This window comes from Lactuca virosa, chromosome 3 (assembly GCF_052849685.1).
Source record: "Lactuca virosa cultivar CGN04683 chromosome 3, Lactuca_virosa_CGN04683_v6, whole genome shotgun sequence".
In the NCBI taxonomy this organism is placed as follows: domain Eukaryota; kingdom Viridiplantae; phylum Streptophyta; class Magnoliopsida; order Asterales; family Asteraceae; genus Lactuca; species Lactuca virosa.
This window is the reverse complement of record NC_136428.1, coordinates 302360026-302432114: the sequence shown is the minus strand read 5'-3', so window position 1 is coordinate 302432114 and position 72089 is coordinate 302360026. Positions and strand designations below refer to the sequence as shown.

The 72089-nt window shown below is 38.6% G+C and overlaps 1 long non-coding RNA gene across 1 annotated transcript; it reads right to left on the bottom strand.

Moving 5' to 3' along the window:
- Window positions 1-36124: 36124 nt before the first annotated feature.
- Window positions 36125-37790, bottom strand: LOC145163019 (uncharacterized). The gene is made up of 3 exons (XR_013739509.1): window positions 37668-37790; window positions 36835-36897; window positions 36125-36275 (listed from the first exon to the last, which is right to left on the bottom strand). It is a non-coding gene; the product is annotated as an uncharacterized LOC145163019 (long non-coding RNA).
- Window positions 37791-72089: the final 34299 nt, after the last annotated feature.

Below are 72089 nucleotides of genomic sequence, written 5' to 3'. Positions count from 1 at the left end.
CAAAGCTTCTGATACCATTACTTTCCATCCGGTGAATGACAAAAAGGTCAGATTATCAAAGAAACTCTTTTGCCAAATTTTTGAAATTCCGAATTCACCTCCGTATGTTGCTTTCACATTCCCTCAAATCGTTCATATGTTTAATGGGATGGGATATCAGCCTCAACTATCCAAATCAGTGATTTTAAGAAATCTGGTCTTCCAAGTATCTGGAATTTCTTATTTGGTATTTTTCTGAGATGTTTAACTGGGAGAACAGTTGGTCTTGATAAAGGAAGAATGGAGGTATATGCCATGGTTGTTGGGCTATATTATGATCTTCAAGTGGATTATTCTACACAATTGTGAAAGGAATTCCAAAAGAGTGTAGAACACACGAATGCTCTTCATGGTATTTCGTGTGCACGATACTGGAGCTAGATTTTGCAATATTTTTACAACAAGGAAGGGATTTTGGTACCCAATGATGAGGAAAAAAGCAGTTTTTCAATCGTACCACTATCCGAAGGATCTCACAGATAATGCTGAGGATTTTCCATCTGTTGCTCGTATTCCTGATGCAATGCTCAAAAGAGTTGATCCTTCGAATTCTGTCTTAGTGGCATATTTGAAAACTATTGATTCTACTGTCGAAACTGGGATACTATTGGAAAGGGAAGACAAGAAATCCAAGCGGTCAAAGAAGAATGAAACTACTTCTTTTGAAAACAAAATCACAGAGTTGAAATCTTCGAAATCTCCAAAGAAGAAGCTTCTTATAGTTGAAGTGTCTGTTGCTGAGACACAATTAATTGAGCCTGTTGTTGAAGATACTCAAGAGCAAGTGATCATTCCTTCGAAGACCGGTATGTTTCGAAGAATCAAAATGAGGTCAACACATAAAAGCAAGTCTCCAACACATAAAGTGGTCAGAAAACCTCATGTCACTCATCAAGGTGTTTTAATTCGAGAAGTTCCAGCACCTGTTTCTCCATTGTCCAAGAAACGAAGGGCTGAGGATATGGCCAAACATCTGTCAAAGAAGAAGAAGAAGAAGAAGACACGAAAGATTATGCTTTCTACCGAGTCTACAGAAGATGACGATGAAAGAATTCCTGAAACACCAGAAGTAACTCTTCACGCATAAAGTTCAACTCCTGAGCAGACAATAGTCATACCACCCGAAGATTCGGTTGCCAAATCAGTTTCTGAGGAGGTACGAACTTCAGGCATCCCTGCAAACGTATCTGATACGGATGCAAATGTCAATATGGGTGAAGAAGATTCGAAGAAAGAAGATCAAGGTCATCCAACTTCTATAGCCTTCGAACATATTGTTTCTTTACCTCCACCAATTATTCCAATTACTTCAACCACTGATTCCCCTACATTCGAAAGCATTATCAATCAACCCTTTACTTCTATTTTTTCTTCTCAATCCACTGATACACCCAAACCTAATTCAACCGTTCAAGAAACTGTTTTTATGGAGACAGAAACTGATAATGAGGGTTTTGGAGGTACGTTTGAGGAATTAGTGTTTCGTGAAGAAGAAGAGGATTTTCCAGATCATATGCTGATGACAATGAAGCAATTTTAAATTTTGAATCAGAAGTTGAATTCTATAATTCAATCTCAAGCTGATCTGGGGGGTGGTTCGTCTGTTTCAAGTTTAGAAGTTGATACTTTGTTGAAAATGTTCGAAGCCAGAATCGTAAGTAAAGTATCTGTGATGATTACAGACTCCGAATCACGAATTTTGGAGAAGGTTGATCATAGTGATCAAAACAATGAACTACGAATCAATTCTCAAACTTCGAAGTTTGCCGGAGATATGAAAGAATTAAAAAATGTAACAAAGGAAAGTCATGTTCTCTTTGTTCAAGACGTAAAGAAAGTCATGGAGGATATCAATTTGCAAATTCGTGAACTTCGCGAAGATATGCAAAAAGAGATTGCAAATGTTCAAAAAGACTATGCATCTCTGAATCAGAAGATTAATATTATTTGTGACGCTGTCACAAAATTTGTCAAATTGTATGAACGTTTGAGTCCTCAACTTACTCAACTTTCAACAATAGAACGTACCAACTTTTTGGAAGTGATTACTTTGCTAAAGGAATTAAAAGAACTATCTGTCCAGCCGGTTTCTTCTTCCCTGATTACTCCTGAATTTTTATCTCAAAAGTTCCTACAATTCGAAGCAATTCTCAAAAAGCAACTTGCTCCTCTCTCTCGCATATCAAGCCTTCTTCCAACAACAAATGCCCCACCTGTTTTCACATGGGTGCAAGGGGGAGAAAGAAAAACTGGTGATTCGAAGGCTAGTGGTGATGATGCGAAGGTTGTAGGAAAGTTGTTTTCTTCAAAGATCACAACAACAAAGCCAGTTATAGCATCTGCTGGGCCGGTTACTTCAACTGTTGTAACAAATATGCCAATTACAAGACCAATTTCGAAAGGAATTGTGATTGGTAAATCTACTGATACTGGTGGGAGTGGTTCAAAAACAAAGGAGGTGAAAGATGATTTAGTCTTGAAAGATAAAGGGAAAACAATAGTGGTGGAAAAATCAAAAGAAGAAAGGAAAGCCGAAGCAGAAGCTGAAATTGAAAAGCTAAGGTTGATTCAAAGCATAATGACTCAGTGTGCAAGTGATCCGAAGGGTATGGACAAAGGTGATCCGGCCAAACACTACAATTATGAAACAATTGAGGCCAATGTAGCTTTTAATCATATGTATTCGTTTGAGAAGAAACCAAAACAAAGTTATATGGTTACGAATACTTATTCAAATCAGCTGGACTTTCCAATAAATGAAATGATGTTCATCATGCCTTAATTTAAAGCAGAAGGAAATTTCAAAGAAAAGGATGATGGTACACACATGAAAATAAGATTTCATGTTGTTCTTGCAAAAGCCCCTGAGGAAGTTTGGTCTTTGATAAAGATCAAGAAAGTAATCAGTATAAAAAAGGATGTGGTGTTCGAAAACACAGTCCAAAATATCAAGTATGTGGTTGCAGGGCAAATGGAAATATTTGCGAATTTACAATTGCAGATTTTCCATTAATGAACTTGTATGATCTTATACAAGTTGCATTGATTCTAAAAGACAAATCGTTTTCTTATCTTCAAAACACTGAACCTGATGAATTTAAGCTTGGGGTTGCTCACATCAAGATTTTCATCGAAAATTATTATGAGTGCTTGGCTCTAACAGATGTGGAGTTAGCTACAGCTAAAGGTATGGAAATAAAAGCTCCAATGGCTCCTACGAAGACTCAAGCAGAATTAAAAAAGTATGCTGATGGTGAAATCTGCTTGAAGCCTTTTGGGATGGTCTTCGCAGGAAAAGACAAGGCTAGAAAAGCAAAACGTTTCTTATTCCAGGCATGCAAAGTGGAAAGATATTCAACGTCTCAATATACGAACTTAATTGTTCGTATGAATCATTGTAAGAAGAACAATGAAGGAGATAAGAAAGAGCTAAAGAAGATTATTTCCTGGTACACGGAAATTCGAAGAGTGATGTTGTATTCTATCCAGCTTCTTACAAATTAAGAAGTTCGACTATGATTCCAAAGGAGGAGATTGTAAGGGTCAAAATGTTGTAATTAGTCGAAATGTATTTTGCACTCTTCGAATGTTTTGTAATCTATTTTACTAAGGCGTTTTTATTCGAAGCTTAAGTGTCTATGCCTTAGTATATTTTTTGTACGCTTTATATTCCCTATAAATAGGGATATTTACTAGAGTTAGATAAGAGTTTTTACAGACCTGTCTTTGTACTCTGCAAACATTCGAAAGCGTAATAGAGTTGAAACAAGATCATATTTACATCTGGTGTTCAATCTTGCATTCTTACTTGATTTTATACTCTGATTCATTTTACACTCGATTCTTTGATTCATCATTTTCATTTCCTCCATCTACTCAATTCTCTACGAGTCTTCACCATAATGTTTTGTACACCCAAACAAACGTTCGGTGTACCGGGCGAGAATTTAAGATAGGAAAGCTTTATTTACGATAGACGTATAAATCTCCTTATTTTTTTCTAAACGTTTACATGTTAGTTCTAATCTCGTAATCATACGCTTAGAATCCTACACACATAAGGTTTCCAGATCCGGTCGGCAACAGACCATAGATCCGAACAAATAATAGCATCATTATAGCTATAACACAAAACATTTAGCACATAAAAGCATTTTAGGCATCCTTCCTAAAATAAACTAGTGCTCGTGTCAATTTAGGTGTACTACCTAAAATATAATAGACACACTCAACTCACAATCATCGCTTAGCATTCTAAGTTTAAGTCTAGAAATCCTACAAATTTCTTAGTTCGCTTAAACTAATGCTCTGATACCAACTGTGACATCCCCAATTTCACGGTCAGAAAAGACCAATTTCGTTTATGCTTTCTAAAATAAAATCAGAGTAAACCCTTTTAAAAGATGTTGCGGAATTTGTTCCCAAAACAAAACATTATAAAAGTTTATCAAAACCTTTCTTTAAGAAATATATAATTTCCTTTTATATCAAAACCTCGGGATGTCATGTTCCGATACAGATCAAAAGCATAAACAAGACATTATAAGCCTTACAACAATTATTTACAACTACTGACCTATAATCCATAAATCACTCATCATCATCCGACTATGCTCGGGGTCCACTACCTGTAATATAAAAAGCTGAGTGTGTCAGGCTTGGAAGCCTGGTGAGCATATAGGGTTTTCAACCCACAATAAATAATAAACTTATTAAGTTCTCAATCAACAATAAATTTATTAATTTCATCAACCAAAAATAACCCTAATTACCCATTCCCATTATCCTCACTTTACGTCCCTAAAACAACTATCACAAGGGACCTAGCCTAAGGATTTTTCTTAGGGGTGACAACATTGTTTTCCTCAACAATTTATGTCAAACAAGACAACCAATAAGCTGACAACATTGATTTCCTCAGCAATTTATGTCCAACAAGACAAACATCAAGGTGACAACATTGCTTTCCTTCAGCAATTTATGTCAAACAAAACAACCTAACATAAAACAACAAATAAGGTGACAACATTGCTTTCCTTTAGCAATTTATGTCAAATAAGACAACCAATGTGGTGACAACATTGCTTTCCTCAGCAATTTATGTCAAACAGACATCGGGGTGACAACATTGCTTTTCTCTCAGCAATTTATGTCAAAAGGGTGACAACATTGCTTTTCCCTCAGCAATTTATGTCAAAAGGGTGACAATATTACTTTTCCCTCAGCAATTTATGTCAAATAGGCACGAAGTGACATCGTCGCCAAGGTTTATACAACAGGCACTACGTCTCATAGTAGCCAGGGTTTATACAATAGGCACTACGTCTCATAGTCGCCAGGGTTTATACAATAAGCACTACGTCTCATAGTCGCCAGGGTTTATACAATAAGCACTAAGTCTCATAGTCGTCAGGGTTTATACAATAGGCACTACGTCACATAGTCGCCAACGTACTAAATCCATAGCTACCAACGTACATCTATACTGTACTAAATTCATAGCTACTAACGTACATCTATACTGTACTATTATCCCTCATCCTTTATCTACCCATGTTTTACCCAACATATTTGAAGATAAAATATATATACATTTTAAATTATTTTAAACAAGTATAAAACATCCATTCAACATCCATTCAACATCCATTTCAAATAAATAAACAACATATATACACATAGCACGTATTTGATATAAAATACTTCATATCTATGTGTAAGATGAAAGTGACTATACACTCACCTGATTTAATGAAAATCGGGCAGCAATTCGTTTCCTAAAACGTTAGTTTTTAATAAAACCGGGAGTTTTATTCAGAAACCGGGCTTTGCGAGGGTCGGGCTTCGAAACCGAAAAGTTAAAAAATTTTGGGCTTCTCGGGCACTCCGGGACGTGTTCCGGGCGTTGGAAATTATCTCGGGGCTTCGGGGGAAGTCAAAATAATAAAAAAGATGAAAAATGGGTGAAAAGTGACAAATTTCGGAATTCTACCCGGGAGATCTCGCAGCCACCACTATATATAGCAGCGAGGGTTGGATCCGAAGCAAGGAGGGAGAGGCAGGTGTCTGCGAGGCTCGGACCAGCTGGCTGCTTCGGCGAGGCTCGGATGCGAGGAGGCTACGTGCCGGCTTCGGATTGGGCAAGCACCTCGGACACGGGGCTACAGCAGCGATGCGCGTCGGAAGTTCATTGGACCGCACCCTTGGTCGAATCAGCATGCGACACGCGAGTTGGGCACGAGGCAAGCATGCGAGGATCACGTGACCAGCACCATTCCTTGCGAATTTTCTCGAAAATTGTGCCCATTCTTGTAAAATCCAAAACTTTCTCATACGGGCTCCGTTTTTGACGTTCTTTATATGCACGCGTAGGAAAAATTATGCTCTACAACTTTCGTTTAGATCACTAAGGCTCAAAAGTAGTTTATCAAAAACTCACTTTTTACGACATTCGGCACCGTGTCGGTTTGTCGCGAAACTTCGACAGGTCATAACTTCTTCGTTATAACTCGGATTTCGGCATTCTTTATATATCCATAATCCTTGTCACTACCACTACAACTTTCTTAATAAATATCGGCTTTATCTAATATTTATTTTTGACGCTCATTTTTTAGTCTTAATTAATTAAATCCTAATAATTAAGCACAAAACACATAATTCACATAATTCCTCTTCATTTCTTCAAAATGAGTTGCAAAGATTAACCTAGACTATCACATCAATATTAATGTCTAGCCTAGAAACACGGGCATTACAATTCTCTCCCCCTTAGGATGATTCCGTCCCCGGAATCACACCTCAACAAACAACTGCGGGTAGCGACTCATCATGTCACTCTCCGTTTCCCAGGTGAGATTTGGCGCATTCGTATGTTTCCAATGCACAAGCACTAAATCGACCATCTTGCGTTGCAACTTCTTAGTCTTACGGTGCCTCAGGTTCTTCCATTAATCTCTTGTTTTCATCCAACCTTAATTCAGGGATTGGAATTACGTCGGGCACATCTCCCGTGAACTTGCTCAAATAACACACATGAAAGGTGTTATGAATACCCTCTAGTTCTTCCGGTAATTCTAGCTTGTAAGCTTGATTCCCGATCCTCTAAAGAACTTTAAATGGTTGGACTCAACTTTCCCGAACCACGTAACATACCTATCTTAGTCGGACTCAATTTGATATGACCTCTAGGGTCGGAATAACAATCATCTTGTTAGTCATTACCGAAACGAAGGTAATGAAATACTCGAACAAAAACGGAATCAATTACTAGCTCCTTGGTGACCTTGTGACTTTCCTTGATCTAAGTGTGAGTCATGTGCTTCCAGTAGTATAGATCTCTACTACTATTCACACCTACTCATACTCGTCCCAAGTACTGTCTCGCAGTCCCCAAGTCCTAAAATCACAAAACAATTTAACACATACGAATGTGTCCAATTAATCATAAAATTTTCCTAGACTCTACTAGGACTTCTTCCATGCGTATCTTCAATCGTCAATTCTACTTCAACTTGGTTGGTGATGGAAATTCCAGACGATGGGACAACTTCAAGAATTACACCAATCATTCCATCATCCTGCCAATCAAAGGTGTACTTCAGACGTACCGTACCCCTCTAAACGTTCCATTATTTTATTAGACATATTCTAAAGGCAAGATACCACTCTTACGATATCTTCTAATAGGTATCATCCACTATCATAAGCTTTTCATTTCCTCCATCTACTCAATTATCTACGAGTCTTCACCATAATGTTTTGTACACCCAAACAAACGTTCGGTGTATCGGGCGAGAATTTAAGATAGGAAAGCTTTATTTACGATAGACGTATAAATCTCCTTATCACTTCGAAACGTTTACATGTTAGTTCTAATCTCGTAATCATACGCTTAGAATCCTACACACATAAGGTTTCCAGATCCGGTCGACAACAGACCATAGATCCGAACAAATAATAGCATCGTTATAGCTATAACACAAAACATTTAGCACATAAAAGCATTTTAGGCATCCTTCCTAAAATAAACTAGTGCTCGTGTCAATTTAGGTGTACTACCTAAAATATAATAGACACACTCAACTCACAATCATCGCTTAGCATTCTAAGTTTAAGTCTAGAAATCCTATAAATTTCTTAGTTCGCTTAAACTAATGCTCTGATACCAACTGTGACATCCACAATTTCACGGCCAGAAAAGACCAATTTCGTTTATGCTTTTTAAAATAAAATCAGAGTAAACCCTTTTAAAAGATGTTGCGGAATTTGTTCCCAAAACAAAACATTATAAAAGTTTATCAAAACCTTTCTTTAAGAAATATATAATTTCCTTTTATATCAAAACCTCGGGATTTCATGTTCCGATACAGATCAAAAGCATAAATAAGACATTATAAGCCTTACAACAGTTATTTACAACTACTGGCCTATAATCCATAAATCACTCATCATCATTCGACTATGCTCGGGGTCCACTACCTGTAATATAAAAAGCTGATTGGGTAAAGCTTGGAAGCCTGGTAAGCATATAGGGTTTTCAACCCACAATAAATAATAAACTTATTAAGTTCTCAATCAACAATAAATTTATTAATTTCATCAACCAAAAATAACCCTAATTACCCATTCCCATTATCCTCACTTTACGTCCCTAAAACAACTATCACAAGGGACCTAGCCTAAGGATTTTTATTAGGGGTGACAACATTGTTTTCCTCAACAATTTATGTCAAACAAGACAACCAATAAGGTGACAACATTGCTTTCCTCAGCAATTTATGTCCAACAAGACAAACATCAGGGTGACAACATTGCTTTCCTTCAGCAATTTATGTCAAGCAAAACAACCTAACATAAAACAACCAATAAGGTGACAACATTGCTTTCCTTCAGCAATTTATGTCAAATAAGACAACCAATGTGGTGACAACATTGCTTTCATCAGCAATTTATGTCAAACAAACATCGGGGTGACAACATTGCTTTTCTCTCAGCAATTTATGTCAAAAGGGTGACAACATTGCTTTTCCCTCAGCAATTTATGTCAAAAGGGTGACAAAATTGCTTTTCCCTCAGCAATTTATGTCAAATAGGCATGAAGTCACATCGTCGCCAAGGTTTATACAACAGGCACTACGTCTCATAGTCGCCAGGGTTTATACAATAGGCACTACGTCTCATAGTCGCCAAGGTTTATATAATAGGCACTACGTCTCATAGTCGTCAGGGTTTATACAATAGGCACTACGTCTCATAGTCGCCAGGGTTTATACAATAGGCACTAAGTCTCATAGTCGCCAGGGTTTATACAATAGGCATTACGTCACATAGTCGCCAACGTACTAAATCCATAGCTACCAACGTACATCTATACTGTACTAAATTCATAGCTACTAACGTACATCTATACTGTACTATTATCCCTCATCCTTTATCTACCCATGTTTTACCCAACATATTTGAAGATAAAATATATATACATTTTAAATTATTTTAAACAAGTATAAAACATCCATTCAACATCCATTTCAAATAAATAAACAACATATATACACATAGCACGTATTTGATATAAAATACTTCATATCTATGTGTAAGATGAAAGTGACTATACACTCACCTGATTTAATGAAAATCGGGCAGCAATTCGTTTCCTAAAACGTTCGTTTCTAATAAAACCGGGAGTTTTATTCAGAAACCGGGCTTTGCGAGGGTCGGGCTTCGAAACCGAAAAGATAAAAATTTTTGGGCTTCTCGGGCACTCCGGGACGTGTTCCGGGCGTTGGAAATTATCTCGGGGCTTCGGGGGAAGTCAAAATAATAAAAAAGATGAAAAATGGGTGAAAAGTGACAAATTTCGGAATTCTACCCAGGAGATCTCGCAGCCACCACTATATATAGCAGCGAGGGTTGGATCCGAAGCAAGGAGGGAGAGGCAGGTGTCTGCGAGGCTCGGACCAGCTGGCTGCTTCGGCGAGGCTCGAATGCGAGGAGGCTACGTGCCGGCTTCGGATTGGGCAAGCACCTCGGACACGGGGCTACAGCAGCGATGCGCGTCGGAAGTTCATTGGACCGCACCCTCGGTCGAATCAGCATGCGACACGCGAGTTGGGCACGAGGCAAGCATGCGAGGATCACGTGACCAGCACCATTCCTTGCGAATTTTCTCGAAAATTGTGCCCATTCTTGTAAAATCCATAACTTTCTCATACGTGCTCCGTTTTTGACGTTCTTTATATGCACGCGTAGGGAAAATTATGCTCTACAACTTTCGTTTAGATCACTAAGGGTAAAAAGTAGTTTATCAAAAACTCACTTTTTACGATATTCGGCACCGTGCCGGTTTGTTGCGAAACTTCGACAGGTCATAACTTCTTCGTTATAACTCGGATTTCGGCATTCTTTATATATCTGTAATCATTGTCACGACCACTACAACTTTCTTAATAAATGTCGGCTTTATCTAATATTTATTTTCGACGCTCATTTTTTAGTCTTAATTAATTAAATCCTAATAATTAAGCACAAAACACATAATTCACATAATTCCTCTTCATTTCTTCAAAATGAGTTGCAAAGGTTAAACTAGACTATCACATCAATATTAATGCCTAGCCTAGAAACACGGGCATTACAAAAGCATTTAGACATAGCAAACGTTTGCTACAAAGTTCATGAGTGCTCCTGAAATAAGATTTGAGTATTGGATTAAACCCACGCTCACATGAATCACTTCATGGAATTTATCACGGGTGATTGTGAGACGATAATATCGTATAGTTTTCAAACCAAGATATATGAGTTGTTGATTACGGGTTGGTTGTGCATTGATAGTATGAAAACGCATCAGTAACTTTATGTTATAAAACGTGCTGTTGTGTATAATTTAACAAGTAATTAGTACAAGCATATGCCGAAGTTTATCTGTTCCTTTTATCCTAAGAGGATTAAAAGCGATATCTTGGGCCCCTCGATGATTTTGTTTTGACTTATGTGTCGTGCCCGGTCAAGACTCAATTGATGTGTTCAATTAAGTTCTATGTCAAACAAATCAGAAATCGGGAAACAAACTGTTGGACAATAAGTATGACTATGTTCCATGTATTTGTCCACACGATATCTTCAAGAACAGAGGATTACATGATCCCTTATCTAAAGGACGCGTTATTGATCAGAGTTGACAACGGCTTTTGAGAGCTACGATTGCTAGTCGGTTTTTGAAGTCGTACTGTGACAACCCGAAAAAAATTTTGATTTTAAAAGCCCAGTCAATCAATTCAAATGAGTGTCAAACTCATTAGTACTGAGTTCTAGCCCGGTTAAAGGTCATTCTAAGGAGTTTTGAGTCTAATACACTTAAGGATTAAGTGTCAGAAAGTACCTGCTAGAACCACAGTGTAGCAAAGCAAACCTAAACCTCATCTAAATGAGTTCACGGCCACAAGACCATGAGTTTACGGCTGTAAACTCATGTGGCCGTAAACTCAAGGGTATATAGGTGAGACTTGGCCATTTTTCCCATTCTTTCCTTTCCTTGGCCGATTTTCCTTCAAATCCTCTCAAGTATCATCAAGTTTTCCTTCTAAGATCTTCACATAAGTAAGTATTCTTCCTAGGTTTGTTGATACATCACTTAATCTAGTATCCTTCCATGATTTCATCCATAGAAATCACTCTTTTCTTAGATCTTCAAGTTTCACCAAGAACACCAAGAACACACACTAGTGTTCTTGGCCAATATCAACCATTTCAAGCTTTTAGATCGTAAGTACACTTCCCTATACTTCATATCTAGTTAGTATCCATGCTTAGAGACTTGGAAACATCAAGAACACAAGATCAAAGGGAGTTTACGGCAGTAAACTCCCAAGACCGTAAACCCCTTTTTGGTAGCCATTAGGGCCATAAACCCTATAGGATGCAAGGCAAATGACCCAGAACCCTTCCTTGATGTTTGAAGGACCTTAAACTTCACTCAAGTTCACAATGACCATGAGTTTACGGCCGTAAACCCCTTTGGGCCGTAAACTCATCAAAAGCCTCATTTGAGGTGGTCTTCCTCATACAAGTATAGAGCAAAAGTCCTTAAAGCATCCCTAGCTTTCACACCAACACTTAGCCATGTTTGACCATGAGTTTACGGCCGTAAACTCATGAGGAATGGTCCATGGGCCGTAAACTCTAAAAAGTGGTGCAATGGTGCCACAATTACTTCCTAAGGCTTAGACTTGATCATAATATGCTTAACCTTGACTTGTTAGACCTTAAAACACCAAATGGTAGAAGTTACCATGGGTTTACGGCCGTAAACCCATTAGGACCGTAAACCCAAAACCGTAAACTCATGTTAAAACCATTTCACTTTCCTTTGTTGAATCACATGTGATTCCAACACATGATCAAGGTGTTTCCTAGTCCCGGAAGGTGTTTCCTTTCATATAGTTGTTTATAAACACTATATTCATGTCAATATGTGTCCTTATATATCATTTAGGACTTATTGTGTCTCGGGACTTCATTCGTGGAACTTCTCATCCTTACACTCATACCAGTTTGAATCACCCACATCAGGTGAGTTCATACCTCGTAATGAATCTTTTAACTGTTTTAACTAATTTAAGGGGGGAATACAAGTTGAACATAATGATAATTGTGTAAATGTTTGTTATAAACATCTTTCAAAATGTTACTTATGTCATTTATAAGTTGTCAAAACATTTCAAAAACTCTTTTAAAGTTATGTTACTTTTGTTGGGTTTTAGTATACTACAACATCCTATGGTGCACATACAACCCTAAATACCTTGGATCTATGTTTTCTCTATTATACATGCAAATGGTTTCCAAGGCATTAAACCTATAACTAGCATGCATTTGACATAAACCATATAATATACTAGTTAGGGAAACATACCTTTTATGTGGCTTGAAGTCTTGATGAATTTGGCCTTAAGAGCTTAGCACCAATAGTATGAAATGCCTCAAATGGAATCACAACACACCTAGGACAAAGGTGGCTCTTGAGAGAGAAATCCATGCACCAAAACACCTCCATATTTCTCTAAGAAAAGAAGTGGTGATTTTGGCTATGGAGTAACCTATTTATATGTAGGATTCCAAGGGTCATGGGTATAACCCATAATCCATACCCATGGGTTTTATGATCCATTGTTCATGTGGCCCAACTCTTTATGTATCCATACATAAACTTGGTCCAACATGGATCATAAGCCCAACACATATAAATATAACTAATTATCATAATTAGTCCCCATAGATTTAATTAGTCTCTTTTGATCACTAAATTAATTCCAAATTAATTCTTGATCGATACTAATTAAAACATATGATTTCATATTAATATATTATAACTTATAATATATTAATAAACCATAAATAACCTTCTCTCAAAAGTCCATCCTAACAAATTGTCCTGATGATATGCAACCCAAATGGACCATGCTACTCTCGGGTCAAGTACATACCAATAATAGTTATGGGCTTAGACATCTAATTCAACAGTCTCCCACTTGGATAAGTCTAAAACTATTATTGCAAGTACGACTTCATAACCCGACTAGCAATCGTAGCTCTTAAAGCCGCTGTCGAACTCTGAACAAATCAATGACGCGTCCATTAGATAAGGGATCATATATTCCTCCATTCTAGATATCATATGGACTGAGACATGGATTATAATCATTCTCTCTGTCCATTTGTTGTTTCCCGATTTCCGATTCATGATGACTGACTGATTGAACAAATCAAATCAGTCCTGGCTTGGCCAAGCACTCACATGTGTCATCGCTAAATCATCGAGGGGCCCACAGATATCGCTTTTATCACGAAGGTAAAAGGAATGGATAAACTTCGAATCATATGGCTTGTTCTACTACTTGTTGAATCATACACAAAGGCACGTTTTATAACATCGAGTTACCAAATGCGTTTTCGTGCAATCAATGTATAACCAACTCATAGTAACAACTCATATCTCTAGGTTTGAAGAATATAAGATATTATCGTCTCATGATCACTCGTGATAAAATCCATGAAGTGATTCAAATGAGCGCGGGTTGAATCCAATACTCAGAACTTATGAGCACTCATGAGTGTTGTAACACCACTTTGTCCACCAACTTGGACCTCTACAAACCAACCCATGACAGTCTTGATTCATATCTACTTCCAACATATGACCGACTGTGGATGGTTTGAATAACTTAATCATTCAGGAAGAGCGACTTAGTTATTCTGGAAGTCAAAACATGCAAAGTTAAACACAAGAATAAATGAATCAAATATGGTATCAAACCCTATGAATATAAATAAACACTTTTATTTATCACCATACTGATTACTCATTATTCATTGTTTCGGTTTTATCAACTTTATACTTGAATTAAAAACACTAGTTGTCCCATGCTCCAAGCATGTACACTATGTTTTTCTTAAACAATAGCTTTGCCATACACCAAGTATGCATTACTTTGTGAAATAAACCAATTGAACATAATTTCAATGATTCTAATTTCACACTCCCAAATCCTTATCGAAAAATGTGAGAATTTCAAATTCCTATCATTTATCGAAATCTGTTTAGATTTTAAACTTATATGAACTGACCCTCCTGTAATGAATATGTACAAAGTCACAAAGACTTGTCAACAGTTATTATAAGGTATTCCAATGGAGATCAACTCCATGGAAACTAAGTCTCATATTCAAAGTACATTGCTTTGGACATGCTTCTTGTATTAAGTTTTCTAATCTTACACAGATAACTTCCACCTATGGAGACAACTCCATATTCTCGTTTTGACTATCACTTCTGAATAAGAGATGCCTCTTTTCAGAATATGTCAATATGGTCCTTCCAAAATTAGCACTATACTTCCAACTGTCCCTGAGCAACCAATCTTTGGTAAACCTCAGATTGTCCTCGACAATTGCTTAATCATTTTAGTTATATCCAATTCTAGACCTTTTCCCTTCTTAATGCCTCTGGGCATTTGGAAAAATTTAGAAATGACAAATATTATAGCACATGCAATCTATCCTGTACCCAAAGCAAATGGTACACGATTCATGATGTCTCACATAAAGACATGATTCTAGACCAGTTTTTTGCTACAATATTTTTATTTGTCATGTTTTCAAAATTTGACTATGAAGAGGGATGCCGTAATCATAATCGAATTTTGAGAACGCAATATATAGAATTTCCTTAAGTTGAACCAATCCAACATGAAATTCATATATATATTCTTGACTAAAGATGATTAAGGTCTCAATCTAAGCCTTTAGAACTGAAATGAAGTATATCCTCTCCCTTAATTATAGCAAAACAACTTTTTCAATCCCTGCAGCCTCACGAATTGAAACTTTTGTTTTCTATAATTAACATTGCTAACTTGCAGCACTAACAATAATTATCATGCTCCCACTAACATGATGATTATTAGCATAACACTTATGCTCCCACTAGCTTTGACATGTACTCAGAAATCAGCTGGACTTCTAGAAATCAATACTTTATTGACTTTCTTACCAAAGTTCTGATTTCTAATACGAGATGCTTTGATAAAACTTTATCAAAATCATACACCTTTCCTTAGATAGCATGCATGTGTGTCTAAACAATTTCAGAACTATGAAAAGGGATGTCGTAATCATAGTCTCAATTGTTTAGACCTTTTTCCATCTGCTTCAAATCTACTTGGTGGAAGTGTTTCCTCACCATCATTTTCATGAATCGGAGAGAAACCTTATGACCCTTAGATTTTATGGTGTATGTGTTCTTATCCATGTGAATCGTCAAAACCATAGTCACAAGACAAGGATAATGACAAATCCAAACTCATATGGACTGAACTTATGCAATCTTAACTTCTTGCCACCTGGCAGTACAGGGCCTGCATTGCTTCCAAGTTGTTATGCAACCAATTGAGAACTTTCAGAACTCCTATGCAAAGCCAACTTTAACTGGAATGGGCACAGAATATGTCAACACGATAGGTTATAAACCTCAAGTCGTGTGCTAGTGAAGAACCTTAGGTTTTATTCTTGATTAGTTCTTGAAATTCTTTTTAGGATCTTTAAGACTCCCACTATCCTCTTGACATATAAGACTATCTTGCCAAATATTCAAGAGATAGTGCAGATTCTTTATCAAGACAAACACTTCACACAATTGGCCTTAGTTGGTCTTTGTTTTATCCAAAACATCACAACTTACCATTTTCAAATGTACAAGAGGACACTTTTACTCTTACATTTGACAAGTGTTTTAAACCTTTCTTTAAGATATGTCACTCAAGTTACAATCTTGGAGTATGACTCTAAAAGTTGTTTTGGAACGAAGTATGACTCATCTTCCTGATCTAACCATTTCAACAATTCATGACTCGTCTTAACGAGCTTTGTGGTGGACATGACCAGTGCACAAGAATGTGTACTCGATCCCTTTAGTCCTTCACTTGACTCACACATCCATGTGAACAAGTAATTAGTCTTGATTTTCCAATGCTTGAAAGTTCTCATTCATCATACTATTCAACTTGCATGATTCCAAGTTTCGGTCCAATTGAAACTTGGGTGATGAGGAACTTTCCTGATTTGGTAAATTTAGACACTACCACAAATGAAAGAATCAAATCCATTTTCCAATATTGCTGTCAGTGGAATCATATAAGCAACAATTTTCCACAAATGCCATTGTAAGGATACTTCAAATAAATAAAATTAAACAATTTTCTTTTATTTTAAAACTTTGCGGAAAAACTTATCCTTACAATCCACATGGAAAATTGTTGTTATCTATTCCTTAGCAATATATCATAACTTCTTAAGCAACTGCTCAAAATTCTGATGCGATCGAAATCCACCTTCGCGATCAGAATCAACATATACTTCCTTTAAGATTTCTCTCTATTCTTTGATTCTTAAAACATCAACATGTGACCCAGTCACATCATGTAATGAGGATCTCAGAATAGAACTTAACAGAGTTAGATAATGGGCTCTACCTGATGTAGAGTCAAACTTATTGACTTTAACATCCTTAGGTAAATTTGGCAGCTTTGCAATCAACGCCCCTTCCTTTGGCAAAATAAACATATGGACCCTTTGGTAATGGGACTATCTCAGACTTAGCCTTTCTCTTTACCATTTGGTCAACCGGGTTGACTATGGCCAATCCCTTTCCATTGGGAAGAGAATTCTTTTTCTGGATTTCCAGTGTCACCATTGTCACTGTCCATAAATTTTTTTGGAAATTGATCTTCTAATCAAATTTGCTTTATTATCGTTCCAAATCATTGCTGATTCAGCAGCACCAAGCAAATAGATATGATCATTAAGGTTCATGTCATAGTCTGTTTCATAGTAGTCCCAAAGGAACTCACTATGTGACTTAGAAAGTGATTGAACATCCAACTTTCTCAAGACTTTGACACCCAACTCTCCCGGCTTGTCAATATGTGACTTCATCTCTAAGATGTGATCACACATAGACCTTGCTTGCCATTAGGGCTTGAGTGACCTTGAACTTGTGGGTTAGGGAGAATAATTGGAGGAGGTGGAGGAAGAGAAGTATGACTTCCATGAGCCAAACTCGGGAAGTCATATTCATTAGGAAAGCTTGGTTTGGGAAGATCATTGTTGTCTAAACCAGACATCAACAATGGGAGAAATTCACGTAAAGTTGATTTAAGTCCTTAATATAACACCCAATATGATATATTAAGGCTAGGACCCAACAAACTATTTTATAACTTGGAAGAGGGATGCCGTAACCCAAGCTATAAAATATTTGAAGGTAGGTGAATGACGATTCACCAATTTCCACCAAGATAAACGAAATGTATTATTAGGTTTTAATTGGTTTTGAAACTCCTAGATTCTTTTGAGATTCATTGAACTTTTCAATGGCATGTTTCAATCTCGAGTGTGCCCTTCAGGTTTTGTGACTGGGATGCCGAGGATCACAAAACAAGGTGTGAACTAACCATGCAAATATACTTGGTACCTGATGCGTGTATGGGCTTGATTTAGTGAGTGGGCTAGTGTTTAGGTAAATTAGGCTAGAATAACAACCACAAATATATGGAATGAAAAGGATAGATTTGATAAACAAACTAGACCTATAGCTTGTAAATCTGAAGACAAACTAAGACCTATTATATTGAATTCGATCAACTCAAGGATCACGTCCAAAAGATGATAATTTGTGAACTATGACAATAATTCAAAGTGAAAATAAGGGTTCTTTGATTAAAATTCGTGTCTTATCTTTCCCATGCATAAACTTGGCTTTATATGAAGCCTTTATTACAAACTTGGTGGTTACAAGCCAACCAACCAATTATTCATTAAAACTAGTAAATGAAATTTAAGGAAACTCTTGAAATAACAGAAAAAAAACGTCCAAGACACTTGAGAATGAAAAAAAAACGTCTATGCTTCATTAAGGAGCCATATGAAGCATTAAGGAGCCATAAGAAGCATTAAAGTGCAACCATAATCCACCAAAGAGTGATAAAAACGGCTAGGAGGCTATATGAAGCAAAAAGTAACGTTTTTAGCACTTATGAATCCTTAAAAATGTTGCCCTAGCCTTCATGCAACCCTAATTCAATTTGTGGGTTACTATGCATAACCCAACCATTGAGCCCAAGCCACCTTCTAGCCCACTAGTAATCACTAATCCATCACCTTTTGGGCTTTCATAATCCATGCATGGATCATCCCCTCCCCCTTTGAAAGGAATTGACCTCAATTCATCAAGTCCATCATCATCAAGATAAGGTGAAAGATCTCCCACATTAAAGGTAGCATGCACTCCATGGTCTCCTCCTAAATCTACCTTAAAAGCATTATCATTGACACGTGACACCACTTTATAAGGACCTTCGGCTCTTGGCATTAACTTGTTTTTCCTTTTGTTAGGAAAACGTTCTTTCCTCATATGGACCCACACCAAGTCACCATCTTGAAAGACACGTGGTTTCCTATGCTTGTTTGACTTCTGTTTGTACAACTCATTCACCGTTTCAATCTTCTCACGAACTTGTTGGTGTAGTTTCATCATGGCCTTCAACTTGTCATTAGCATCCTTGTGAACCAATTCATCCTTTGGCAATGGAATCAAATCCAAAGGCATGTAAGGATTCACACCATACACTACTTCAAAAGGAGAATGACCTGTTGCATAAGTAGGAGAACGATTATAGGCAAATTCAGCATGTGCAAGTTTGATGTCCCAATCTTTTTGAGTTTTGCTAACCAACCCTCTCAACAAAGTACCCAAAGTTCTATTAGTCACCTCCGTTTGTCCATCCGTTTGTGGATGATGGGATGTACTAAAAAGTAACTTAGTACCCACTTTCCTCCATAAAGTGTTCCAAAAGTAACTTAGAAACTTGGAATCCCTATCAAAAACAATTGTTTTAGGAATACCATGCAAACGAACCACCTATTTAAAGTACAAATCAGCCACATTAGATGCATCATTGGTTTTATGACATGGCACAAAGTGAGCCATTTTTGAAAACCTATCCAACACCACCATAATGGAATCCTTCCCCCTTTGAGTTCTAGGCAAAGCCATAATGAAATCCATGGACACATCTTCCCAAGGACGAATAGGAACAGGCAAAGGAGTGTAAACACCATGCTTGAAAGTTGTTTTCGCCATGTGACATGTAACACACTTGCCCACTATGTTGGTTACATCGCCCAACATTTTTGGCCAAAAGAAATGTTCTTTAAGCACCTCCAAAGTTTTGGTAATGCCAAAATGACCAGCCAAACCACCGCCATGAGCTTCACGAATCAGCAACTCCCGTATTACATGTTTTGGGACACAAAGGCGATTGCCTTTGAATAGAAAGCCATCTTGAATCACAAATTCACCATTAGGACCACCTGCACATTTCAAAAGCATATCTCCAAAGTCCACATCAGATTGATAATGGTCCTTTAGAGTTTCAAATCCTAAGAAACGAACATCCAAAGTCACCAACAATGAGTAACGCCTCGAGAGTGCATCAGCCACCACATTGCTTTTGCCATCGTTGTATTTGCATGAAAAATGAAAGGATTGCAAGAACTCCACCCACTTTGCATGTCTTGTGCTCAACTTTTGTTGCCCATTGATGTACTTCAAGGATTCATGATCAGAATGCAAAATAAAATGATTTGCACGCAAATAATGACTCCAATGATCTAAAGCACGAACAATAGCATAAAACTCCTTATCATAAGTGCAATAATTCAAACGAGCACCACCCAACTTTTCAGAAAAATAAGCAATAGGACGTTTGGATTGGATCAAAACAGCCCCAATACGAACTCCACTTGCATTACACTCCACTTCAAATGGTTGAGAAAAATCTGGAAGAGCCAAAATAGGAGCATCACACAACAATGCCTTGAGTTTCTCAAACGCCTTTTGAGCTTCTTTTCCCCATGCAAAGACTCCTTTCTTCAAACAACCTGTTATGGGACTTGCAATGGTGCTAAAATCACGAACAAATCTTCTATAGAAAGAAGCAAGACCATGAAATGATCTAACTTCAGAAATGCTAGTAGGAATAGGCCATGACTTGATTGCTTCAGTTTTGGATGGGTCCACGGACACGCCATTTCTTGACACCACAAAACCCAAAAATGCCACTTCTTCCACCAAAAAACGAACATTTTTCTTGCTTCCCATAGAGTTTTTGAGCTCTAAGCATCTCGAAAACCTGTTTTAAGTGCACCAAATGATCCTCCAAGCTCTTGCTATATACCAAGATATCATCAAGGTACACCACCACAAACCTGCCCAAAAAAGATTTTAGCACTTCATTCATTAGTCGCATGAAAGTGCTAGGTGCATTAGTTAGACCAAAAGGCATCACGGTCCATTCATACAAGCCATGTTTAGTTTTAAAGGCTGTTTTCCATTCATCCCCTTCACGCATACGAATTTGATGGTAACCACTTCTCAAATCAATTTTTGAGAACACAATAGAACCATGCAACTCGTCTAGCAAATCATCAACTCTAGGAATAGGAAATCGGTATTTTATGGTGATGTTATTAACAGCCCTACTATCAACGCACATCCTCCAAGAACCATCTTTTTTTGGAACCAACAAAACTGGAACAACACAAGGACTTAGGCTTTCACGAACATAACCCATTTTCATGAGTTCATCAATTTGTTTTTGCAACTCTTTTGTCACCTCCGGATTACATCTATAGGCAACTTTATTAGGCAAAGGAGCACCCGGAATAAGGTCAATTTGGTGTTCAATACCACGGATTGGAGGCAAACCCGGTGGTAATTCGCTTGGAAACACATCTTGAAACTCCAAAAGCAAATCAGCAATAGCGTTTTCTCCATGCACGATCTTCTCCATCTTTGCATGCTCTTTGGCCACAAGCATGTAAATCACATCACCTTTGTCAAGAACTTGCTCCACCTCCCTTTCACTAGCAAACACAGAAAGATTAGGTTTTTTTACTTGTTTAGAATTCATGGACCTTATCGCCGTTGGGGACATGGGTTTTAACACAATTTTTTTATTATTGTGTTTCAACTCATATTCATTGCTCCTCCCTCTATGTAACACGTCCCTATCAAATTGCCAAGGACGCCCCAACAAAATATGACATGCATCCATAGGAATAACACCTCACAACACTTCATCTTCATAAGACCCCATAGTTAGAGCAACTCTAACCTGTTTTGTCACCTTTATTTTGCTTCCATCATCCAACCAATGAAGAACATATGGTTTTGGATGGTTTGTAGTAGACAAACCCAATTTGGTCACCATTTCATTAGAAGCAACAGTAGTACAACTTCCACCATCAATAATCAAACTACACCACTTGTCTCTAACCAAACATTTGGTGTGAAACAATTGGTCTCGTTGATCCATATCAGCCACAGTTTGAACCCCTTGAGTTTTAAGGGTTCTAAGCACCAAAACTGTATCATACACCGGTGCTTCATACTCTACCTCCTCCTCTTCTTCCTCTTCTTTTTGTATATCATGAAAAATACCCGCCAACCTCTCTTCTTCCTCCAACTCTTCACGACATTCAATGGCCTCCCTTAAAGTCACCACCCTTTTGTTTGGACAAGCATTTTGGTAATGACCAAAACCTTGACACTTGAAACATCTAATTTTCGCCAAACTAGTTTCTTTGGTACCACTAGTAAGTTTAGGAGCAACGGGAGCACTACTAGAACCAGAAGGAGTAGAAACAGAATTTTGTCTATTGCTAGACTCGGGCTTGGACCACGATTTTGACTTAGGACTTTCAAGACTTGAACTTGAACTCCCACCAAAACGTGTTTTGGCTTGCCCCTCCAACTTCAAACACAAACCACAAAGAGTTCCAAAATCAGCATAAGGATACAACTCCACAACATTGGCAATGTTGTAGTTCAACCCTTTTAGAAAACGAGTCATTTTTTGTTCTTCAATTTCTTCAATATCCCCCATCAAGGACAACTTCTCAAATTCATCAATGTATTCTCCAACACTCATTTTTCCTTGCCTCAAATCAGCAATCTTCTTGTAAGTGGCATTTCTATGAGTAGAAGGAACATATCTCTTTCTTAGCTTTCGTTTTAGAGAAAGCCAAGAACAATTTTTTTTCTTTGCCTTCACGGGTTCTCTTGGCCTTAAGCCCTTCAAACCACAATGAAGCACCACCACTTAGCTTGAGAATGGCATACTTGCAGCTTTTTTTGTCATCCACTTCTTTGAACTCGAACATTCTTTCAATCTTCCTTTCCCACTCCAAGTAGCGTTCAGGATCAGTTCCACCAACAAATTCAGGCAAGTCAGACACCTTGAATTCTTCCACAGCCCTATGTTCACCACGGCGGGGTTGCCTTCGATTTCCACCTTCTTGGATGTTTCTTAATGCTTCACGAAGATTTTGTAGGAACTCCGGATCATCAAAATCCATTATGCGCTCTGATACCACTTATGATGCGTGTATGGGCTTGATTTAGTGAGTGGGGTAGTGTTTAGGTAAATTAGGCTAGAATAACAACCACAAATATATGGAATGAAAAGGATAGATTTGATAAACAAACTAGACCTATAGCTTGTAAATCTGAAGACAAACTAAGACCTATTAGTTTGAATTCGATCAACTCAAGGATCACGTCCAAAAGATGATAATTTGTGAACTATGACAATAATTCAAAGTGAAAATAAGGGTTCTTTGATTAAAATTCGTGTCTTATCTTTCCCATGCATAAACTTGGCTTTATATGAAGCCTTTATTACAAACTTGGTGGTTACAAGCCAACCAACCAATTATTCATTAAAACTAGTAAATGAAATTTAAGGAAACTCTTGAAATAACACAAAAAAAACGTCCAAGACACTTGAGAATGAAAAAAAAACGTCTATGCAACATTAAGGAGCCATATGAAGCATTAAGGAGCCATAAGAAGCATTAAAGTGCAACCATAATCCACCAAAGAGTGATAAAAACGGCTAGGAGGCTTTATGAAGCAAAAAGTAACGTTTTTAGCACTTTTGAATCCTTAAAAATGTTGCCCTAGCCTTCATGCAACCCTAATTCAATTTGTGGGTTACCATGCATAACCCAACCATTGAGCTCAAGCCACCTTCTAGCCCACTAGTAATCACTAATCCATCACCTTTTGGGCTTTCATAATCCATGCATGGATCAGTACCCTTAATATTTACCCCTCAATCGATGTGCCGGTTAACCACACACGCTCCAACGATACTATGATAAACATTAAGTTACCCTTTGCCTACCTTGTTAAGTCCATGTTAGTGTGCCGGTTAACCACACATGCTCCACTAACAACTTAAGCAAAGTGCAAAGTGTAATTTCATGGATTAGCACCTTATTCACATTTTCCTAAGTAACTAAGATTGGGAATTTATAAGTGTTTAGTTACTTAGTATTTATCATTATACTTATAATGAAGGGAGAATTATAGTCCTTGTCCTACCTATTTGGCTAACGACCCTCCACCAATCAAGGAAGCGGTGAGTGAGAGTGGACACCCATTAAACTGCCATTTTATAGGCAGTAACCTTATACCCCCCTTATAGACCGGCTTCGTGAATGAGGCCTACTAATGGTAAGACGACTTTATCTTATACATATCCATATAATTAAAATTATAATAATAGTATAAGGGTTGAATTTTAAACTTTAAAAATTCTAAGGTCTAGTTTGGAATTAAAGTATACATGGGGGGTAACTTTACAAATTCCAAAACTTGAGGACAACTTTTGAAACCTTTCAAAACTCTTGGATTTTTCATAACTTATGAGTTTAATTAAGGTTTAATGAAAAAAAAAATTCAAGTTCCATAACTTGAGGACAAGTTATGGAAGACATTAAATTATTTAATGATGACATTAAAAATAGTGACTCTTCTATTTTCATAACCTATGAGACTTAATGACACTTTAAAAAGAAAAACTCTTCACTTTCCATAACTTGAGGACAAGTTATGGAGTTCATAAAAACCATTAAGATCAAATATTCCAATTAACACAATAATAAAATAATTTTTCTATGATCTAGATTAAACTCATAAGTAAAGATAATTCACATCAACAATTTTCAAGAAATTAGATAATCATATAAACTAATACAAATCTTGAAACTTTGACAATTATCCTTTGAAGACTCTTGGAATTCATAACCTAAAGAGTTAATAAATGAGACATTTCACATCCATAACTTATGGAAGTTTCAAAACTCTTAAGATCATAACTTTAAAAAAAACTTTTGAGTTCCAAAATTTTATGACAAAATTTGTAACTCCTTAAAACCATTTAGATCAAACTTTTAAAACAAATAAAATAATCATATCATTCTATCTTTTAATAAATTGACCTAATTCAACTCTTGTAGTAAAGTGACTCAAATTTTATAAATAATTAGTTTTTCATAAAATCAAGTAATTATCATAAAATTTGACAAACTTCATGTTTTTTTTTTCTTTTTTTTTTTTTCCTTCAACTTGAAAAAAAAATACATTTGCATCAAATATAATAGAAAACAACATATGGCTCTGATACCACTGTTGGGTTTTAGTATACTACAACATCCTATGGTGCACATACAACCCTAAATACCTTGGATCTATGTTTTCTCTATTATACATGCAAATGGTTTCCAAGGCATTAAACCTATAACTAGCATGCATTTGACATAAACCATATAATATACTAGTTAGGGAAACATACCTTTTATGTGGCTTGAAGTCTTGATGTATTTGGCCTTAAGAGCTTAGCACCAATAGTATGAAATGCCTCAAATGGAATCACAACACACCTAGGACAAGGTGGCTCTTGAGAGAGAATTCCATGCAGCAAAACACCTCCATATTTCTCTAAGAAAAAAGTGGTGATTTTGGCTATGGAGTAACCTATTTATATGTAGGATTCCAAGGGTCATGGGTATAACCCATAATCCATACCCATGGGTTTTATGATCCATGGTTCATGTGGCCCAACTCTTTATGTATCCATACATAAACTTGGTCCAACATTGATCATAAGCCCAACACATATAAATATAACTAATTATCATAATTAGTCCCCATAGATTTAATTAGTCTCTTTTGATCACTAAATTTATTCCAAATTAATTCTTGATCGATACTAATTAAAACATATGATTTCATATTAATATATTATAACTTATAATATATTAATAAACCATAAATAACCTTCTCTCAAAAGTCTATCCTAACAAATTGTCCTGATGATATGCAATCCAAATGGACCATGCTACTCTCGGGTCAAGTACATACCAATAATAGTTATGGGCTTAGACATCTAATCCAACAACTTTATAGTTATACAAAACTCCGTTTTTAAAGTACAAACATAACTTAGTAGATAAACGAGTCTTTTCAGTAACTGTCTAGTTAGAACATTAGAAAACTATAATAGGTATAGTTTAGGAGAATGCTATTCATTACTTCTAGTACAATGAAGCACACAAAGAGTGAATCCATACATGAATCAAACAATACCATACAGAGAGAACACACAATTACAAGAAACAAGCAGAACGTACAATATACAGTACAAAACAAACAAGTTAGGTTGCTATAGCATGAGAACACATACAGGATCTAATTATACCAATGAATCACTAACTCATTGTTTTAAACAAAAGGTGATAGTTATATTGGGTATACATGATCATATACTTTAATGTGAATTACACGGCTTGCAAGAATTTGCAGAGGTCGCGTTTGGTTCCCTTAATCTCTTGACAGGGAGAGCGTTTAGTAGGGGTTCTAGCCTTCACATTATAACCGTAATAAAACAGATATGTTTTTAGGTTATTAGTACATCCACACGTCATTATAAACGACAACTGTGTACTTATATTTCCCATTACTTTCATAAATTGACAGTACCCCTTGAAAGTCAAACTCAAACTATTTTCGAGTGAAGATAGTTATAAACTAGGGAAAATATACATTTTTACAAACGACAACCGGAACAGTCGAGTCTAGCACATAACAGAAGATGCCTTGGTAGAAGGCTACGATTAAAAGAAAGGATCATAATGCTAGTCTTATGATTCCTTAATGTATACATCACAGGATATATATATACCAATAGGGTCCGACAGGTAATAGGATGTGTGCTCTCCGCTTCATTTCCTGTTCCTTGTTTGGTTGTGGGCTTGGAACGAATTCACCCAATCTATTTTCTATCCGATTCTATATATATGTATTCTTAGTATACATTAAGTCATCATAAGGGTACCAGGTATGGGTCAGGTTATAGGACACAGAGTCAAAGCACAGTTTCTCTAGTACAAAACATACTTTCCAAAATCAGTACTTTTGGTATACAAAACTAGAAACTTCCCAGTAAGGGGTTTAATCCATTTTATTAAGCCAGCTAAATATAAAGGACCTTAGGTGAGTAACTCTATAATACCTTAGTTTATACATAAAACTAATACCCAATAGGTGGTTGGATGTGTGCTTTCCGCCTTACTTCCTGTTCCTCGTTTGGTTGTGGGCTTAGGGTAGATTCGCTCAATTAACTTTCTATCCGATATTAGATTATATATAGCAGTATAAACTAAGCTATTATAAAAGTAGTCACTGTGGTCACCATTTTATTATAAGAAATAAGGGTTTTCTTAAAGAACTTCTTCATTAGATATAAATGAACCATTACAATTACCTCTATGAGTAACAAGTGAATACACCAGGGTTATATATGACGATGATCTAACAACCAATGGAATGTGTGCTATCCGCCTTAGTTTCTGTTCCTTGATTGATTGTGAGCTTAGGGCAGATGTGCACAATCGATTGTTTGTTTACTCTGAGTCTTATATAACTTGTATCCGCTTAGTACCCATAGAAAGGATTGTAGTGTCATTTTACTTAAACTTCCATCAAAGTAGGAAATATAAGATTTGGTAGAGGAACAAGCGAACTTTTCAAAACAGAACTTACAACTTACAACATTTTACAACTACATGTTTCAACTACATTTTCAACACTATTTTACATCTACATTTTAACAACACTTTTCAACTTACTCATATCACTAAAATCTTATGAACTCACCAGCTTAATTGCTGATCAACTCTTTCAAATAACTTGTATTCTCAGGAGACTATTAGACAGGTACTCGTGCTGGGAATTCAGAAGATGGAGCATTATAACTTCGAGTCTTGTTTTGTTATTTGTTTATGAATTCTATGTTTTATGAACATACACATTGTTAAACACTTCTTTCGAAATGAAATGGTTGTTCATTACTTGCTTACCATATACATATCTCGTGATACTAAACATGACGTCCTCCACCCCTGAACGATTCCGCCGTTCCGGTTTTGGGGTGTGACACATACTTGCAGTTATAGTTATTAGACTTATCCAAGTGGGAGACTATTGGTTTAGGTGTCTAAGCCCATAACTATAAGTAGTATGTACTTGACCCGATAGTGGCATGGTCCATTTGGGTTGCATTCACCGAAACAATTTGATAGGAAGGATATTTGAGACAGAGGATTTTTGTGATTTATTAATATATTATAAGAATAATATATTAATTGAGAAATCATATTATTTAATTGGTATTGATCAAGAATTAATTTGGAATTAATTTAGTGATCAAAAGAGACTGGTTAAATTAACAGGTGCTGAATATGTAAATCAGTGATACATATAGTTTGGGCTAATGATCCATGATTGATTAATGATGGACTAAGCTTATGTGAGAGTCCATGAAGTGATTAGTCCAAATGAATTATTGGATCAAAAGCCTAAGTGGGATGGATTAGTGTTAGGAATAAATCCGAGATGACGAATGCGGAATATCAAGAACAATCAAGAATCAATCACCAACATATGCAAGTAATCTGATAAAGGTTTTTCTTGTATTGATTATGAGATGAACGTACAAAGAAAACCCTAATCTTGGTCAAAAGCTTACACCAAAAGTAAACCTAATGATTCTTTATAGGGAACAATAAATATCTACCATAAATATAAAATAAATGCCTAATATAAAACCAATGCCTTAGAAGAGCTCGATTAAGAACTTCTACTGTAAAGGCACCGTAGGGAATCATAAAATGATTAACCCTAAAAAGGCTTCCCTAAATAACCAAATATGCCAAATCAGTTTCAATATCTCAAATACTCAACAATCTCCCCCTAGATGTTGAAACTGATGAAGATCACGATTTCCGATCTTCTTGGCATTTCTCCCCCTAAATTGTGAGACTCATCAGTACATGGGGTCTTCAAAGCGAGAGAAATAGAAATAATCTTCCAAATACGAACTCCCTCTTGAATAATCATCACTCCCCCTTGAATCTTCAACAAATACCATGGAGAGAATCCGGAAAGTTAAAAAGAATCACCAACAATCTTCAAAACCCGTCAGATATGATGAAATAAATCCTTTTTGAATAAACCCAATCTTCAAAAAATTAAAACCGGAAAAATAACAAAAAATAATTTTGTATTTTTCGATTTTAAATTTAGACAAAAGAATAGAAAAGAAGCAATTATTTAGAAGGGTTTAAAAAGAATAAGACCAAAGAAAATGGATAAGAAGTGAAAATCTTTTGGAAATAATGGGTAAAAGTGGTAAAATCCTAAAAATATTGAAAGAATTAAGAATCTTGGGTAAATTCTGTGAAGTTCTGAAAGTCAGGGGGGCAAATATTGAAAATAAAACTCATTTTCTTCAATGTAGCGCTGAAACAAGTGGTATCAGAGCGGGTTCTTGTAGATCTCAGCGATGACGAATGCGGAATAACAATCACCAACATATGCAAGTAATCTGATAAAGGTTTTTCTTGTATTGATTATGAGATGAACGTACAGAGAAAACCCTAATCTTGGTCAAAAGCTTACACCAAAAGTAAACCTAATGATTATTTATAGGGAACAATAAATATCTACCATAAATATAAAATAAATGCCTAATATAAAACCAATACCTTAGAAGAGCTCGATTAAGAACTTCTACTGTAAAGGCACCGTAGGGAATCATAAAATGATTAACCCTAAAAGGCTTCCCTAAATAACCAAATATGCCAAATCAGTTTCAATATCTCAAATACTCAATAATTAGGGTTTATAAGTGACCCTTGGAATTCTACACAATATATTTAATCCCTAAGCCCTAAAATCAGACACACAAGTATTCTAAGAAGAGTATAGATGATTTTGGGTGCCTCCTAAACCTCTCTCATATTCCTCCATTTGTTCTTGGTGTTTTGTGAAACATTTGAGGCATCACACTTGAGGTGCTAAGCTCCTGTAAGGCCAAGTTCTACAAGCTACAACTAAGAGGTAATCATTTAACTTGGTTTTATGTTTTAATTATCAAGGTTGTATGCTAGTTAGGCTTCATGCTTTGGAAAAATGAAATTGGATGTATAATTAGAGAAAACTTAGATCCAAAGCATTAGGGTTGTATGTGCACCATAGGGATGTTATAGTGCTCAAAACCCATCAGATTTATCGTCTTAAGTCCTTTCCACATTACTCCAACCAATAACTCTTTGAGCCAATGGTCATTATGAATAGCGCTATTAGGAATTGACAACTCCTCATTCACCCGATTGCTTGAGTACATGATACCATATTCATCTATGGAACGATAAGCATAGATCTTGATAGGGCATCAGTCATAGGCTTGGTTGTGAACTCATTGTTTGCTCATATACATACAAACTTGTTTATTAATTATAGCAATGAACTTTGTTTCTATTTATAGCAATGAAATTTGTTTCCCATTATAGCAATGTACTTGTATTTATGGAAACTTTTATACCAAATCTTGATTTAGTAAACTTGTGAACTCACCAACTATTTTCGTAGTTGACCCTCGTTTTACATGCTTTTTTAGGAAATAATTAGTAAGTGGATATAAAGATTCATCATCAAAGAGCGTGCTGCATCGTGTAGAAGTTATTTTATGAAGTTGACTTTTAAACAATGTTATTTTGGGAAACTTGTATTTTGTTTTGTTTAAATTATGGGTTGTAAACTTTTAACTACTACTATGGTGATGTATCTTTATCTTTTGCAATGAAGCCTTTATCGCTGTCATATCTTGCATTTCCGCTTTAGCGGGGTGTGACAGAAATGGTATCAGGTTTAAAGTTATAGAGAACATCAGTTTTCTTTTAAGAAAACACAACCAATAACCAAAATATATAAAATTTCTTTTACATCGAACATACTGCTAATGTAATTGGGTCGGGTGTTGTATTATTGGACCTCAATTAAACATAGCTTGATCACCTATGTTTAATTAAGGAAAGATTTTACAAGAGTTGAGCTAATTATAATGGGAGTATGTTCAACCAAATTTTCGTGAGAACTTTATGTCAAAAATTAAAAGGTGAATTTTGGTGTGTGTGAGCATTGCATATTATGGGCATTGATTGGTATTTAGTTCCCAACTCTTTAAAACTATGTCTCAGTCCACTATGTCGATATTGTCATCCTCTCGCGCTACCCCCTCAGCTGATGAGTCCGGCTATGTCACCGTTGTCCCTCGACGTGATCCCCCCGCCTCTATGGAAGAAGACCCCTCGGAAGACACATAAGAGACAATAGACTCTGTGGAGATTAGCAGCGACAACACCTCGAGTCAGCAACGCGAGGCATCGCCTGTATCGGTGTTGCCACAGCCGCCACCCTCTGGGCCTCGTATCCGACACACTGCGAGGAAGAACGTCTCTAGGTCCGTGGGGATGTCATACGATGGAGCATGACCCAGTAGGGCAGGACCCAGCATGGCAGGACTGAGAGCACCCCCACCATATCGAGTCATTGGGATACCTGTCAGACCGGCATGTATGACCCATGAGGAGTCTTGGAGAATGTAGTTGATGGCAGCGGACCTATGTCAGAGCCTCGCAGTGATAGCAGAGCATCGGGAGGTTTTGGATGAAGTGGCGACAAGAATGGACGTCCTGTTTCAGCATGCGATGGAGGCTGCGGATACTGCTAAAGCTACCAGGCGAGTGGTAGGTCGTGCGATGACCGCATGTTATGTGTGCGGAGGGATGCTACTGATTATGGTGTGGATGTTTCTTGTTGGGATAGAGATTCGTATTTGGTTCTGATTTCAGTATCTTATTTTATCATGTATTAAAAACCCATGTGAGGTGTCTTTTGGGAGAAACATTGAAACTTTGTTTTTGGAAGGATGTATTGTTTTGGTATTAGAACTATTTCAAATGGTCATGAAAAAAAGATTATTTTATGTTTTAAAACTTTTACTATGAGATCAAACCCTAGATTTTATTTAGTCAATGGTTGAATAAAAATATTTTTTTCTTTCTTTTTTCAAATCTATATAATAATGCAAACCGTTAATTTGACAACACATATGGTTTTAAAAATGGTAGTGAATAAGATATTATACATTATGTTATATATTTATATGTATTTCTTATCTTGTGTCTTAGAACCACGTCAGGAAGGCCTACTCGCGGGCGCCCACAAAACGAAACACCCTATGTTGCTCATTTGGTAGCAGAACAACTCATGGTAGCAATCCTAAACATTGTTACTTAAGTAACTACAGTTCTTAATGCTAACAAGGAAGTAGAGGAGGAAATCAGGGAAGCAATGAAAGAGAATGCATCAACAAGTCTTTTATGGCTTGTAAACCTAAGGAATTCCATGGAAAGGAAGGTGCGGCAGGGTTGCTGAAATGGATAGACGACATGTTGTCGGTCCTTCACATTAGCAAATGCCTCGAACGTAACAAAGTGGAGTATGAAACTTCTCTACTCAAGGATACGGCATTAACCTGGTGGAATACCCTAGTGCAAACCCGAGGCCGTGCAACGGCATATGATCTAACTTGGGAAGACCTGAAGAAGCTGCTATGGTTGGAACACAAATAGAGAAGTACACAGTCCGATTTCATGAACTATAAAAACCGGTACCTCACATGGTCACTTCTGAGGAGAAACGAATAGATCGCTACCTTTGGGGTTTGGCGCCTGAGATTTCGGGGAATGGTTACTGCAGCTAACCCAACCACCATTAAAACTGCATTAAGTCTAGCAAATCGATTGACCAATGATGTGATTGGAACAGGAGCCTCGAAAAAAGAAAACTCTAGTAGCAAGAGGAAGCCAACAGATCAAGGAGAGAAGAAGTTTGAAGGCAAGTCAAGGAGGAAGCAGAAAGTCTCAAGAAACTTTATGATAAGAGCCCAGGAGTAAGAACAGGTGAAAACTCAAGAACAGAAATGCGTGGAAACTCAGGAGCGAAAGCAGTACACATGACCGCATCCGAAGTGTAACAAGTATAACTTTCGTCATAAAAGAGCTTGCCCTGTGTGCAAAAATGTAACCAGACATGCCATTACCCGAAGTATTCTAAGCTGAATAAGGATGGAAAAAGGGCATGTTACGAGTGCGGGAGTACTGATCAGCTCCGTAATGCTTGTCCCAAACTAAACAGGAGGCCTGGTAACAACGGAGAAGACCAGGCTAGGTAAAATTTCCTTGGAAATCAAGGTGGGCGGGCAAGAGGTGTAGCCTTTATGATTGGTGTAGAAGAAGCTCGTCAAAACCCTGAAGTTATTACAGGTACGTTCCTCCTAAACAATCACTATGCATCAGTAATATTTGATGTGGGAGCAGATAGAAGTTTCATTTCTTTAGCATTTAGACCGTTAATTGACTTGAAATCGAGAAAGATGAGGAATACTTATGCTATTGAACTTGCTGATGGGTATGAAATTATGGGTAAATGTAATAATTCCAGGTTGTAATTTGAACTTAGCTGATAAACTCTTTAGCATTGACCTAATTCCCATAGAGCTAGGTAGTTTTGATGTAATAGTAGGAATGGATAGGTTATCCAAGAATAGGGCGGACATTGGTTGTTATGAGAAAGTCATTAGAATACCTCTCCCCAATGACGAAACCCTTATCATACATGGTGAGAAACCGGGAAGAAGTTTAAACATTGTGTCAAGCATGAAGATTCACAAGTGCCGGAAGAAGGATTGTAATGCATTCATGGCCCACGTGGTAGAAAGAGAACCTGAAGCAAAGCAAATCCAAGAGATTCCGGTGGTTCAAGAATATCCCAAAGTGTTTCCGGAGGAATTGCCCGGTCTACCCCCACACAGACAGGTCGAATTTTGGATCGACCTAATTCCCGGAGCGGCACCTGTAGCAAAAGCACCATATCACCTCGCGCCATCCGAGATGCAAGAATTTTCCGGACAACTTCAAGAACTTCTAGACAAGGGGTTTATACAACCAATCTCTTCACCTTGGGGAGCCCCAATGTTGTTCGTCAAAAAGAAAGACGGGTCATTCTGAATGTGTATTGATTACAGAGAACTGAACAAGTTGGCAATCAAGAATCGATACCCTCTTCCTCGAATTGATGACTTGTTCGATCAGTTGCAGGGCGCTTCATACTTCTCAAAGATCGACCTCCGGTCAGGATATCATTAACTAAGAGTTCACGAAGGAGACATTCATAAAACAACATTTAGAACCCGTTATGGACATTATGAGTTCTTAGTCATGCCTTTTGGACTAAGGAATGCGCCAACTGTTTTCATGGATTTGATGAACAGGGTCTGTAGACCATACCTAGACAAGTTCGTAATCGTATTTATTGATGACATAGTTGTTTACTCGCAAACCAAAGAAGATCATGAACGACATTTGAAGCTAATGTTGGAGCTATTGAAGGAGCAGAAACTGTATGCCAAGTTCACTAAGTGTGAATTTTGGATTCGGGAAGTACATTTCCTTAATCATGTGGTCGGCGAAAAAGGAATTCATGTAGATCCAACTAAGATTGAGGAAATCAAGGAGTGGGAAGCCCCCCAAACCCCGAAAGAAATACGACAGTTTGTAGGATTAGTTGGGTACTACAAACGTTTCATTGAGAATTTCTCAAGGATTGCTCAACCATTAACATCTTTGAACCAAAAGGACAGAAAATTTCTCTAGGAAGAGAATCACGAAGAAGCTTTCCAAATACTGAAAAACAAACTCTGCAATGCACCAATTCAGGCCTTACCAGAGGGATCAGAGAAGTTTGTAGTGTATTGTGATGTTTCTCATATAAGAGCTTTGGGAATGGTAATACAGAAAAGTTTGAAATCTCAAATCATTAAGGCCCAGGAAAAAGCCTTGATCAAGGAAAATCTTCAAGGCGAAACTTTACATGGTTTAGAAGGGAGATTTGAGACCAAACTCGACGGAGTACGTTATTTTAAGGATAGAGTTTGGATTCCAAGGGTTAAAATATGAGAGACATAGTACTAGAGGAGTCTCATCGATCTAAATACTCAATCCACCTGAGAGCATGAGGACTTCATGAAGGAAAAATATCCACAACTTTTCCAAGCGATGGCAAATGATGACATAAAATGAATTTCGGGACGAAACTCTTTTTGAGTGGGGGATACTGTGACAACTGTCAAATTCAGGTCATTCTCGGACTCATGCATATTTTTATAAACCATATATGCACATCATGCCATGGCCTAGTAGGAAAATGACAATAAACGAACATCTAGGACTAATATACTTGAATCTGTCACAATCTTGTTTCTCCATCACACTAGGACACTGTGACATGGCCTAGTGGGGGACACTGTGACAACTGTCACAATCTTGTAGAAACTAGGATCCAACTAACATCTAGGACTAATATACTTGACTCTTACAACTTTAGTAAGTTGTCTAGCTACTGTAGGAAAAAGACAATACACGAATTGGATCAAACTCCAAACATTTGTTACAATTCAAAAAGGGTATAAAACCCTAAAAATAAATTAAAATCTTCTAAATCGACTCCATTTTGATGTTAAATATCTAAAAATGTTCCAAAAGCCCTAAAGAGCCCTAAAATCCAAATTTATAAACTTTAAAACCTAAAATATCTATAAGATTTGTTATGAACCTCATTATATCAAATTTAAATAATCAAGTTACGAGATATAATCAAAGACATAAAAATTTAATTACCAAACATTAATCATATTTTTATGAGTTAAAAACAAGATTTTTAATAAATCAAGATTTAAATAAAGAAGCCTTTTATAAAAATTAGAATTTTATAAAAATTGAAAAGAGAATGTATTTAATTTAAATTATGAGGGATAGGGCCTCTCTCATCCATCCAAAATCTGGCCATCCCCTCTCCAAGACACCCTTTCCCCAAGTTTTTCAATCATTATTTCTCCATCACACTTTATATCCCTCTCTTCACTCTCTCTCACACTCTACCATTTACAACACTTAAACTCTCTCTTTCTCTCACTAAACTCATGAAATTCTTTATCCAAGAACACCTTCCAATCTTCAAATCTTCATCTTCTAGGGTTGTTCTTCAAGGTAAACACGAAAATCCTTCATTCTCCTTCACTTTTCTTTCTAGTTTTAAAAGTCTTCTTGCACTTCTCCTTCTTCTACACCATTCTTTATGAACATTCATGAGCATAGCCATGAATGTTGAGTTTGATGATGATGGTAGTAGTGTAACACCCATAAAATTTACGCCAAATTTAAACTTTTCAATCATAAATAAAACCCAATAGTATTGTTTACAAAAATGTTTTCAAATCTTTATTCGATCAGAGTGTCCCAAAAGCCAGATCATAAGGATGAGGAGCGGTACGGTCACGCCTTCGCCTTGCCATGATCTCTTGAAGTACCTGAAACAATAAACTGAAAACTGTAAGCCCGAGGGCTTAGTGAGCTACCCCCAAAATACCAATACCAAACTGATAATACCATATCCGTAATAATCAATCAATCAACATGCATACTAGGCCATCGGCTTGACTGGACCACCCTACAGGGCCTACAGTCTAACTGAATCTATACCGAGCCTTCGGCATGACTGGACCGCCACGTGGGCCTATAGTCTCCCCGGACCGCTCATAGGGTGTGTTGGCCTTCAACACAAGCAGGACCGCCTCAACCCAAGCAACAAGCAATTAACCATGTGCGCATAACTAACATATACTGGCATATACAAACATCAAACATATCTATCTCACTGATCACCAAACATAGCAATCTCTCATAACTAGAGCACTGACCTAGCAGGTCACTAACATATTAATCTCTACGGATCATAAGAGCATAACATACTGTCTATCCTGATTCCGATCTAACAGATCATATCCACATGTAACATACCATAACGATAACAACTAAAGGGCCGACCTTGGTGCCTTAGACCCTATCAATATAGTGAGGATAACTCACCTTGCAGATGTCGTCTCGGTAGATAAACTTCAACCCTCGGATCACTGCCACAAACTCCACCACCTATTACCATAGTATAAACATACCCATAAGCCAACTAATGAAACCCTGGTTAAAGTCAAAGTTGTTAGTCAAGGTCAGCAGTCCATGTTGACCTTGACTCGCCGAGTACCCTCGGTTACTCGCCGAGTTCCTTGAAGTACTAACACACTCGCCGAGTCACCTGAGTGACTCTTCGAGTTCCTTTTGTTTACGATCGAGACCCTAATGCAACTCGTCGAGCTTCCTTCTTGCAACTCGACAGTTACCCGCGCATACATAAATTGGGGCAACCTCAACCGACTCGCCGAGTTGTTCATCCACTCGTCGAGTCTACGACAATCTTCATCGGACTCGCCGAGTTGTTCTTCCAACTCGCCGAGTCCATGCCTATCTTCATATGACTCGCCGAGTCGACCATGCGACTCGCCGAGTCCCTTCAGTCCTTTTTGCCATACAGACTCATTTGAGCCATGCAGCAGCTCCAAACTACAGATCCAAGCTTCTAAGGCATGCTTTTCACGTAAAGTTGCAAACTTTACGTGCATGCATAGCTACAAAGGCTATTAATGTCAAATCCAAGCTCATAATGGGGGTTTCATACTCAAAGAGGCTTCATACATGACCAAATTCGGGGCTTTATGACTATAGAACCCCAGAAGGGTCCAGATCTGAAGTTACAACTTCAGATCTAGCCCATATCCCACTTCATCTTCTCAATCAAACCATAAAAACCCTAGATCTCAACCAAAAGAGGTCTAGAAGGAAAAGAAGAAAAAATGACGACTTGATACCTCCAAATGATGCTATCTGAGGTAGATTTCTGATTTCCCACACTTCCTTGCTCCTAGCCTTTTGTTCTCCAAGCTCTTCTTCTCAAAAGATCTCCTCTCCAAAGCTTTAGACACACAAGAATGAAACACCACACGAATTAGGGTTTTCTGAGCTCTCAAAGGACTGCTAAGAGGCCAAAGGAGGCTTATGCTTCCTTAAATAGGGTGCAAAACCCTGGGATTTAGGGTTTCATCTGCCAGCTCCTACTCGTCGAGTCCCTTCATGGACTCGGCGAGTAGGCCATTAAATACGCGAACCAAGCCCGCTGCTACTCGACGAGTAGGGCGACCAACTCGTCGAGTAGGCCTTGAAACCAATTAAATTCTTATTTAAACAATACCTGAGAATCGGGGGGTTACAAGTAGGATTTCACCCAAGAATAACATGCATGTTGTTTAATGGTGAAATCCAAGGACCAAAACCTATGTCAAACCCTAGAATACAGATTTTTACAAGTTTTAAAGGTTCATCCACCTTATACATCCAAGTTTTTGCTTTGAAAACATCACTAAGAACAAAATATGTCCATGCATGGTCTTCAAACCGTGATGCATGTGATGAACATCAAGTTAAAGAGCTTGATGATCAAAGTACATTGTTAATAGTGCATGTAGAGGATTTTATTCATAAAAAATCTAAATATTGTTTTTTGTTCAAAACAAAATTTTTCTCAGAATCCCAACTAGATAATAAGAGGATATGAAAAATCCCAAGGGTTGCTTTCTTTTCTTTGATTTATTATAGTTGCTACAAGAAAACATAGCCATAAATAATTTAAAATACTTTCTTAGGACTATAAATCCTAGATAAATTCATGGTGAACCCTAAAGTAGATAATGGCCTCTCATTAAGTTTCAACAATTTTTGTTACTATTTAGTAAGGTTTTTAATTTTCTTTTTATTTAGTTCCAATAAATATTAAAGCCACTTTAGGGAATGTGAACAGATTATCTATGATTTTTTACAGCTCCAAACCCATGTGGGATACTCAAAAAAATATTTTGGGAATTTTTCATAAACCATATCTCTTTTTCCATGATTTTTGTGTTTATAATTGACTAAAAATGGGAAAAAATAGTTTTACTTATCCAAAATTCATGAAATTTACCAGAACACTTTATAATATATTAGGATGCCATATAAAAAGTTGTACAATTTTTCTCTTCTGTAAGCTATTTTTCTTCCATTTTCCTCAGATTAAATACACTTAAATCCAGAAAATCAGACTCAAGTATATAAAAATCACATTTAGTATTTTTCCCAGATTATGTACACTCTATATGACGTTTACAAAAAGTTTGGTAATTTACCTTAAGTGTTTAAGAATTATTCACGAATTAATGATTATTTAATTGAATAAAACAAAGAAAAATAGCCAAACTGATTGAAATATAACTTTTATATTTGTGACAGCTTTTATATGTATAAAATCGGGTTAAACTGTTTACAAATCCTTTTTCATATTTTTTCCAGCTTAAGTATGTTTAATAACAGTAGTACAAAAAGTTTGGGTAATTTTGGAAACTGTTTTTCTATTTATCTCCATTTTTGTTAGAATAACTGCAAAAAAATAATAAAATCGGGTTAAACTGTTTAGAAATCCATTTTCATTTTTTCCCGGATTAAGTATGTTTAATAACAGTATTACAAAAATTTTGGGTAATTTTGGAAACTGTTTTCTATTTATCTCCATTTTTGTTAGAATAAATGCACAAAAATAATAAAATCGGGTTAAACTATTTCGAAATCAATTTTCATATTTTCCTAGCTTAAGTATGTTTAATAGCAGTATTACAAAACGTTTGAGAGTTTTTTTATCATCTGATTGCTATTTTTCACAAATTTATATTAATATGAAGGCTTAAAAATTTGGAAAAATAGTTAATCACATCAAAAATTCAAGGGAAATTTTCTGGAAGACCTCTGCTATATTTGGAATGAAAATGTAAAGTTTTAAAATTTTTGGAAACTGTTTGATAATATTTTTGGATTTTAAGAGTTTGAAACACCTTTAAATATGTTGAAATACCCTCAAATAATATTACAAAAATCTGGAAAATAATATCCAAAGTTGTCTTAATCACATGAGTTATAAAATTTCACCATTTCAGAATAATTGTTACCAATTAATATAAAACCAATATTAGAACAAAAATTTGGCATTTTTCTCTATGTAGAATTTAGTATATTTGCGTTAGATTTCGACATAGAAACTCACTAGCGTGTGCTTAATGTCGTAAATTATCATTGATCGATGGAGCGTGTGTGGTTAATCAGCACATTGATTAGGTGGTGAATGATAACGACAGTACCAAACTAGTTTGCATGGTTATTCACACATTGTTTGTGATCCTCGGTATCCTAGTCACAAACTTGAAGGGCATAATCGAGATTAAACATGTCATTGAAAAGTTCAATGAATTTCAAAAGATCTAGGAATTTCATTTAATAAAATCGAATCTATTTATATTTCAATTTCGTGGTGGAATTGGTAAATCGTCATTTACCTACCTTCAAATAATTTACAATTGGATTACGGAATCCCTCTTCCGAATTGTGAAGTATCATGTTGGGTCCTAGCCTTGATATTTCATTTGGGTGTTATATTGAGGATTTCCATATCTAATCAAAATTTGTCCTTATTATTTTTCATTTGTCTTGTTCAAATAACGTTTCCGGCTCCTCAAACAACAACAACTCCTCCAACACTTTATCGCTCTTGATCATCTGCACAAAGGTGACATTCGAAGGGTCCAATTTCATTGATTGGATCCGCAACATTCGAATGGCCTTGCGATTCGAAGACAAAGAGTATGTCCTCGATAAGGAGCTGAATGAGATTGATGAGTCTAAGTCAACTCCCGAAGGAATCGCTGAACAAAAGGCCCATGTCAAGGATGCGACAAAGGTGTCATGCATCATGGTTGCCACTATGACTCCAGAACTGCAACAGTTTTATTAATACTACTGGCCTTACGAAATGTGCCAGGACTTAATGGAAAAGTACCATCAAAGAGCACGTTAATAGAGGTACAAGATAGTCACGTAATTCATCACGACCAAGATGAAGGATGGATAGTCCATCACGACTCACGTGCAACGTATGCATAGATACGTGGATCATCTGCTCAAGCTGAACGTGAAATTTGACGAAGAGTTGGCTATTGACATACTCCTACACTCTTTGCCTCTCTGCTATGATCAGTTCAAGATGACTTATCATTTGAGCAAGGACAAAGCCACCTTGAGCGAACTTCAAGGTCTGTTGAGAGCCGTTGAAAGTGGTCTGAAAGGGAAAAATGTCGCTCCCAGTCCTATTGCTGCTACTCCTGTCCTGGCCATTGGACAAGGAAAGGGGAAGAAGTGGAAAGCTCCCTCTAAATCGAGCCGGAAAGGAAAGTCCAATGAAGGGTCCACTAGTGGATCCAAAGCAAAGTCCGGTTCTGCTCCTCCCTCTTTCGATCTAAAGGAAGCAACGTGCTTTTATTGCCAAGAGAAGGGGCATTGGAAGAGAAGCTGCCCGAATTACTTGCAAGACATCATTGATGGGAAGATAAAGCCCACCTTCATAGGTATTTATACTATTCTATCTAAAACCTCATCACATGCTAGTTCTTGGGTCCTTGATACAGGATGTGGTTTTCACATTTGTTCTGATTTGTAAGGACTAAGAAGAAGTAGGGATGTGGAGCATGGGAAGATAAACCTGATAATGGGGAATAGGAAATCGTCGCCTCTCACCAAGATTTGAGTTTATTCTTTAGTGCTTAGTAGTGGGTTAGGATTAGATTCGAATGATTATTTCTACTCATCAGAAATGACGAGGAATGTTATTTCTTTTCATGGTTTGTACAGACAGGGTTTTAGATTTTCATTTAATAATGAAATTGGATCTAATAATGCTTATTATAATGGTTTATTTTATTTTGAAGCACTGCCTTGTAATGATGTATATGAAAGTGTGATGGTTGTAGATAACTTAGGAAATAATGTATTGCATATCGATTTATCTAATGGTTTAGACAAGGCATGCTTGTGGCATTGTCGTGTTGGACATGTCAACAAAAGGCACATAGCCCAACTCCAAAAGGATGGAGTATTGGAGTCATTTGACCTAAAGTCGGATGACACGTGCGAATCTTGTTTACATGGAAATATGACTAAATCACCTTTCACCGGTACTTGTGAAAGAGGTTAGGGATTGTTGGATATCATACACACAGATGTGTGTGGGCCCTTCAGATCCACCACAAGGGATGCAAACCGCTTCTATGTGACTTTTACCGATGATAATAGCAGATATGGATATATCTACTTAATCAAGCATAAGTCAGAAACTTTTGAAAAATTCAAAGAGTTTAAGCAAGAAGTGGAGAATCAATTGGGCAGGAAGATAAAGATGCTCAGATCCGATAGGCGTGGTGAGTATCTTAGTATCGAGTTCCACGACTATCTTAAGGAATGTGGTATTGTTTCACAATTGACGCCACCTAGGACACCGCAGCTGAATGGTGTGGATGAGAGGCGCAATCGAACCTTGTTTGACATAGTTCGTTCCATGATGAGGCGAGCTTCGCTTCTGATATCGTTCTGGGGGTATGCCTTAGAGACTGCCGCCCATATCCTTAATCTAGTCCCTATAAATAAGGTTGCCAAAACACCTCATGAGATGTGGACATGGAAGGTTCCCTCGTTGGCACATATCAAGGTTTAGGGTTGTGAAGCTTTCGTAAGACGAGAGACTGACGAAAAGCTTGAACCTCGAAGTGAGCTGTGTATTTTCATCGGCTACCCACATAAATCTTTTGGATATCTTTTCTACAGACCTAGTGACAACGTGGTCTTCGTAGCAAGGAGAGGGGTTTTCTACGAGAGAGAACTCATATGCCAAGAGGACAGTGGGAGGAAAATTGATCTTGAAGAGCTTCAAAACTCAAGCGATGAAGGAACCTCTAACACTAGCGCTCAACCCGAGGAAGAGATTCCTATTGAACCGATTCACGAGTCATTACCTCTTCGACGTTCCACTTAAGTTATAATGACACCAGAGGTTTATGGTTTTCATATTACTACGAAAGGTGATACGTTTATCAGTGATACTACACTGGTAAATTTGGATGATCCTACTAACTACAAGGAAGCCATGGCGGGACCTGAGTCTGCAAAATGGAAAGAGGCAATGGACAGCGAGATCCATTCCATGTATGACAATCAAGTTTGGAACTTGGTTGAAAATGTACCAGGTCGAAAGACAGTTGGGTACAAGTAGATCTTCAAGAAGAAGACCGACATGGATGGAAAGGTGCACACATTGAAGGCACGACTGGTTGGGAAGGGCTTTACTCAAACCCCAGGGGTTGACTATGATGAGATCTTCTCACCAGTAGCCAAGATCAAGTGTATTAGGGTTATGTTAGCTATCGCTGCATTGCATGATTATGAAATTTGGCAAATGGATGTCAAAATCGCTTTCCTTAATGGTAAGTTGGCTGAAGATGTTTACATGTGTCAGCCAGAAGGTTTTGTGGATGCTAAATACCCCAATCGAGTGTGTAAGCTTGAGAAATCCATCTATGGATTGAAGCAAGGGTCTCGCAGATGGAATCTTTGCTTCGATGAGAAAGTCAAAGAGTTTGGTTTCTCTAGAAGTGAGGATGAGTCATGTGTTTATGTCAAAGCTAGTGGGGGTATAGCTAGCTTTCTATTATTATATGTCGATGACATACTGGTCATAGGAAACGATGTTCCAACCTTGCAGGAAGTTAAGTCCTGGCTCGGAAAGTGTTTCGCTATGAAGGATATAGGGGAAGCTGCTTATATTCTAGGGATAAGGATATTGAGAAATAGGAGTAAAAGACTAATAGGACTTAGTCAAAGTACTTACTTGGATAAGGTGTTAAAACGTTTTAGCATGGAGAATTCCAAGAAAGGGGAGTTACCAATCCAAAGCAATACCAAGCTGAGTAAGACCCAGAGTCTGAGTACCGATGCCGAAATAGCGGAAATGAGTCGAGTGCCATATGCTTCCGCCGTTGGCTCGATCATGTACGCTATGACATGTACTCGTCGTGATGTGGCTTTTGCCTTGAGCATTGTCAGTCGTCAGTCAATATCAAGGGAACCCGGGAAAAGCTCACTGGACAACAATAAAGAACATTCTTAACTATCTGCGAAGGACTAAGGACTGGGTCCTTATACTCGGTGGAAGTAAAGACTTGAGAGTGACAGGGTATAGTGACGCCAGCTTTCAGACTGACCGAGACAATTTTCGTTCTCAGTCAGGCTGGGTATTTACCCTTTATGGAGGAGCAGTAACTTGGAAGAGTTCCAAGCAGGAGACCGTGGCTGATTCAACATGCGAATCAGAGTAAATAGTTGCGAGTGAAGCGTCAAAGGAGGCTATATGGTTCAAGAACTTCATTGGAGACCTTAGAGTTGTTCCAGCCATAAAGGAGCCTATGGAGATTTTCAGTGATAACGGAGGAGCGGTTTCCTTAACCAAGGAACCGAGGGATCATGGTAGATCCCAACATATTGACATAAAATATCATTTCATCAGACATCGTGTAGAAGAAGGACTCCTTATTGTCAAAAGGGTATCGTCAGAAGAGAATCCTGCAGATCCCCTCACAAAGGGTCTGGGTAGGACTAAGCACGCTCTGTCACACCCCAAACGGAACGGCGGAATAGGTTCTGGGGTGGAGGACGTCATGTACAGTATCATAACAATGCATAATAGTAAAGACAAGCAACAACATTCATTGCTTTAATATAATAATTGTAATACAAGCGTGTTCTGTACAGTTTGTAAGACACCAAAAGTATAATCAAAATAAAAGATGAGTCTTGTATGTGCTCCATCTTCTCAAAAGCTTCATCTGTACCTGTCTACTGATGACCTGAGAATACAAGTTATTTTGAAAGAGTTTATCAGCATAAAGCTGGTGAGTTCATAAGTATTTAGTGTCATTGCTTGTATACAAATGTTTACAACAATGTAGTATAATAGCCGATATCAATGTTTGACAATAGTATACTCCCTAGAAAATCCTATATTTTCCAGTAAAAGTAGTCTTCTACCAAGACCCGTTTGTTTGCATGTTTGATCCTTTGAAAATGTAAAAGTTTTCCCCAGTGAAACTACCAGTAAGAAAATATAGTTTTAGACTTTATTCATGTAAAGTAATTGGGAAAATACGGTTTTACCCCAGAAGTGGCACTACCGGCTAAATGAAATAAAATGTAGACTCCAGGTAGTATTAAATGTACAATACACCTCGGGGAGCCGGTTTGGCCTTTAATTCTTAATGTGTAATTAAAGGTTTGAATGTGAACTCGTATGTAACCATGCTGATTGACGATCGAATAACTGATGACCCTCCGAGTCATATATAGTGATGTGACATATTGTCACCCCTTGGCCTTTCGGCTGGGACTGTAGCTAGCAGTCGGGATGTGGGAGTGTCTGTCCCGTATAGATCTATACACACAATGCCCGCTCTCCCTCCAGGAGACTCTGGTTACACGGTGATACCACTGTGAAGTGTCGTATCGAGAAGTAGTATGTCACATTCTAATTATAGTATATTCTCTTGTATATTGTATAATGTATTTTCTGGCATAATGTATAGAGTGTTCTCTTGTATAGTATATAGTATTCTCTTTGTATAGTATTTAGCATGTATTGACTCATAACTGTACTGACTCTGGTAGGTGTCATTGTAATAGTAGTAATGAGTAGTAATCCTTAACTATACCTATTATAGTTAAATAATAATGTTGGTTGCATGCCTTTGATACACAAAGGTATTGAACTGAAGTGAAGACTTTTATATCCAACACAAATATATATATGATATATAACTAAGAATTCAACGACAATCGGACAAATAACAGAATACCCTAAGTCCACAACCAAACAAGGAACAGGAAATAAGGTGAGCAATCAGTCCTAAGTCCTTCAAGTCTTACTTATATAAATATATTAGTATAGATATGGGTTTGAAAATAAAGCAAGTTTAAAAGAGTTTGAAAACAGTTTTGGCATTTAAAGAGTTTGATAAAAGGTTTGAAACACTTGAAAATCCAAAGTTTGATGGTTATTTGAAAGCAGTAACAAATCTTGTAGTCTGTTCTAGTTATTAATCACATGTGATTGATACAATAACTATAACAGTTCAACTTGTATTCCCCCCATAAAAGCATTTAAAATCATTTAAAAGGTTGATTTAGGGGTATGAAATCACCTGCAGTGAGTGGATTGGATGGAAGTGTTGGGTAGGAAGCTAGGTGTCAAGTGAGGACTTGAACACACACACGGATCCTATGAAACATGTAGTGATACATAGATGTATCTAATTAGTCACTTAATAACTAATTAATCAAGTAAAGACCTCCTAATACATGGAAACACTTTGTTTCAAGTGCTAGGAGTGCTAAAGGGTCGCATCTAAGGAGAGTATGGCCTCACATTGGAGTTTACTCCTCATTTGGAAACCCTAGATGGTGTTTACGGTTTATGGACCATTTCCCCCATGAGTTTACGGCCGTAAACTCATGGTACTTGGTGTATTTGTGTGTTTTAAGGTCTTATACTTCACAAGAAAGTGTTCTAAGTTTGAATCAAAGCCTTAGGAAGTGGTTAGGGCTCGAAATGGACCTTCTTGGAGTTTACGGTCCTTGGACCACCTTGGAGAGTTTACGGTCATAAACCCATGAGTTTACGGCCGTAAACTCATGGTTACTCCAACCATTTCGTTTTTTTGGTGTTTCTAGTTCATGCATGTAAGGTTCTAGTCTTTTATCCAAGCCATATAAGGTGTTAGGGGCACCAAAACACCATTTGATGGTGTTTACGGTTCAAGGATCTCCATTGACCGTAAACACATATGTTCTTGGGGATTTTGATGTTCTTCCAAGGGATTAACAAGTATCCTAAGCAAATAACTAGATAGGAGGAGTGTACTTACTTATAGGAAGCTTGTAAGAGTGTTTAGGACCCAAAAACACTAGTGTGTGTTCTTGGTGTTTTGAAGAACACTTGAAGATCTAAGTAAAAATCAAGAATCCATGGATGAAATGATGTATAAACACTAGATTAAGTGTTGTATGAACGAATCTAGGAAGGAAACACTTACATTTTGGCGGATTTGAAGAAATGATCCTATGATAGTTGAGAGAAAAACTTGGGTGTTCTTGAGGTTGGAAGTGTAAAGTGAGGGAATAGTGGGTAAACTCATGCTATATGCATGAGTTCTTGGAAAAATGGTGTTTACGGCCCAAACTCCTCTTGTTTGGCCGTAAACACCTAGCTGAGGTGTTGTTTGATTTGCTTGCTACACATCACTCATAACGACACTTCCTTTTATTTATTCGTTTGACGATTTTTTTTAAATTAAACACCCAAGTGGACTTAAACCCGGCCAAAAATGTACTGAAATGTATTTGACTATTATTTGAAGTATTTGACTGTAGAGATTATACAAATGAAAATTTCGGGTTGTCACATCATCCCCCGTTAGAGGGAATTTCGTCCCGAAATTAGAGTTCAAGCAACTAAGTTATTACAAAATAACTAAGTAAAAAGATGTGGATATTTAAGTTTCATTTGATCCTCACGCTCCCATGTGAATTCAGGTCCTCGCTTGGCGTTCCGGCGAACCTTCACTATCGGGATACGACTTTGTTTCGTTCGTTTGACCTCTCAGTCCATAATCTCTACAGGTTCTTCCACGAAGTTGAGGTTCTCGTTGATCTCGATCTCGTCGAGTGGGATTACAAGAGTCTCGTCGGATAGGCACTTTTTCAAGTTCGAAACGTGGAAGGTAGGATGTACGTTACTGAGTTCGCAAGGTAGATTGAGTTTGTAAGCTACGGGGCCGATTCTAGCAAGAATTTCGAAAGGCCCTATATATCTTGGATTCAGCTTTCCACGCTTTCCGAAGCGTATCAAGCCTTTCCAGGGTGAGACTTTCAAAAGGACTCGGTCTCCCACCTGGAACTCTAAAGGTTTCCTTCGTTTGTCTGCGTAGCTTTTCTGTCGGTCTCTAGAGGCTTTCAATCGTTCACGAATCTGAACGATCTTCTCTGTCGTTTCCCGAATGATCTCCGGACCCGTGAGAGTGCTGTCAGGAACTCGTCCTTTAGCTAATTGAGTGTCACCCACCTCAGCCCAGCACAAAGGGGATCTGCACTTTCGGCCATAGAGGGCTTCAAATGGAGCAGCCTTGATGCTCGTGTGATAACTGTTGTTGTAGGAAAATTCAACAAGGGGTAAGTGGGTATCCCATGCCTTACCAAAGTCGATCACACAGGCTCGCAATATATCTTCCAAAGTTTGGATAGTCCTCTCACTTTGTCCGTCGGTCTGTGGATGGTAGGTTGTACTCATGTCCAGCCTCGTTCCTAAGGAGCTTTGTAATGACTGCCAGAACCTCGAAGTGAATCTACTATCTCTATCTGAGATAATAGATATAGGAACACCATGCAGCCGTACGATCTCCTTAATGTATGTTCTTGTGAGCTTCTCCATCTTGTCGGTTTCTTTGATGGGTAGGATGTGTGCGGACTTGGTCAATCTGTCGACGATGACCCATATGGTATCAAGTCCACCCGCTGTCTTGGGTAACTTGGTTATGAAGTCCATAGTGATCCGCTCCCACTTCCACTCAGGTATCTCCGGTTGTTGGAGTAGACCTGACGGCTTCTGGTATTCGACCTTGACCTTCGCGCAAGTAAGGCATTTACTTACGAAGGTAGCAATCTCTGCTTTCATGTTAGGCCACCAGTATGACTTCTTGAGATCCAGATACATCTTATCTGAACCTGGGTGGACGGAATATCGAGTATTGTGCGCTTCCTTCATGACCAAGTCTCTGAAGCCACCGTGCTTCGGTGTCCAGATCCGGTCCATGAGGTATAAGGCTCCGTCACCCTTGGCTTCCAGGTTCTTATCCATTCCTCGCAGGGATTCTGCCGATACATTTTCAGGTTTCAAAGCTTCGAGCTGAGCCTCCTTAATTTGTGCGGATAGATGCGAATGGATAGTCATTGTTAGTGACTTGACTCTTCGGCCAGAATATTCCTTCCGACTTAGGGCGTCTGCTACTACGTTGGCTTTACCCGGATGATAACGAATTTCGCATTCGTAGTCATTGAGTAGCTCGACCCACCGTCGTTGTCTCATGTTGAGCTCTTTCTGGATGAAGATGTGTTGGAGGCTTTTGTGGTCGGTATAGATGGTGCTCTTCGTACCATACAGATAGTGTCTCCATATTTTTAGGGCGAGCACAACCGCTCCTAATTCGAGGTCGTGTGTGGTGTAGTTGACCTCGTGTGTCTTCAGCTGTCTTGAGGCGTAGGCGATGACCTTACCTCTTTGCATCAGAACACAGTCGAGCCCTTGGTTGGATGCATCGCAGTATACCACGAAGTCTTCTATCCCTTCGGGGAGGGACAGTATCGGTGCGGTGCATAAGACTCGCTTCAGGGTTTGGAATGCCTTCTCTTGTTTCTCTTCCCAGTCAAAGGCCACGCCTTTCTGGGTCAATTTAGTCAAGGGTTTCGCGATTCGAGAGAAGTTTTGAATGAACCTGCGGTAGTAGCCAGCGAGGCCTAGAAATTGACGAATTTCTGTAGGCGTCTTCGGTGCTGACCAGTTCTCAATAGCCTTAATTTTGGATGGGTCCACGTGGATTCCCTCCTTGCTAACCATGTGTCCTAAGAATTCGACTCTTCGGATCCAAAATTTGCATTTAGAGAACTTCGCATAGAGCTTCTTCGATCGTAAAGTTTCCAGGACTTGTCGCAGATGATCGTTATGTTTTCCTCACTTTGAGAGTAGAAAAGTATATCATCAATGAAGACGATGACGAACTGATCCAAGTAAGGACGACATACTCTATTCATCAAGTCCATGAATACTGCGGGCGCATTGGTCAGTCCGAATGGAATCACTACGAACTCGTAGTGTCCGTAACGAGTTCCGAAGGCTGTCTTCGGGACATCCTCCTCAAGCACTCGTAACTGGTGATACCCGGATCTTAGATCAATATTGGAAAAGTAGCTCTCCCCTTGCAGTTGGTCAAATAAATCGTCTATGCGAGGAAGAGGGTAACGATTCTTGACCGTCAGCTTGTTGAGTTCCCTATAATCGATGCACATACAGAACGATCCGTCTTTCTTCTTTACGAACAAGACTGACGCTCCCCAGGGTGAGAAGCTTGGTCTTATAAAGCCCTTGCTGAGCAGTTCGTTAAGTTGACCGGACAGTTCTTGCATCTCAGCAGGCGCTAAACGATAGGGCGATTTGGCTACGGGGGTAGCTCCTGGGATTAAGTCGATTCGGAACTCGACTTGTCGTTGCGGAGGTAAACCTGGTAGCTCTTCCGGAAAGATGTCGGGGAAATCGCGTACTACAAGGAAGTCTTTTAGGTCTTTTGTTTTCTGGCTCGTATCGACGATGTGTGCAAGGAATGCACGATGTTCATTACGCAAGTACTTCTGGGCTTGAATACTTGAGATGATACGGAGGCTCGTACTGGGTTTGTCTCCGTAGATCAACAAGGTTTCGTTATTTGGTAGGTTCAGACGGATTGCTTTGTCGAAACACAGAATATCGGTACGATGGAGACTCAACCAGTCCATGCCCACAATGACATCGAAGCTCTTGATTGCTACTGGTATGAGGTCGATTGGAAACGAATGGTTATCTAGCGTGAGGGTACAACCTATGTAGATCTCGTTAGAACTCTCTGTCTTTCCGTTAGCCATTTCTACGACGAAGGTTTCTTTTAGTGGTTGCGGTGATTGTTTAAGTAAGTGTTTAAAGTTTTGGTTTACGAAACTCCTCTCTGCCCCACTATCAAATAGGGTACAAGCATAAGAGTTATCGAGAAGGAACGTACCCGTGACTACTGTGGGGTCTACTACTGCTTCATTGTGGCCAATAGAAAGTAGTATCCCTGTTCCTCCCACATTCCCAGCCTTCAGACAGTTTCTTTTGAAATGCCCTATCTCGCCACAGCTGTAGCAAGCATGGCTTACTCCCGAACTGGGGACCTGGGAAATGGGTTTGGGTGGTGTTCGGCAAAACCGGGCGGTATGGCCCTTTCGGTCACAGTTAGTGCAGTGCATTTTCCGGCAGGGGCCGTTGTGATGGAAAGAGCACTTGGTGCACTTGGGTAGACTCCCTGCATATGTTTTGGCTGGTACAGGGGCAGCAGGAGTAGTGGCAGCATGGACAGCCACCGTTTGTTGGTTCTTTGAAGAGGATTGGGCTGATTTACCCTTCTTTCGGTCCCACCGCTTCTTTTTGTTGTCGGATGTCTTGGTCGGTGCAGTGGCAACCGTTGTGGTTGCTGATGGAGTGTAAGGAACTTCATGATCAATCAACCTTTGGGCCAATTCCTTGGCACTATCAAAGGTCATAGGGTGTGATGCTAGAACGTTCCCTCGATACGAGGGCACTAAACCCCAGATGTATCTTTCAATTTTCTTGCCTTCGGTGGGGACCATGTTAGGACACAGAGTCACCAGGTCGCAGAACCTGGCTGTATAATCCACTATGTCGGTCCCCTACATCTTGAGGCCCCACAGTTCCTCCTCCAGCTTCTGAATTTCGCCCCTCGGGCAGTACTCCCTCGTCAACAGGTCCTTTAGTGTATCCCAGTTCATGGCGTTGCCTCTCACCAAGGAGAGTGATTTGACATGGCCATTCCACCACGTCAAGGCCCTTTCGGTGAAGGTGCAAGCTGCGAACTTTATCTTGCTCTCTTCGGGGCACAAGCACATCTCGAAGATTGCCTCAGTTCTTTCGACCCATTGGGACAGTGCAATTATCCCTCCGGTCCCATTGAAGTATGTTGGCTTGCAGCTCATGAAATCCTTATAGGTACACCCCTATGTACGTGGGTGGATTTCACCATGTCTAGAGTTGGTGCCCATTCCGGCTCCACTTGCATCACCAGAATTTATTTGGGCCATAGCTGCGGTTACAACTGCCTGAAACATCACCGCATCGAACTGCGGAGGAGGTGGTGGTGGTGGAGTTTGACTTGCAGGCGTGTTTCTGGTCGGACGCTTGCGAGGAGGCATCTTTTACTGAAAATTTATAAAGATGATGACAATAGTGAGAAACAATTGTAAGCATGATGGGAGTGTTTTATGGACTAAATCGCAATAGTCCAACTACCAGATAGAAATGTACTAATAGATTAGAGAAACACAAGAGTACAAACTTTCCCATAGATTAGATAACTGTCAATATTACTGGTATTACTGATGTAAAATGAGTTCAGAAAAGTTGACCTAACAGTAGGTCATACATCAAACCATAAGGAAATTGTTGGCAGCTTAGAAGTCTAATCAGAGTACTTTTAAAAAAATTAGGAATATTTTACAGACAAGTGCTTCCTAAAGCACGGAAAGAAAGGCTATTCCCTAATTCAAAAGTAAAGATGAGTTGACATCTTCTACCGGCGATGGGTATCCCTCGGACGAACCCTTAGGCCTGCCAGTTGACGTAGAACTTCCTGAAGATGTCGCTCATGAGCTCTCTGACGAACTCGGAGTTCCATGACTTCGGCTCGGGATGCAGCTAATTGTTGCTGCAGAGCCTCATTGGTCCTCCTAGTCCTATCCACAGTCTCTTCAAGTTGGCGAATGCGGATCGTGTTAAGGTTAGAGTTGGCGTCAATTTCCACTACCCTATCTATGGCTGCATGACCTTGCTCGACGTTCCGAGCAATCCTACGGACCATGATGGGTAGGACCCGGTCAGCTGAACTTCCCTCGCCTATGTTGTAGAAGCTTCGGTCTCCGTTGAAAGGTAACGGCTGAACCTGTTCATCACTCCATCGATTCAAGGTTGTTGCCCACATGGGAGTGGGACCTTGAAACTCCGGACGGGGGTTGGGGTTTGGAATTGGAACTTCTTGGGGATGGTTGTTGACTTTTGGTTCCGAGTCGGAGCCATCTGAAAAGCCTTCTGCGAGGTGATCATCCAAAGGGATTGGGTGATCATCTTCTGGCTCATCATCAAGCCATCCACCTAAGTCTTGGTTGGGATAATACAGATCGCAAGGGAGGTGGAAGCCAGCCATGCTATCTATGCGAGAAAAAAGGGATATAAGAATCTTATAAGGATAGACGTACTAATCTAAGATAATTATGTGATGATCTTTACTAGTTACTTCAATACTTGCATAGTGCATACCAGTTACATGTAACCAAAACAAGATAGTCCTTCGAATAAGTGACCCTAACTCTAAGTCCATAACCAAACAAGGAACAAGAAGTAAAGCAAAGGTCACAGATTCTGAGTCTATGGCGTCTTAGTCGCATGTAACCGTAGCGTATCCACTTAGCAACTACTGCTCTACTAGTAAAGACCTTTTTAGTTCTCAAGTAAGTAATTACAGTAGTGCAAAATACTCCTATAGTATTTTAGGTTCATGTTTTGTTCAGATGTTCTTGTTGTAGTAGTGTTGGTAAGTTTTTAGACTTGTTGCAACACCACAACCATTCTTAGGCACATGCTAGTCACTCCTTCGAATAAGTGACCCTAACTCTAAGTCCACAACCAAACAAGGAACATGAAGTAAAGCAAAGGTCACAGATTCTGAGTCTATGGCGTCTTAGTCGCATGTAACCGTAGCGTATCCACTTAGCAACTATTGCTCTACTAGTAAAGACCTTTTTAGTTCTCAAGTAAGTAATTACAGTAGTGCAAAATACTCCTATAGTATTTTAGGTTCATGTTTTGTTCTGATGTTCTTGTTGTAGTAGTGTTGGTAAGTTTTTAGACTTGTTGCAACACCACAACCATTCTTAGGCACATGCTAGTCACTCCTCGGAAAATGTAGTTGATCAGGCTACATCCTCCCAGATTTGACTATATGTCTCTAAGCCTAATTGTGCTGTTCAACAATCTTAATACTTTTGTTCTGTTCTAGTATGATACTGACCCTTGTATGAATATATGTATATATATATTTAGTTAAATATCTTCTTATTTAAAAGTATATATTCTTGGTCAGAGTGTTTTAATCCCGATGCGTTTATAGTTCATATATCTTTTATGGGTTGATATACTTGATTCACTATAAACAATGCTCTGATACCAATCTGTCACACCCCAAAACCGGAACGGCGGAATACGTTCTGGGGTGGAGGACGTCATGTACAGTATCATAACAATGCATAATAGTAAAGACAAGCAACAACATCCATTGCTTTAATATAATAATTATAAGACACCAAAAGTATAATCAAAATAAAAGATGAGTCTTGTATGTGCTCCATCTTCTCAAAAGCTTCATCTGTACCTGTCTACTGATGACCTGAGAATACAAGTTATTTTGAAAGAGTTTATCAGCATAAAGCTGGTGAGTTCATAAGTATTTAATGTCCTTTCTTGTATACAAATGTTTACAACAATGTAGTATAATAGCTGATATCAATGTTTAACAATAGTATACTCCCTAGAAAATCCTATATTTTCTAGTAAAAGTAGTCTTCTACCAAGACCCGTTTGTTTGCATGTTTGATCCTTTGAAAAAATGTAAAAGTTTTCCCCAGTGAAACTATCAGTAAGAAAATATAGTTCTAGACTTTATAGTAAAGTAATTGGGAAAATAAGGTTTTACCCCAGCAGTGGCACTACCGGCTAAATGAAATAAAATGCAGACTCCAGGTAGTATTAAATGTACAATACACCTCGGGGAGCCTATTTGGCCTTTAATTCTTAATGTGTAATTAAAGGTTTGAATGTGAACTCGTATGTAACCATGCTGATTGACGATCGAATAACTGATGACCCTCCGAGTCATATGTAGTGATGTGACATTTTGTCACCCCTTGGCCTTTCGGCTGGGACTGTAGCTAGCAGTCGGGATGTGGGAGTGTCTGTCCCGTATAGATCTATACACACAATGCCCGCTCTCCCTCCAGGAGACTCTGGTTACACGGTGATACCACTGTGAAGTGTCGTATCGAGAAGTAGTATGTCACATTCTAATTATAGTATATTCTCTTGTATATTGTATAATGTATTTTCTGGCATAATGTATAGAGTGTTCTCTTGTATAGTATATAGTATTCTCTTTGTATAGTATTTAGCATGTATTGACTCATAACTGTACTGACTCTGGTAGGTGTCATTGTAATAGTAGTAATGAGTAGTAATCCTTAACTATACCTATTATAGTTAAATAATAATGTTGGTTGCATGCCTTTGATACACAAAGGTATTGAACTGAAGTGAAGACTTTTATATCCAACACAAATATATATGATATATAACTAAGAATTCAACGACAATCGGACAAATAACAGAATACCCTAAGTCCACAACCAAACAAGGAACAGGAAATAAGGTGAGCTATCAGTCCTAAGTCCTTCAAGTCTTACTTATATAAATATATTAGTATAGATATGGGTTTGAAAATAAAGCAAGTTTAAAAGAGTTTGAAAACAATTTTGGCATTTAAAGAGTTTGATAAAAGGTATAAAAAAATTGAAAATCCAAAGTTTGATGGTAATTTGAAAGCAGTAACAAATCTTGTAGTCTGTTCTAGTTATTAATCACATGTGATTGATACAATAACTATAACAGTTCAACTTGTATTCCCCCCCATAAAAGCATTTAAAATCATTTAAAAGGTTGATTTAGGGGTATGAAATCACCTGCAGTGAGTGGATTGGATGGAAGTGTTGGGTAGGAAGCTAGGTGTCAAGTGAGGACTTGAACACACACACGGATCCTATGAAACATGTAGTGATACATAGATGTATCTAATTAGTCATTTAACAACTAATTAATCAACTAAAGACCTCCTAATACATGGAAACACTTTGTTTCAAGTGCTAGGAGTGCTAAAGGGTCGCATCTAAGGAGAGTATGGCCTCACATTGGAGTTTACTCCTCATTTGGAAACCCTAGATGGTGTTTACGGTTTCTGGACCATTTCCCCCATGAGTTTACGGCCGTAAACTCATGGTACTTGGTGTATTTGTGTGTTTTAAGGTCTTATACTTCACAAGAAAGTGTTCTAAGTTTGAATCAAAGCCTTAGGAAGTGGTTAGGGCTCGAAATGGACCTTCTTTGGAGTTTACGGTCCTTGGACCACCTTGGAGAGTTTACGGTCGTAAACCCATGAGTTTACGGCCGTAAACTCATGGTTACTCCAACCATTTCGTTTTTTTGGTGTTTCTAGTTCATGCATGCAAGGTTCTAGTCTTTTATCCAAGCCATATAAGGTGTTAGGGGCACCAAAACACCATTTGATGGTGTTTACGGTTCAAGGATCTCCATTGACCGTAAACACATATGTTCTTGGGGATTTTGATGTTCTTCCAAGGGATTAACAAGTATCCTAAGCAAATAACTAGATAGGAGGAGTGTACTTACTTATAGGAAGCTTGTAAGAGTGTTTAGGACCCAAAAACACTAGTGTGTGTTCTTGGTGTTTTGAAGAACACTTGAAGATCTAAGTAAAAATCAAGAATCCATGGATGAAATGATGTATAAACACTAGATTAAGTGTTGTATGAACGAATCTAGGAAGGAAACACTTACATTTTGGCGGATTTGAAGAAATGATCCTATGATAGTTAAGAGAAAAACTTGGGTGTTCTTGAGGTTGGAAGTGTAAAGTGAGGGAATAGTGGGTAAACTCATGCTATATGCATGAGTTCTTGGAAAAATGGTGTTTACGGCCCAAACTCCTCTTGTTTGGCCGTAAACACCTAGTTAAGGTGTTGTTTGATTTGCTTGCTACACATCACTCATAACGACACTTCCTTTTATTATTCGTTTGACGATTTTTTTTTTAAATTAAACACCCAAACGGACATAAACCCGGCCAAAAATGTACTGAAATGTATTTGACTATTATTTGAAGTATTTTACTGTAGAGATTATACAAATGAAAATTTCGGGTTGTCACATGTTCAGGATTCGAGGAGCATTGGTCTGAAGGACGATATTAGTTTTAGCGATTAGATAGGTAGTTAGAAACTTGTAACAATATAAATGAAATTGACATTTGATGATTAATTAATGGAAAATTTATTTATGAGTAAATTTTACTGTCTTTTGGCAATTGTTTATTTAGAGATTCACTTTGCATGTTTTACTTCCTAAATAATTGGATTGTTCAAATTATCCACAGTCGTTCATACTTTAGAAGTAAGTTATGAGGTAAGGCTCTCATGAATTGGTTTTTAGATTGTCTAAGTGCTTAGACATAGCAAAGGTTTACTGCAACGTTAATGAGTACTCCTGAAATAGGATTTGAGTATTGGATTAAACCCACGCTCATTTGAATCACTTTATGGAATTTATCACGAGTGATTGTGAGATGATAATATCGTATAATCTTTAAAATGAGATATATAAGTTGTGGTTTACGAGTTCGTTGTACATTGATAATGCGTAAAAGCATCAGTAACTTGGTGTTATAAAATGTATTGTTGTGTACGATTTGATGAGTAAATAGTACAAGCATATAAGTCAAATTTTATCTGTTCCTTTTATCCCTAGGGGTAAAAGCGATAGCTTTGGCCCCTCGATGATTTTTTGTTGAATTATGTGCCGAGCCCGGTCAGGACTGAATTGATGTGTTCAATTAAGTTATATGCCAAACAAATCAGAAATCGGGAAACAAACTGTTGGATAATGAGAATGATTATGTTCCATGTATTTGTCCACACGATATCTTGCAGAACGGAGGATTATATGATCCCTTATCTAAAGGACACGTCATTGACTAGGCCAGAGTTCGACAGCGGCTTTTAAAAGCTATGATTGCTAATCAGATTTTGAAGTCATACTTGCAGTTATAGTTATTAGACTTATCCAAGTGGGAGACTGTTGGATTAGGTGTCTAAGCCCATAACTATAATTGGTATGTACTTGATCTGATAGTAGTAATGTCCTTTTGGGTTGCTGTGACAACCGTCAAATTTCGGTCAATTCAAAGTCAACAAGTCAAACCGCTCAACTCCAATAACTCTTGTATGCTAGGGTTTACGTTATGTAATCACTATACAATTCGCTATTTTAATGAGAAATCATCATTTGGAAAGTTCATGTGTTTGATTTTCCTTAGCCTTAACAAGTGCTAAACAACGAACCAAAGCGATAAAACACTATTACACAATCATCGGGATTGTGTAAGACACTAAAACACGGTTTAATGGGGTTTACGAACCTTGCGTTGTGAAGCCGGACACTCAAATTAATCACAAACGAAACCTCTCTAAATCGTTTTCACTCTATCTCTTTCTATTTGAAATCTCTCTCAAAAGTTACCTTAACTTTTTGTAATCATTTGGGTCATCTCGACCCTTGACCAGGTCAAAAATCGCTTGAAACGGGGTAAAAACGAGTAAAATAGCTTTAAGGATCCGAAACCGAAGCTTCTGGACCGAAGCCTCGCATCCGAAGCCTCTGATCCGAAGCGAGGGTCCGAACGTCCGAAGCGAGGGTCCGAATGTCCGAAGGTCCGAAGCGAGGGTCCGAAGGTCCGAAGGTCCGAAGCGAAGGTCCGAGGGTCCGAAGTCCGAAGCGATTTACCGGTTTTTCGACTACGACTTCGTTTTAACTCCGTTTTTCATTATTTTAACGTGGGATTTTCACCCAAAACTTTATTTTATAAACTAAGGCCCCAAAATATATAAATCTCCAGGGTTTTTATAAAATATATTAAAAGAATTGGTGATTGAACTAATTATTGAGGGAATATTTGCTTTTCCTTAATTTATGGCAAAAGCAAACCACTACCACCTCACTCTATGATTAGCCACTCTTTCCCACTACCCCTTGTCTCCTTAGTGGACCTTTACAGCCAATCTCCAGCTCTTCCCACGTTCTAAGAGCTGGAGGATTGATCCTCTCTCCTCATTCTCCATAAAACTCTTTCATTCTACACTTAGCAACCAAGAACACTCTCCAAAATTCTCTCATCTTTTCTCTTAACTTCAAGAACTTCAAGGCTTTCTCCAGGGATTTCTTTCTTCAATTAGTAAGTATCTTCATCATTCACATAATTATTAAACTCCATTCTACTCAAATCATTGATATCTTACACAAGTTCCATCTTATTCGGTGTTAGATTCTCGAATCATCAAGACATCTTCTTAGTGTTCTTGAGTTGAACACTTCCTCTCTCTCACTTTCATCTACTGAAACCACATAAGGTGAGTTCATACCCATACACTTACATGTTTTTCTTAAGTTTTAAGGGGGGAATACAAGTAAAATCATCAAGAACACAATTAAACTTTTTCTAACAGATTACATCAGAAAAGATGGACGTTAATCACGGACTGTTTTGGTCAACTTAAATATTTTAGTTTTCAAAACTGTTTCAGGTGCAAGTAGTTCAAACTCTTAGCTTTAAAATGGCTACTTGCACATCTCCATATGATTTTTTTACAATTTATGGTGATTTTTACAAAACTGCCTGTCATTTCAGAGGCAAACCCGGACCAGTCTGTGATTATGAACATTTTCACCTCTGTTAGAGATCACTAAAAATCATGATAAAATTTACGAACAAACTAGACTCATATTACAAACTCCCAAAATTTGCGGATTTGGATTTAGAGCTTTGATGATTTTTCTATAAATTTTCTAAGAACGGTAACAGAAACTGTTTTTAACGAAAAGTTGCTGTTAATTTCATATCACCTTGTAACATGTTGAGCAAGGTGTATATCTTTATGTGATTATATGTTACTGCAATATATGACATTTTGTCTTAATATTTAGACACACATCAGTTTACAAATGGATTTGGTCATATAAAATACAAAGAATAACAAGTGATTATAATCAAAGTACAATAGATACATTCAAACATTAAATAAACTATTTTGAATATAGTTTGCATACATTACCACGTACTACCCTTGGTTGATAAACTATAATAGGTATAGTTTATGATACATTACATAACACATACATTTAAAAAGGGTACATTTATACAAATGATATTTTCATTAAGCAAGGTACGGCCATACGGTACCAAAATTTCATAACACGTAATTCCGTTAATGACTTTGTGAGACATTTACTTCAAATTACCATTAAGTCCTGTATTGTAACCAGAGTCTCCTTGAGGGAGAGCGTGATACTTGTGTATAGATCTATATTGGGTTTGACAAACCCACACCTAAACTGCATGCAACAGTTAGACCGATAGGTCTGGGGTGACAAATGTCATAACATTTCCGACGCCTGAAGAACGTCGTTTTAGGCAACCTTGGTCATAGTATGGTTATAATAAACTCACATAAAGTATTAACAAACATTGGAATTTACGGGAACTTCATTAAAATTTAACGAGTTTATGTCGATTTAAACTTGCATTGTTTTACTATAAATATGACAAATTACTTGTACATTTCGGTCTTTGGGTTTTAAGACTACATTTACACATTAAGGAAAATATTGGATTTTTCTAACACAAATACTACTTTTACAAACGAAAGGCTTTTAATAATACCAAACAAAAGCTTATGAACTCACCAACCTTTGTGTTGACACTTTTTCAAACAACTTGTATTCTCAGGAAATCATTAAACAGGTAATCAAGTGCTTTTGAGGATGGGACGCTAAGGCGTCTACTATTTCATATTTTATCAACATATTGTAATTGATTCGTAAACATGTAATTCATACAATGATGTAAATTTTTTTAATTATATATATGTTGGTTGTGTTTGCTTGAATTACTATTACAATTGCTGTTATGATACTATACATGAAGTCCTCCACCCCCGGACGTTTCCGCCATCCTTGGTTTGGGGGTGTGACAGATTGGTATCAGAGCCCAGTTTATAGTGAATTAAGTATATCAAACCACATAAGATATACAAACTATAAACACAATTGGGACTAATAGTCTCTGATTTGTGCATTTTTCAAATAAATATACTTTTAGAAAATAAATGATTTTTTTTTTTATTAAAAGTATAAATACATGCATACATGCTCACATAGTGTCATAACCAGAAAAACATAAAATAAAAGAAGAGGAGTTGTACATTATGGGTATGCCTTGGTATATGTAAATCAAGTCTGGGAAGGATATAGCCTGATCAACTATATCTGTCCGGGAATTGACTTGCATATACCGGGGGATGGTCAGGATGGACAACAAATCTAACAAACCTAATAACATACTACAAAGGATACTTTAAGAACTCAAAACTAAACATTTACAAATACTATAGGAGTATTTTGTGTTACTATAATAAAAATATTTTATACTTTCATTTTACCTCATAACCCAATGTATTGGGTCAATAAAAAGTATAAAATCGTATGTATCGTAAACATACCGGAAAACAACGTAATAATATACTTTATGTATAAAAGATTTCTCTCCCTATAAATACACTTTTACTAAAAGTACATTGGTTTACGACTTATGCCAGAATCATGCCGCCAAGGAGAAGACCAAGACCTTCCAGCAACACAGCAACACCTCCTCCGCCGCCGCCTCCACAGTTTGATCCCGCGATGTTCCAGGCTGCAGTAACAGCAGCCGTAGCGGCCGCAATGTCGCAGATAGGGACCAACGGAGCTGGTGGTTCGGGATCGGGAGCTACACACTCTAACCACGGAGACAGTACGTGGCGTACAAAAGAGTGTTCATACAAAGACTTCACAAATGGCAAACCCGACAACTTCAATGGAAGCGGAGGAGTCATCGCTTTGATGCAATGGTTTGAAAAGACCGAAGTAGTCTTTCAGGTGTGCTCTTGCCCCGAAGCGAGCAAAGTTAAGTTCGCAGCCTTCACCTTCACCGGCCGGGCCCTTACTTGGTGGAACTGCCGGATTAAGTCACTTACTCTCGAAGTGGCTAGCTCCATAACCTGGGCAGAACTAAAAGCGTTGATGATGAAGGAGTACTACCCGAGAGGTGAAATTCAAAAGCTGGAACAAGAACTTTGGAACCTCAGGATGACGGGCTCTGACCTTGAAACCTACACCACCCGATTCAATGAATTGGCTCTCCTCTGCCCAACAATGGTTACTCCGGAGGAGAAAAAGGTGGAGCGATACCTTTGGGGACTGTCTCTCCACGTGCAAAGTAGTGTCCTGGCTTCAAGGCCAACTACTTTTGACAGTGCCAGGGAGCTGGCACAACAACTTGTTGACCACCGAGCCGGTCATAATACTACAACCACCACCACTGATAAATCAAAAGGAGGAAACAACAAAAGGAAGTTCTGGAACGAAAAGAAGAGCCAACCAGCACAGGACCCCGCTAAGAAGCAACAAATTGTTGCTGTCCATGCTGCCACTAATACTGTCACTACTGCTACCACTCCAGCACCACCGAAGCCATATGCGGGAAAACTACCTAAGTGCAACAAGTGCAACTTTCACCACAATGGTGCTTGTAGGGAGATGCACTGTAACAACTGCGACAGGAAGGGGCACACTGCTCGTTTCTGTAAAGCGCCGGCTCAACCAATCAACCAAGTCGCCAGTACGGGGGCAACCCGGACCTGCTACAACTGTGGAGACGCAAGTCACTTCAAAAGAGACTGCCCCAAAGCACAAGCCCCTAATGCTGGTGGAGTAGGAAGAGTCCTGACAATAGGACATGGGGAAGCAGTCGAGGATCCCATGGTGGTTACCGGTACGTTTCTCCTCAATAACTCTTATGCATGCGTACTATTCGATAGTGGAGCGGAGAGGAGTTTCGTAAGCCACCAATATAAACATTTACTTGAACAAAATCCCCAATCACTAAAGGATACTTATGTAGTAGAAATGGCAAATGGGAAAGTAGAACGCACTAGCGATATATACTCAGAATGTACTCTCACTATAGACAACCATACATTTAAAATTGACCTGATGCCAGTCACCATAAAAAGCTTCGACGTAATCATCGGGATGGATTGGTTAGTTCCTCACCGTGCCGACATTCTATGTTACGAAAGGGCCGTTCGCCTCAATCTACCAAATGACGAAACCCTTCTCATCTATGGTGACAAACCTAGTGCGAATTTACAAATCATCTCATGCATCAAAGCCCAAAAGTATCTCCGGAAGGAGTACCACGCCTTCTTAGCCCATGTAGTAGACAAGAAACAAGACGTGAAAGACATCAAAGACATCCCCGAAGTGTGTAACTTCCCGGATGTGTTCCCAGAGGATCTTCCTGGTGTACCACTCGCACGACAAGTCGATTTCAGAATTGACTTAATACCCGGAGCTACCCCCGTAGCCAGAGCTCCATACCGCCTCGCACCATCAGAAATGCAGGAGTTGTCCAGTCAGTTGACCGAGCTTTTGAGCAAAGGGTTCATCAGACCAAGCTTCTCACCTTGGGGAGCACCAGTCCTTTTTGTAAAGAAGAAGGACGGATCCTTTCGCATGTGCATCGACTATCGGGAACTAAACAAACTCACCATCAAAAACCGATATCCTCTACCCCGAATCGACGACCTTTTCGACCAACTCCAAGGAGCAAATTTCTTCTCAAAAATCGACCTAAGGTCAGGCTACCATCAGCTACGAGTTCAAGAAGAAGATATTCCCAAAACTGCATTCAGAACTCGCTATGGGCACTACGAGTTTGTGGTGATGTCCTTCGGTTTAACAAACGCACCTGCGGTATTCATGGACCTAATGAATAGAGTGTGTCGACCCTACCTAGACAAGTTTGTAATCGTATTCATCGATGATATCTTGATCTACTCGCGAAGCGAAGAAGAGCATCGCCTACATCTACGCCAAGTGCTAGAGACACTAAGAGCGGAGAAGCTTTATGCTAAGTTCTCTAAGTGTGAATTCTGGATTAGAGAAGTGGATTTTCTTGGACATGTGGTAAGTGAGAAAGGCATACATGTGGATCCCTCCAAGATCAAGGCAATCGAGAATTGGTCAGCACCCAAGACGCCAACCGAAATTCGACAATTCCTTGGGCTTGCTGGCTACTACCGAAGATTTATACAAAACTTCTCCAAGATTGCGAAACCACTCACCACCTTGACGCAGAAAGGTGTGATATTCAAGTGGGAAAATAAACAAGAAACTGCTTTCCAAACGTTAAAACAAGCCCTATGCAGCGCACCGATCTTGTCTCTCCCAGAGGGAACCGAGGACTTCGTAGTGTACTGTGATGCTTCGAATCAAGGCCTCAGATGTGTGCTCATGCAGAGAGGGAAGGTTATCGCGTATGCATCAAGACAGCTTAAGACGCACGAGGTTAATTATACTACGCACGACCTGGAATTAGGAGCAGTGGTATTCGCTTTGAAGATCTGGAGACACTACCTCTACGGCACGAAATGCACTATCTTCACTGATCACAAAAGTCTTCAGCATATCCTCAATCAGAAAGAGCTCAACATGCGACAGAGGAGATGGGTAGAGTTGCTGAATGACTACGAGTGCGAAATTCGTTATCATCCGGGCAAGGCCAATGTAGTGGCCGATGCTCTAAGCAGGAAGGAGTACTCGGGCCGCCGAGTAAAATCCTTAACAATGACAATCCATTCCCACCTGACCATACAAATCAAGGAAGCTCAACTGGAAGCTTTGAAACCAGAAAAGGTGGCAGGAGAGACATTAAGGGGAATGGATAAAAACTTAGAAGTCAAGGATGATGGAGCACGTTATATCATGAACCGGATTTGGACACCGAAGTTCGGTGGACTCCGAGATGTCGTCATGAATGAAGCACACAAGACTCGATACTCCATCCATCCCGGGTCGGATAAGATGTATCTGGACCTCAAGAGATTATACTGGTGGCCGAACATGAAAGCTGAGATTGCTACCTATGTGAGCAAGTGCCTGACTTGCGCTAAGGTCAAAATCGAATACCAGAAACCATCCGGGCTATTACAACAGCCGGATATACCTGAGTGGAAGTGGGAACGAATAACCATGGACTTCATAACCAAGCTGCCTAAGACATCGGGCGGGCTTGACACAATATGGGTAATTGTAGACAGATTGACCAAATCAGCACACTTCCTACCAATGAAAGAAACCGACAAGATGGAGAAGCTGACTAGAACGTACATCAGAGAGATTGTACGACTCCATGGTGTGCCGATATCCATTATCTCCGATAGAGATAGTAGATTTACCTCACGGTTTTGGCAGTCCCTACAAAAATCATTGGGAACTAGGCTTGACATGAGTACAGCCTACCACCCACAAACCGACGGACAGAGCGAACGAACCATTCAAACATTGGAAGACATGTTAAGAGCTTGTGTGATAGACTTCGGTAAAGCATGGGATACCCATCTACCGCTTATCGAATTCTCCTACAATAACAGCTATCATACTAGCATCAAAGTCGCTCCATTCGAAGCTCTTTACGGTCGCAAATGCAGATCACCCCTGTGTTGGGCTGAGGTGGGGGATACACAGCTAGCTAGAGGGCAAGTCTCTAATAGCACCCTCACTGGCCCTGAAATCATAAGGGAAACTACAGAAAAGATCGTTCAAATTCGAGAGAGACTGAAAGCGTCTCGCGATCGGCAAAAGAGTTACGCAGACAAACGACGCAAACCCTTGGAATTCCAGGTGGGTGATAGAGTACTACTAAAAGTTTCCCCTTGGAAAGGAATGATACGATTCGGCAAACGCGGGAAACTAAATCCAAGGTACATCGGGCCATTCGAAATCCTTGCTAGGATTGGGCCAGTAGCATACAAACTTCGATTACCTCAGGAACTCGACAAAGTACATCCCACATTTCACGTGTCGAACCTAAAGAAGTGTTTGTCTGATGAGACACTCGTAATACCACTCGACGAAATCAAAGTTAACGAAAATCTCCACTTCGTGGAGGAACCAGTCGAAATCATGGATCGGGAAATCAAACGAACGAAACAAAGTCGTATTCCCATCGTGAAGGTACGTTGGAACGCTAAACGAGGACCCGAATTCACCTGGGAACGCGAGGATCAGATGAAACAAAACTATCCACATCTCTTCCCAAACTCTTCAAATCCTAGTCAAAATGAAAATTTCGGGACGAAATTCCTTCTAACGGGGGGATGATGTGACAACCGTCAAATTTCGGTCAATTCAAAGTCAACAAGTCAAACCGCTCAACTCCAATAACCCTTGTATGCTAGGGTTTACGTTATGTAATCACTATACAATTCGCTATTTTAATGATAAATCATCATTTGGAAAGTTCATGTGTTTGATTTTCCTTAGCCTTAACAAGTGCTAAACAACGAACCAAAGCGATAAAACACTATTACACAATCATCAGGATTGTGTAAGACACTAAAACACGGTTTAATGGGGTTTACGAACCTTGCGTTGTGAAGCCGGACACTCAAATTAATCACAAACGAAACCTCTCTAAATCGTTTTCACTCTATCTCTTTCTATTTGAAATCTCTCCCAAATCTCTCCCAAATCTCTCTCAAAAGTTACTTTAACTTTTTGTAATCATTTGGGTCATCTCGACCCTTGACCGGGTCAAAAATCGCTTGAAACGGGGTAAAAACGAGTAAAATAGCTTTAAGGATCCGAAACCGAAGCTTCTGGACCGAAGCCTCGCATCCGAAGCCTTTGATCCGAAGCGAGGGTCCGAAGGTCCGAAGCGAGGGTCCGAAGGTCCGAAGGTCCGAAGCGAAGGTCCGAGGGTCCGAAGTCCGAAGCGATTTACCGGTTTTTCGACTACGACTTCGTTTTAACTCCGTTTTTCATTATTTTAACGTGGGATTTTCACCCAAAACTTTATTTTATAAACTAAGGCCCCAAAATATATAAATCTCCAGGGTTTTTATAAAATATATTAAAAGAATTGGTGATTGAACTAATTATTGAGGGAATATTTGCTTTTCCTTAATTTATGGCAAAAGCAAACCACTACCACCTCACTCTATGATTAGCCACTCTTTCCCACTACCCCTTGTCTCCTTAGTGGACCTTTACAGCCAATCTCCAGCTCTTCCCACGTTCTAAGAGCTGGAGGATTGATCCTCTCTCCTCATTCTCCATAAAACTCTTTCATTCTACACTTAGCAACCAAGAACACTCTCCAAAATTCTCTCATCTTTTCTCTTAACTTCAAGAACTTCAAGGCTTTCTCCAGGGATTTCTTTCTTCAATTAGTAAGTATCTTCATCATTCACATAATTATTAAACTCCATTCTACTCAAATCATTGATATCTTACACAAGTTCCATCTTATTCGGTGTTAGATTCTCGAATCATCAAGACATCTTCTTAGTGTTCTTGAGTTGAACACTTCCTCTCTCTCACTTTCATCTACTGAAACCACATAAGGTGAGTTCATACTCGTACACTTACATGTTTTTCTTAAGTTTTAAGGGGGGAATACAAGTAAAATCATCAAGAACACAATTAAACTTTTTCTAATAGATTACATCAGAAAAGATGGACGTTAATCACGGACTGTTTTGGTCAACTTAAATATTTTAGTTTTCAAAACTGTTTCAGGTGCAAGTAGTTCAAACTCTTAGCTTTAAAATGGCTACTTGCACATCTCCATATGATTTTTTTACAATTTATGGTGATTTTTACAAAACTGCCTGTCATTTCAGAGGCAAACCCGGACCAGTCTGTGATTATGAACATTTTCACCTCTGTTAGAGATCACTAAAAATCATGATAAAATTTACGAACAAACTAGACTCATATTACAAACTTTCAAAATTTGCGGATTTGGATTTAGAGCTTTGATGATTTTTCTATAAATTTTATAAGAACGGTAACAGAAACTGTTTTTAACGAAAAGTTGCTGTTAATTTCATATCACCTTGTAACATGTTGAGCAAGGTGTATATCTTTATGTGATTATATGTTACTGCAATATACGACATTTTGTCTTAATATTTAGACACACATCAGTTTACAAATGGATTTGGTCATATAAAATACAAAGAATAACAAGTGATTATAATCAAAGTACAATAGATACATTCAAACATTAAATAAACTATTTTGAATATAGTTTGCATACATTACCACGTACTACCCTTGGTTGATAAACTATAATAGGTATAGTTTATGATACATTACATAACACATACATTTAAAAAGGGTACATTTATACAAAGGATATTTTCATTAAGCAAGGTACGGCCATACGGTACCAAATTTTCATAACACGTAATTCCGTTAATGACTTTGTGAGACATTTACTTCAAATTACCATTAAGTCCTGTATTGTAACCAGAGTCTCCTTGAGGGAGAGCGTGATACTTGTGTATAGATCTATATTGGGTTTGACAAACCCACACCTAAACTGCATGCAACAGTTAGACCGATAGGTCTGGGGTGACAAATGTCATAACATTTCCGACGCCTGAAGAACGTCGTTTTAGGCAACCTTGGTCATAGTATGGTTATAATAAACTCACATAAAGTATTAACAAACATTGGAATTTACGGGAACTTCATTAAAATTTAACGAGTTTATGTCGATTTAAACTTGCATTGTTTTACTATAAATATGACAAATTACTTGTACATTTCGGTCTTTGGGTTTTAAGACTACATTTACACATTAAGGAAAATATTGGATTTTTCTAACACAAATACTACTTTTACAAACGAAAGGCTTTTAATAATACCAAACAAAAGCTTATGAACTCACCAACCTTTGTGTTGACACTTTTTCAAACAACTTGTATTCTCAGGAAATCATTAAACAGGTAATCAAGTGCTTTTGAGGATGGGACGCTAAGGCGTCTACTATTTCATATTTTATCAACATATTGTAATTGATTCGTAAACATGTAATTCATACAATGATGTAAATTTTTTTAATTATATATATGTTGGTTGTGTTTGCTTGAATTACTATTACAATTGCTGTTATGATACTATACATGAAGTCCTCCACCCCCGGACGTTTCCGCCATCCTTGGTTTGGGGGTGTGACAGTTGCCTTCACCATAGCAACTTGACAGGATGACTTTGGAGAGAGAGGTTATTTAATGGTTTATTAATATATTATAAGAATAATATATTAATTAGAAATCATATTATTTAATTAGTATTTAATCAGAAATTAATTTTCTATTAATTTTGGGATTAAATGAACTGATTAAAAGTACGGGGACTGATATTGCAGATCATTGATAGTTGCAGTATTGGGCTGATGGACTCCCTTGGTAAGGGTTGGACGAAATCGATAAGAGGCCCTATAGAATTTGTCCAAGGCCTTCTAGAAAGAGGGTTCATGGGCTGCTTGGAGCCTAAGCAAGGATTAGGGTTTCCACCTAAAAACCCTAGCAGCCACAACTATTTAAGGACCCCCTGACCTCCAAATTTCGGCCACTGCTTCCAAGAGAAACCCTAGCCGAAATTTTGCCCCCTCTCTCACTCATCCTTTTCTTTTGGTGTTTGTGACTCCATTAGAGGTGCAACACTTGGGACGCTCAAGCTTTCAAGAGTCAAGATCATCCGTGGATTACTTGTTATTAGAAGATAATAAAAAGGTAACATTCTAACCCTAGTTTGATATTGTTTTCTGAAATTGTATGCTAGTATTAGGGTTATTGTAACACCCGTTTATTTATTAGATAAATAAATAAATTAATGAACGAATAGTAGCCCTAAAATAAATAACTGAAAGTTTAGGGGGTTAAAAATATAATTTCCGGATTAGTTATAAAGAATTTTTGAAGTCGGGGGCTCCGTGGTAATTATTGGAACTTAAGTTGAAAAGAATGTGAGGAGGAGGGACTAAAAATGTTAACATGGCTGAAGTTTGATCATTCGGACCTAATTTCTAAAGGGTTTTAGATGGTGGGGTTCAAATGGTAACTTATGGACTGATTGTGAAAGGATTTTGGTTGCTGGGGGCTGCTTTGTAAAATATGGCCTTATTTTGAAAGAAAATGCCATGGGGAGGGATCAGTCTTGCCATTATGCTAACAAGTTTGGTGTGGTGGCGGGTATATATGTCATAGCAAACCCTAACCCTAGAACTAGGTTGCATCCGTCATCTCTCCACCTTATACCTTCCACCGGCCTCCACCCTCTCCACCTTCAATTTCCAGCCGCCACTGTGATGGAGCCACCCTCGTCCGCCGCTGCTTGCCAAAGACCGCCACCACCATAGTTTCGTTGCCGGTGATGCTGTGAGCAACTGGGACGACCACCGAGATACCATCGCCGTAGTTCCTGCCGCCGATGAAGCCGAGAATGCCAACGATCGACGTCGTGTCTATGCGTTGCCATGCTCTTCTTCTTCTGTTCGTCGAGTTCCCTATCACCCATAGCTGAAGTTCTGTTGCCGTCAACAGCGCTTGCTGTAGGCGCCGTTGTTGCTGCCGAGACGTTGTACGCCACAGGTATGATGTGTGTGCTTCTCTTGCCGCCGTGTATATCGTGCACACGGTGTGGTTGATGGCCGACAACCGCGAAGAACCACCATGGCCGCCAGCCATGGTGGCTGCCATTTCTTCGTTACCGCCACTAGCCACCGTGGGGGTGGCTGTGTGCGTGTTATGGTTTTTAGATGCGTGTGTTGTGATGGTATAGGTCTACATGAGCTTTTCTTGGCCGGAGATCCGAAGAAAGACCCCACTGCCACCACCGTAAGGTGGTGGCTGCCACCATGTGCCACCTTGGGTGTGTGTGTATGTTAGTTAGCGTGTGTTTATTTTTGGGTTAAGACATTGTAAGGTGTAATTAGCAAAAATATATTGAAAAGAAATTGAAAACCAACACCTTAGGGTGGTGGCTGCCGCCACTGACCGCCGTGTCGGGTGGTGGTGTGCTTGCCTCGTTGAGTTCGATTCCTTTAGGGTGCTTGAAACCCTAATGGTCCTTGTAAGCTCTAATGGACCCTAATTGACCGAAATTAAACCCTAATGGGCCTATTAAACCCTAATGGGCCTAATGAAACCCTAGTGGACCCAAAAGCCCAAACATGTGACTAATGGGTTTAATAAACCCTAATTGACCTAAGGAAAACCCAAATGGGCTTAAGGACTTGGTTTTGGGCCTATTGGGCTAAGATGGGATTGGAAACCCTAATTAGGGTTTAGAAAACCCTAATATTGGATTTATGGGCTTGGACTTATCGGGACCCACATTTGGGCCATTAGTATGAAAGTGTGTGTGTATTAAGCCCAATCACACCATATGATTTATTTAGAAGAGTGATGGACTTAATGGATTAAGTTCTAAATGGGTTAAGTGAGAAACACTTAACCCTAATCGTCATTTTATGTGAAACCCTAATTTCACTTGGGTTTATTGTTGGGCCTTTCTATTGGGCCTTGATGATTGGATTATTAATGAACCATCCAAGATCAAGAAAATGGGCTAGAATAATTAATGGGCTTTGAGGTAAGGCCCATATGAGGAGTTGGGCCTAATTTGGAAAATTGGGCCATAGATGGGCCATAGTTTGGGCCTTTATGATTATGTGATATTGGGCCATTAGAATGTTGAAGGTTGGACTGGAGTAAATGGTTGGGCCTTATGGTAAGACCTTATAAAGGTTTGGGCCCAATTTGGAAAATTGGGCCATGTGATGGGCTTTGATTTCCTAGTTGACTTTGGGCCTATGGATTGGGCCTTGGGCTTGCATAAAGCCAAGCTTGGGGTAATGTAGTAATTATCCAAAGTATGTACTCATGGTTATGTAGTGGAACCCAATTATTAATTAGGTGTTATTTTGATGTTGACAGTTTGGGAATCTGTCATCCAGCAGCTGGGGTTGAGTCTGCGGGACTTCAGTAGTGTGGGATTGAGTCTGCGGGACTTCAGTAGTGTGAGGTGAGTTACCTTCCAGTAGAGGTGGGTCTACGGCCACAATGCTGGCCCACCAGCAGGGATTGTCTTTACATGCTTGTCTGTGTGATAATTATCTAGGTTGCTATTACTAGATGTGCTTTATGTGCAAGTATGATATGCTTTATGTGATAGCGGTAGTAGGAGGGAATAGTCCCTCGCCTCGGTCGTTAGCACCGAAGGGTAGGCCAGTACCCCAAGAATGCTTGATAGTAGGATTCCGACAGTATGATTATGACAACATGATCATGCCAGTATGATTATGATTTGATAGTAGTAGGGGTGAAATAGTCCCCGTTGCTGGTTGAGATAGACCGGAGGGTAAGTCAGCACCCCAGAATGGCTTGACACGGGTAGTCAGCACCCCAGAATGGCTTGAGACGGGTAGTCAGCACCCCAGAATGGCTTAACATGGGTAGGTCGGGCACCCCAGAATTTCCCGGCAGTATGTATGCTACGTGGTTGTATGGTATGTGGTGTGATGGTGGAACTCACTAAGCTTTGTGCTTACGGTTGTCAGTTTTGGTTTTAGGTACTTCGTTTTTAAAGGAAAGGAGCCGGCTTGATCGCATCGCATCACACTATGGTTTTCCGCACA